General features: G+C 46.6%; 3 protein-coding genes across 4 annotated transcripts; 2 read left to right on the top strand and 1 right to left on the bottom strand.

Moving 5' to 3' along the window:
• The first annotated feature begins 2,375 nt into the window (after nucleotides 1–2,375).
• Nucleotides 2,376–3,056, top strand: LOC137660331 (small basic protein 1-like). The gene is made up of 2 exons (XM_068399181.1): nucleotides 2,376–2,433; nucleotides 2,926–3,056. Exons 1-2 carry the CDS (start codon nucleotides 2,376–2,378, stop codon nucleotides 3,054–3,056), a joined length of 189 nt encoding a protein of 62 aa, XP_068255282.1.
• A 9,118-nt stretch (nucleotides 3,057–12,174) lies between these two features.
• LOC137671183 (cygnin) lies at nucleotides 12,175–13,609 on the bottom strand. The gene is made up of 2 exons (XM_068414597.1): nucleotides 13,552–13,609; nucleotides 12,175–12,308 (listed from the first exon to the last, which is right to left on the bottom strand). Exons 1-2 carry the CDS (start codon nucleotides 13,607–13,609, stop codon nucleotides 12,175–12,177), a joined length of 192 nt encoding a protein of 63 aa, XP_068270698.1.
• Nucleotides 13,610–33,728: 20,119 nt separating this feature from the next.
• On the top strand, nucleotides 33,729–63,020 carry MTMR9 (myotubularin related protein 9). 2 transcript variants are annotated; one of them, XM_068404058.1, is made up of 11 exons: nucleotides 33,729–33,777; nucleotides 34,385–34,621; nucleotides 37,556–37,664; nucleotides 38,706–38,831; nucleotides 47,854–48,027; nucleotides 50,022–50,239; nucleotides 52,252–52,413; nucleotides 55,200–55,341; nucleotides 55,945–56,165; nucleotides 58,219–58,370; nucleotides 59,107–63,020. In XM_068404058.1, exons 2-11 carry the CDS (start codon nucleotides 34,437–34,439, stop codon nucleotides 59,268–59,270), a joined length of 1,653 nt encoding a protein of 550 aa, XP_068260159.1. In that variant the 5' UTR covers nucleotides 33,729–33,777; nucleotides 34,385–34,436; the 3' UTR covers nucleotides 59,271–63,020. The 2 variants fall into 2 exon arrangements, 1 of the variants encoding a protein (XP_068260159.1); XR_011048454.1 differs by lacking the exons at nucleotides 33,729–33,777; nucleotides 59,107–63,020 and adding an exon at nucleotides 57,436–57,700 and having other exon boundaries at nucleotides 33,932–34,621; nucleotides 58,219–58,294.
• The last annotated feature ends 6,938 nt before the right edge of the window (nucleotides 63,021–69,958 follow it).

Here is a 69,958-nt window from a genome sequence, read left to right as displayed (position 1 = left end):
GCTGCTGTACAATCCTGTCATTGCAAAGGCTTTTCTATATCTCAAGCGAGGACTTCTCCTCGCAACTGGAATCACTGACTTCTCATCCTGGCCACCAAGGACAGACCATACCTTTCCAAAGTATTACCTTTTCTGGATTTGAGGTCTTTCATGTTTTCCATGTCTTCTCATGAAGATCATAATGATCTCATAATGAGATCTTCTCATAATGAAGTCTTCTCATAATGATCATCATTATTCCACTTGCCTCAGGTTTTTCCTCCAGGTCACATGTTCTTGACCTCCTGTCCTTTCCTGAGCTCCCTTCAGCCCTCTCACTGCTTTCTTGAAGCACGCTGTACCAAACTGGATGGATGCACTCTGAAAGGGTGTGCAGTGCAGTGGGTACGTCCTGTGTTTTCCAAACTCAGCTTTTGTTTATACTTGTAGGACAGTTGGTGCCCATTTCCCAACACCGTGACATTGCTCATTTGTGCCTACCCATGAACCACTGAAACCTATATGGCCAGAAACTCCTTGTTCTGTATTCTCCAGCTAATTATTCTTGTCTTTATAGACGAGGTAGCATTCCCTATTACTTAATTATATTTTTTCATTATCTCTTTAGCATGAGAAGATCAACTGGAGTTCTAATCCTGTCTCCTAATGCTTTGCAGTCCCTTTCAACAACTTCTTTGTGAATTTAGTAAGCACACTCTCTAGACAACCATGAAAATTATTAGGCAGGATAGCAGTGGACTCACAACAGATTTCTGATCAGATGTGGTGTGGCAATTCATTACCTTAGCTTCATTTACATATTTGCCTCCATCTCTTTTAATCAGCATCATAGTCCTTTTTGAAGGATTTCAGGGAAAATATCCAAATAGGTCCCAGGCCAAATGAATGTGATGAAAATCAGGCCAAGTGTAAGGTCCTGCACATGGGTTGGGGCAACCGCCAGTATCAATACAGGCTGGGGGATGAAGGGATTGAGAACAGACATGAGAAGGACTTGGGGGTGATGGTGGATGAAAAACTGGACATGACCAGGCAATGTGTGCTTGCAGCCCAGAAGGCCAACCGTACCCTGGGCTGCATCCCCAGCAGCGTGGCCAGCAGGGCAAGGGAGGGGATTCTGCCCCTCTGCTCCACTCTCGTGAGACCCCCCCTGCAGTGCTGCGTCCAGCTCTGGGGGCACCAACATAAGAAGGACATGGAGCTGTTGGAGCGAGTCCAGAGGAGGCCACAAAGATGCTCAGAGGGCTGGAGCCCCTCTGCTATGGAGACAGGCTGAGAGAGTCGGGGCTGTTCAGCCTGGAGAAGAGAAGGCTCCAGGGAGACCTTCTAGCAGCCTTCCAGTACCTGAAGGGGCTACAGGAAAGCGGGAGAGGGACTTTTTACAAGGGCATGGAGTGACAGGACGAGGGGGAATGGTTTTAAACTGAAAGAGGGGAGATTGAGATGAGATATTAGGAAGAAATTCTTTGCTGTGAGGGTGGTGAGACCCTGGCCCAGGTTGCCCAGAGAAGCTGTGGCTGCCCCCTCCCTGGCAGTGTTCAAGGCCAGGTTGGATGGGGCTGTGAGCAACGTGGTCTAGTGGAAGGTGTCCCTGCCCGTGGCAGGGGGGTTGGAACTAGATGATCTTTAAGGTCCCTTCCAACCCAAACCATTCTGTGATTCTATGATTCTATGATCTAGTTGAAGATGTCCCTGCTTATGGCAGGCGGTTGGACTAGATGATCTTTAAAGGTCCCTTCCAACTATTCTATGGTTCTATGAAAATGTTGCAGAGTTTGCACGTTTGAGGGAGACCCTTGAGGAACCTCACTGCCGGTGCACCAGTCAAGGATGGATGCACCCTGAAAACTATTCCCTGTGATGGATATGATGCCCCAGTGCTGCCCATTGTGGCTGTGCCTTGCAGGCAGTGTCCAGAGCTTATCAGAAAGGTGCCCAGACTTAATTCCTGCACCTCTGGGGAGCAGCTCTGCTGTCGGCAGCCCCAGCTGGCGCCGGGTCGAGCAGAGCTGTGCCCGGCGGCTCCGCGCGTGCTGGTGGCAGAGTCCCGGCAGCCGGATCTGGGGGAGGGGGAATTGTCCCCGTGTGTCCGGGTTGGTGAAGGCGGCTGGTGAGCGGTGAGGAGAAGCCCACTGGAGCATGGACCTGGCTGCCAGTTGGCTTTGTGAGTGGGACCAGTGGGTCGGGGTGACATTGCACACGCCGGCAAGCAAACAACACCTCTTTGGAGATGGATTTGCTCAAATTTCTCCTCCTGCTGCTCTGCTCGTGGCAGGAGTCCCTCTATAAAACCCAGGGCCTCCAAGGTCCCCCTCCATGGCCATTTTAGACCTGCTTTGCTCCTGGTGTGCTGACATCTCCCCTGGCCTCCAAGCATGAGGGTGCTCTGTGCAGTCCTCGCTGTGCTTCTGCTTTTCTTCTTGGCCACCCCAGGTAAGATGGCAACGCATGGGGGTGGAGAAAGCGAGGCTGACCCCACAGGCTGGGCGTATGGGTGCCTGTTGCCTCTCCAGCCTTTGTGCCTTGGGGCAGAGGGAGGTGGTTCATCTCACCCAGCTTTGGCAGTGGAGATCACCTACCTGCAGTTGGCTTGGGCTGAGAATTTATCCAACCTAGGTTGCACAAATGATTTGAGATGAGATGAATGCCACACTGCAAATGCTTGTCTCGTGCTCATGCAAAGGGGTCTTGCCAGCAAGCTGCAGGACTGACATGTGTAGAGGGATGAATCTTAAGAGTTCAGTGGTCCCCCAGCTCAATGGGGACAGAAAACATGGATATTATCCTATGTGGGTCTAAACCCAAGGGTACCCTGTGCGTCAGTACCACCCTGGAGCCAGCAAGGAGATAACTTTTGGGGCTCTGCTCTCCTATGGTGTCTGACATTTTCTCTTATAACCCATCTCTCTCTCCTTCCCATCACAGGGTATGGGCAGTCTAAGGGCACTTGTGCTGGGTATTGTTCCCACGTGTGTGACAAAACGGATGAGTGGACTTTCAGACAGTCCTGCGGGAAGATGTACTGCTGCATCCCCCCACCCAAAAAGGGAAAATGATTGCAAAAGGGTCCAGCCATGGAGGAAGAGCAGCACTCGTGATGGGGCTCCCAGTGCTGTATTCACAGCGTGACAGGGATGGTGTTCACTGCTTTGAAGTAAAGATGGATAGATATGATCTCTGTGTGCCGCGTGGTTCATTCACCTCCCAGGAGAGGTTCTGCAGCTGACCTCCCTGGACCATGATCACTACACACCCCTGAAAGCCCCAGACATTTCTGACAGCCCCAGACCCGTGACACCAAAATGACACTCTGGAAGAGAAAAGGCTTTGGGATTTTCTCGTTGTTTCAAAGCAGAGTGGTGGCAAAGGCTGGGAGAGGACTGCTTGCCTAGTATTGTGTCTCCCTCCTCCACAACTTGAACCCCAGTTTAGTTTTATGGGACACAACAGCCCCCAATGCCCCATCAGTCCCATTCAGCCTCTGCACTGGGGACCTCAGTCCCATTGTGGGGGTAGAGACCGGAGGTGAACAGCCACTGCCTTCCCCTTGCAGCCCCGAAATCCCACTCCCATGGTGCCTCTAGAGCATCCTCATCCCAGTGCAGCCCACTGGGTTTCGTGGTCCTGTGGCTGTCCTGGACACCCTTGCACAAAGCAGGTGACTTCTCAACATAGACTCTGACCAAATTATTCCCTTGGGGGTCACCATTAATGGAAGAACAGACAAGGTGGATTTCTTCAGTGTCCCCTTCCCTACCCCCTCCACTTCAGGATAAACCATTCACCCCAGGCTTTCTGCAGGGGGACAGGGACAGGGAGTGACCTGGTGTCAGGTGGCTCAGAGCATCCTGGCGAAGGGCAGCCAGACAAACCCTGGGAGCAATATTGGAGGGTGAGATGTTTGCGTCAAAAAGGGTCAATGCCCTGACTGGCTCATGGGACAGAAAACAGCCCTGTTTCTCTGAAACCCTCCAGGAAAAAGAGTAAGTTTCCAACCATGGGGCCTTTCAAACCCAGAAAAAACCTATTGCACTGGTATTTGTCAGACTGAAGGATGCTGCAAGAGAAGAGAGGAGATATAGAGAGCTCCCTTACAGAGTTTGCTTGATTTCTGCAGGGGAAGATCTGTGTCTCCTCTCTTCTGCAGCATCCTCTGTGATCAGCAGAGATCTTGGCACTACAACCAGTACACGGAGTTGGGGGGAGAGTAATTTCTTCCTAAGGCTAATTTCTGTATTTTTCCAAGACTCCTTCAATTGCCAGGGGAATCTGAACACACACGGTGCCCACAGAAGTGTCTCTGCTGCTGACTGGAGAGGTGAATCCCCCCTTTGTGCCTGTACCTGCAACGTAAGCTGCTCCAAGGGGCTCGCTGCCAACCACCAGGATCCAAACGACGGTGTACCAGGCAATTTGGGGGCAAACACAAATAACCTAGTGAGCAGCCTTATGATTCTTTATTTTATCCTTAGGACATAGGATATATGTGAAATCTGATAACTTTAAAAACTTCATCAGTTTAAAGACTGACCAGGGATACAGGAATCCTGACAAAGCCGTGGGATTTCTTCTGATATTTTTCTTGATAAGAGGAGTGAGTCTCTTTCCAAACTAGATGCACTCTGTGAGACGCTGAGAGTGAGGGGGTTAACATCTAGGCTACAGAGGCTGCGATCAGGCAGGGGTAGGCAGAAGGTAAATGTCACACTTGGTATAGGATGGCCCATCAAGAGTCTTCAAAGCAGTAGTTTGTCAAGCTTCACCTGACTCCAGACAACAGGATGTGAAAGAAGGAAAATTCACCAAAAACAACCATGTGCTGGTGAGAAGACTTCGCAGACACATGGGGTGAAAGTTTGACAAAATAATAAAAGTTGCAAAAGGAAACACTGAATAACAACAACAAAAAAACCCTTTGCTGTTTCTTTCACATTTTTCCCCAAGAAAAAAGTAAGAATGGTGTGAGGAGAGTGAAAAGAAAATCCACGTCAAAGTGAATGAACTGCAAAATGGGTTTTTGAAGCAGTGTCTCTCGCTCTGCTGCATCTCCAGCTTTCAAAATATTTTCTGCAGGTAAAGAAAGTTTCCAATGCCAGTAGTTTATTTCTAATTTCTCTTGTAGGAGGATGACAGTTCTCCCCTGTCACTGCCCTTGTCATCTACATGTGTGTAACCTCCTGGGGCACCTTGTTACAGCCTCTTGGGGAGCAGAGGGACCTTCTAACTGCACTAAACAACAGGAGGGAATGCATGGGTCTGATTTTGGGGTTTCAGCCTGGAATTTGACATGGGTGTAATGCAAGGAGGGAGGGAGGCAGGCTTCCTTCATCTTCAGATCCCACCTCTTCTATCGGCAGAAGGTTGGACCTGGGATACCCCAGAGGAACCCAGCGCTCCCTGCAGTAGAAAAGCTCCCGAAGACATGGGATGTGTTATTTTTCTAAACAAAAAAAAAGGCAGAAGGAAATTGCCTGGCCTCTTCTGCCCCGGTGCCCTGAATGCTAACCCTGCGTTTCCCAGACACAGGAGTTGCACATGTTGCAATTTGGGGGTTCATCCACTACAACTGGCTCTTATCTCCTCTGTCCTCAGAAGCAGGGAAGGCAGGCGGGATGCAACTCCGCTGCACAAAGTCCAACCATTAACCCAGCACTGCCAAGCCCACCACTAACCCATGTCCCTCAGCACCACATCTACACGGCTTTTAAATCCCCCCAGGGATGGTGACTCCACTACTGCCCTGGGCAGCCTGTGCCAGTGCTTGACAACCCTTTCTGAGAAGAAATTTTTCGTGATATCCAATCTAAACCTCCCCTGATGCAACTTGAGGCCATTTTCTCTCGTCCTAAATAATAACAACTTAATTTTGGTAGGAGAATTTTTGATCACAAAGGCTGTTATTCCAGCTACACAGGGTATATTTTTCTACAGGCTAAGTGGACCAGATAAGAACCATAAGATTGCAGAGAGCACTTCAACCAATCCTACTTACACACACACTCAAAGCAGGGAGGAGAGAGGCACTGGAGATTAGGTATATGGGAAAAAAAAGCCAAAACGGCAGAGATTGTGTTCAGTTATTACACTAACAAGAGGTGCTTTCCAAGGCTGAATCTTCCTCTTGGCATCATGAAGCTGAGCATCCAAAAAAGGCATGCAATCAAATGATACTGCATGTATGAAGGTGCTGCTGGCAGTTTCAGGCTTTAAGAAGAGTGAACAAAAGCACAGAGTCTAAAACAGTAACCCCCAACACCACACGTTTTACAGCATCACATTGAAAGTGTGTTACTTGTTGCATGTCAGACGGTGCTTTGGGTATGAAGGGTTGGAAGACACAGTCCTGTCTTTCCAGAGTAGAGCTCTGGTACAGAAGATCTCAGAAGCTCTGCCCAGACCTTATTTTGGAGGGGATTAGTTGCTCAGAAGTGAATTAGTGTGTGCACAGGTTAAAGACAGGGCAATCCAAGTTGACACTGTGAGGGCAGTGTAATTGCAGGAGAACAACAGTTGAAGTGTGAAGACCCTCTTATAATATATAATCAGGCCTTCTGTATAGCACACACATGATGATAATGGTCATGGGAAGTGATCATCCCTCTGTACTCAGCACTGGTGAGGCAGCACCTTGAATCCTGTGTCCAGTTCTGGGCCCCGCACTTCAAGAAAGATGTTGAGGTGTTGGAGCGAGTCCAGAGGAGGGCGACCAAGCTGGGGAAGGGTCTGGAGGGTCTGACCTACGAGGAACGGCTGAGGGAGCTGGGGTTGTTTAGCCTGGAGAAGAGGAAGCTCAGAGGTGACCTTAGTGCAGTCTACAACTACCTGAAGGGAGGTTGTAGTGAAGTGGGAGTCGGCCTCTTCTCCCAGGCAACTAGCGATAGGACAAGAGGACACAGCCTCAAGCTTCACCAGGGGAGGTTCAGGTTGGACATTAGGGAGCATTTCTTCTTAGCAAGGGTCATTAGACATTGGAAGGGGCTGCCCAGGGAGGTGGAGGAGTCACCATCTCTGGAGGTGTTTAAGAAAAGCCTGGACATGGCACTTAGTGCCCTGGTCTAGTTGACATGGTGGTGTCAGGGCAATGGTTGGACTCGATGGTCCCAGAGGTCTCTTCCAGCCTGATTGATTCTGTGATTCTGTGTGATTCTGTGATAATACTGCTTAAGCCTGTATTTAATTCAATCTCTTCTGGTTGACTTGGATATTTCTTGGACTAAGGTATCCAAGTGTGAACAGATGTCCAAGAAAAAGAGAAAACATATCTTCCCTAGTGTGGTCGGTCACCAGTACTGCTAAAAACATGGTCTCTTTAATTTCAGTCTGTCCATATTATAAATTCTAGCCATGCCAAGAAGCAGATTTACATCCTGGAAAGCATTTTTTATAAGAGAAGTAGTTGAATATTTATACCTTAGGAAGCCAGTACTGACTAGATTATAGGATTTTCATATGTTTACAGGGAGAAAACATCAGCTACAGGCTCACTGATCTAGCAGTAGGAGACAAAGGCATAACAAGTGATTTCTCAGTACTGCCTTCCATATGCTAAATAACAGAGAAGTGGCACTCGGTTCTGACTAACATACTGGGCTTGGTTCAAAGTTTTACCTTGGGAGAGCTACTCCGCAGCACAGATCATACGGTACTTACACTCCTCATCTTCGCAGGAGCAGCAAGGGATGAAAAGGCCACTACTTTTGTGCTTAATTTCAATAAGGGGGCTACATAAAAAAGGGGAAATAGTTAAAAAAGAAGACAAAAGGGACAGCTAAAAGAGCTAAATCCTTGCAAATAGATTCTTTGCAAGCACCGTGGGAGCTATTTAAGGCCACTATATTGGAGACTCGGAGAAAATGTATGACACCTATTTAAAAAAGCCCTGAGAAAGAGCAAAAGGAAAAGGTCATAGCAGAACAGTGGGATGAGGGAGGTTGTTAGAAAGAAGCAGCGTCCAAATACAGAAAATATAAAAGATAATAAACTGTGCCTGACAAAGTGTAAAACACAATAAGGCAACTCGGCAGAGAATTGCAGGAAGAACTTGCAAAAGGCAAAGAAACCTCTTAAAATAACTCTTTTTTTTCACAAACACATCAGGAAGAGGAAGCCTGATGAAGAGCGTGTAGGGCAGGAGATGGTCAGAGCAATAAAGCTAATAAAATCTAAGGCCACCCCATGGAAGCTAAATGAAATATTTGCAGCTGTGTTCACCTTGGCAGAAGGAAGGGAGGTCTTCATGCTGAACTCTCCTCAGTGGGGACTCATCAAAGGACTTGTCTTAAATGTAAAGGAGGTGGAAGAGAGGAAATAAGCAGCAATAAATCCCCAGCACCCAGACTGTTTTCCCCAAAAGTCCTAAGGGAATTCAAGGATGAAATAGCTCCTGACTGCAGCGTGTGATCACAGAATCACAGAATCACAGAATCAACCAGGCTGGAAGAGCCCTCTGGGATCATCGAGTCCAACCATGGCCCTGACACCACCATGTCAACTAGACCATGGCACTAAGTGCCATGGTGACTCCACCACCTCCCTGGGCAGCCCCTTCCAATGTCTAATGACCCTTGCTGAGAAGAAATGCTTCCTAATTTCCAAGCTTAACAAAGATTTGCTGTGCAAAGATGGGGAGATGCTAATGTTATGGAAATAAAACACCTTAAAAGTTCTTACAGGGCTGCAAGCCAGGATTGTACTAGTTGTAAATATAATAACATGGGAAAAAACAGAGGAAAATCCTGTTCTAAAAACCTGCTAGAGCTCCCTGAAGGAGGCAACGGACTTGAAGACTACAGAGACTGGGATGAGGGAGGCAGGGACCAGCACTATGGGGCTGAGTTGCAGGAGAGGGAAGTCATGGGCAGCACTGCGGGGGGTCACTGTTGGGGCTACAGTGGTAAATTTGATCATAAAAGATCTGGAAAAGGGATTGAATGGAAAGATGGTAAAATTTGTTACTGGTGCCGTGTTGCTCAGGGTAATAAAGGTGCGGAAGGACCTCGCTGCTTTGAGTGGCTGGCTCGTAAACTGGCTGATGAAATTCAGTGCAAATCGATGTGGAGTGATGCACACAGGAAAAATCAAACTAATTTTATATGTCGAATAAATGGCTCTATGTTGGTTATTTCATTGCCCAGTAGAGACCGGGACTGCAAGTAATTAGGAGAGGAAGAAAGAATAGGGAATAGCATCATTACACCATATTGCTTGATAAATCTTGGGAATTTTAACCAGAAATTTTCTGACCCTTTATTTGCTCTTTTTTGATCTTCCCATTTGAGGGAGAAAGTTTTTACCTCCTTTTAATGACAGCTAATATCCCCGTGCAGGAAGAGGGGAGAGTTGGAGGCACCGAGGCTCATACGTGCCATTTGGAGAGTGAAACCTGAGATCTGGTGAGCCTTCAGCCTCCCTCTTATCAGGGAAGCATCAACTAGAAAAAGCCCTAATGGGTCATTGTTTTGCTATTTATACAAACTGCACTCAACTAGAAAGGTCCACATCCCGATGCAAAAAAAGCCAGGGCACTCTCTGCCCCGATTGCTGTCTGTAGGTACGAGTGACAGAGAAGCAGATGGGTGTATTAACAGGAATCATTGACCAGATGTTTTCATCATGCCTGGCATTCCTCCTTCTTCCAGGGCTGATATACTGACTGTCACTACAAGGAGAGACAGATCTTGAAAATGTATAGCACCAGACAATATGGTAACTCCAGGTTTGTGTGGAAAGTGTTTTTTTGCTGCTCTATGCAGCTTGTTTCCTTTAAAATGTTTCTGCAGAAGTCATTATTCTGCAGAAGTCCTCAAGCTTCTCCAGGGGAGGTTCAGGTTGGACATTAGGAAAAATTTCTTCTCAGAAAGGGTTATTAGACATTGGAAGGGGCTGCCCAGGGAGGTGGTGGAGTCACCATCTCTGGAGGTGTTTAAGAAAAGACTGGACATGGCACTTAGTGCCATGGTCTAGTTGACATGGTGGTGTCAGGGCAATGGTTGGATTTGATGATCCCTGAGGTCTCTTCCAACCTGATTGATTCTGTGATTATATTTCACTGAAAATAAGATATAGAGGAAAGTAGCAGGGAAAAAAAACAAATCTTACAACCAGGATCCAATCTATTACCACCCTGCAACTTTCAGAAGCAGGACTCAGAAAAACACCCTTTCTTTTGGAGCTGCAATTTATGATGCTGTTTTAATTGGTACTTACCATAATTTCTCAAGTTACTCTAGCTGCCAGGTACAAAAGATCAAGAGTTTCTCCCCAAATACCTGTCCTTTCAAGATGTGGGACACCATGGAAGCTTCACGTGAGAGGGGGAATAAATGACTGCATTGAAGTGACGTGGGTTTAGGTGAAAACCAACAGCAATTGGATCATTTCATTATTCCACTCCTGCAAATGCTCTTTAGCAGCCTACAAATATGAGGGTATCTCTGCTTTGTCATTGAAAAATGTAGTTTCTTTTCCAGATTTAGCTGGACCCCTGTGAACCCCCAAGTCTTAAGGCCCCTCATCTTTTTTGCTTTTCTTACTAAACTCACAAGTCAAAGAAAATGTATTAGAAGGGAAATAGAGACGATGACTGGGGAAGGGTCCTCTGCTGAAATATTGAGAATTTCTGCAATGATTTCAGGGTACTAAGACACGAGGGTGGTTCAAGACTTGGAACAACATACAGCAAATAAAGTCCCGCATCAGTGGCATAGAAAACATCCTAAAAGAGGTTATTAACAGTGGCCTAATTATATAACATAGAGTACTACAGTTTCTCCAGAATTGGTGAGAGGGTATTTTGATGACCTCAGAGTTCATCGGGAGGTCAGAGCAGATGCTGTCACAGACATGTTATGTTCCTCAAATTTTTCCTCTTCTAGGAATGATCGAGTGGGAAAAATGGGGAAAAAAAACAGGCAGTTTGCAGCCCTTTTCCCAGTCTGAATTCTGCTGCAGAGACTTTGATTATGTATTTCTCTTCACCATTCCGTTTATCCATTCCCCATCCAAGGTCCACAGAGGTCATGGGAAATGGTATTGGCTTCATTCAAGTTGGCTATGTATTTACTGGAAGAGGAGGACGTGGAAGCTTGCCACGGACCAGTGTGGGTTTATCATGCCTGCAGGTAGCTCCTTGAATGCCTTCAGCAATTGCTGGTCATTACTGGGTGGTCTCTCAGTGCTCCCTTTTAGGTCCCTCCTTCCACTTTCACCAATCCCTGTTTTGTCTCATTGCGTTCCCCTACAGTTCTGGAGTTTCTCCAGCCCTGTGGCCCTTTCTTCCCACAATCCCACCTTCAGATGCTACAAGATTTCAGGAGACCTGCACATTACCAGCACTCCAAAAACCACAGCTAGGACACAGGAACATGAAGTAGGACATAATTAAAAGGACATGTAGACAATGACTCTATTTTCTATATGGAAGTTACCTGTGGTGACTCCATAGGCTGAGACAGATGAGGATGGACATAATCATCATCGCAGAAAAGGCTGCTGCAAATAGCCCCTTTACAAACCCTGCTAGGGCTGCTGTTTGCCCTCAGCAGGTACCCATGGATGACTCCAATAGATGCCCTTGTAGGTGGTCTCAGCAGAGAAGCCTTTGGGAACTAGAGGGCAGGATGCTCTCCCAAAGATCCTTCTAGAGAAGGTCTCTGAGCGATGCTAAAGGGAGTGTGAAATACTGCACCCATTTATTCCTGCTCATTACTCAGCCATGCTAACACAGTCTTGCCAGGAACTCAGATGGATATTGATTTTGTGAGCCCCAGGACTGAAACAGGCTCTCTCCCACCAATGAGACCCATGGGTTTTTCTATGAGACTCAGTGAGGAAAGGGACGCCCAAGAGGGTGTTACTCCAACCAGACCTTTTCATCCACCATTGACTGAATTCACTGTGGGAAACAGAGGAAAACTCCATATGTTTAACACTTTTGTTACAAATGAGCCATGCAGCTAATGGGCCTTTTGGGCTGGGCTTGGAGAGTCTGTTTTAATGCTTTATGTGGGATCATGGGGACACAAGTAACCACACCACACACACCAGGGTTACATCTCCTTTTTTTCTCTTTTTAATTACTGAGAGGAGGGGATGACAATTGGCTTAGACAGGTGAGAAGCTGCTCCCAAAGCCACCATGGTGCCTCCTCTTCCAGAGAAGCTTCCTCTTCAGCTCCTATTTCCCCTTCCAGCCGGGTGGGAGGCAGCAGTACTGCTTGCAGTCGAAGGACAAGGACCACACGTCCGACTTGGCGCACTTGCTGGAGCAGTACCCCACCTTGGGGCAGTGCTTCCTTATCTGCCCATAGCCTGCAAGGGGGAGACAGAGGGAGAGTGGTTGGGTCAGGACAGGCGCCTCTGTGCCCCACTGTCGTGCCCTCCCGTCACCTCAGGTGTCAGTATGGCAGTGGTCAGAAGGATGAGACCCGTCTCCTAGGGAGGTCCTGCTCCATTCCCCCACATGTCCACCACTCCTGCCCAAGCCCAGCCCCAAAGCAGGAAGGGACCTTGAAGAGCACAAGCCTGAGAAACTCCTTGTGCATCCCTCTCCCCCCAGCTGGTGACTACAGGGCCAGCTGATGGCACAGGTGCAGTTGGTGAATGAGCGAGCAGATTCATTCCCCTCATGAGAGACACCCCAAAAGCAAAGTTCATAAAGATGCTCATCTGTGCAGTCTTGCACCTCTTTTTTATGAGTCAGGATCAGTGTTCTTAGAGCAAGACAGGAAAAGTAACACGGAAGTAGTTTCAAAAACTTGAGTTGGTGTTCCAAAAACTATGGAGGGTTTCACAGGTGTCAGTTCCTGCGGTAACCAAAAATCTGACCTGCATGTGTTGAAAGAGATTCAAGTGCCAAACGCTAGGCACCAGGGTGTGAGGCTGTTGGCCAGAAATAGCTGGGAAATGATGTCCAGAGTGAATGGATATTGGACTGGAAACCCTTTTGTTCATTGAAGAGAGAAGTGAGAACCAGAACTGGAGGGATATCTGTCAGCATCTCATGTTCAAAATGAAAGGGAACTGGACCTTGAAGATATACTCAGAACTGATCTGACACAAAAGGTGGCATCATCTGAGCAGGAAACATCCAGCTGGCTGGTCCCTCTGAAAAAGACATCCAGCACTTGGTTCTTCGTGGCTAAAACAATTACACCAGGGCCCAGCTCACCTTGACCTAGAAGGTGTGAAAAATGTCTAAAACATCCTAAAAGTGCCAATTACACTACTGTGACTCAAAAGTGAGTTTGTCTTTGGAGAGGATATCTGTTTTCTAGACACAGGGTCCTACTCAGCTCTCTGCACACAAACATACAGCCCCATTTTAAACAACCTGGGGTAACCAAGTCATCCGCACATTTTGAGGAGACCAGCATCCATCTGCATACCCAAAGGACTTGACATTTTTACGGGGGGCAACAAACTCACAGCCATTAAAGCCAGTAGCGATCACATTTGTTCAAGCTGCCTATCAAGCATGGCCCACTCTGACCCACACCACTCTGGTTCTCCCACCGTTGTCCAGCTCACCTTCCAATGCAATTCATCCTCTTACCTGGAACAGCCAAGGAGACCAGTAGGAAGACAGCAAAGACAAGGTAGAGGAACCTCATGGTTGGAGCTCAGCGAGGATCTCAGCAAGGTTGGAGAGAGCCTGAGCTGGACGCTGCTGAGTGGCAAGGCTGGGGATCCTCATATTTATAGTGCGTTTCTGAGCAGAGAGGAGGGTTCTGGGGGAGGTCCTGTTGCTCACGGGACCTCTCATGGTTCACTGCACAGCACAACCACTGGCCCCTCCACCCTGCACCTGGGTATGTTGGCAAAACTCTCTTCTCCCCAGATCTGGTGTCAATACCCAATTCAAATGAAAACCATTGAGTGTGACAGGAGCCAATGGTGAGTAGATAGAAGAGATCTGCTGGGGCAGAGGGACCTGATAGGAGACAAGATCAATATCAAAGGGCTTCAGGCCTTTCTCCTCCTTTGGCAGGGATGCAACTGCATGCAATAAGGCTGAGCTGTGGCCGTGATGCACCAATAACTCTCCATCCATTGTCTAGACTTCTCACAGTGTGGGGCTGGACAAGCTGAGAGAGGCCCTGGTGTGAGCAGCCTTGGCTTGGGAAGGGCCCAATGTCCACGTATCACCCTCTTGGGAACCACGACTGCAAAATCCCTCTGAAATTTAGCAAACACCATGTTCAACACAGCCTGTTTTGTTCTCCCCTCTCACTCCACTGATGAGCAAGAGCACTGGTGCTGAGAGCCTTTTCCCAGAAGCCTGGATGAGCTGACCACTTGCAGACACTTCAAACATCCCCTTTTCCTCATAAAACCTCCAGTCAGCTCTGGGGTCTCAAGTGTGCTTAATTTCTGGGATGGAGATAGCCTGATCCTTGCTGCTGGAGGAGCTCTGATGACGACAGAAGGTTATTCAGTGAAACGAAAGCTGACTGCAAGGAGTTTGCAAGGCAGAAGGATCTCAGCTCTGAGTGGCAGCATAAACAGATGGTAAATGAGACTCAGTGATGCAAACTTACTTTCACCTTCCAGGAAAGAGGTACTCTCAAAGAGAACTTCAAAAAAAGAGTCAGGGGAAAAAAAAAGTGTTAGGATTTCTTAGAATGGGCACTGGCAAAAACTGGTGTGTCACTGTAAGGGTTTCGAGGGTACTTCATGCTGCACATTGTGCACGCTGCTGGTGTCCCTGTCTCTGCAAACCTAGAGTAGGACTAGAAGAGGTATGAAGGATGGTAGCAAGGATGGTGGAAGCTGGTGACTTATTTTCAGACAGTGACGTAGCTATTATACTGGCAGTCTTCCACTCCAGGAGGAGACAAGTAGGTGGGGATATGTGACAGCAGCATAAAAACTGTAAGTGTCCTAACAAAGTCAAAGCTATGGTTTTCCATTTCTCATGACCAGGGAAGCAAGAGACAACATACAAAAGTATGATGCACTGAGCAAAGAAAGTCTTCTTTCACGCTGCACACAATGGGATGATGCAACTCATTGACATGGATATTGTGGAGGAAGTTTGCTCTGCTCTGAGCAGGTGGCTGGACCACGTGACCTCCAGAGCTCCCTTCCACCCTGGATTATTCTATACTTCCATGAAATTCGTAAAATCAATTGAGGGACATTCAGCACAACGATATGGATCCATATCCAATTCAACAACCCCCAAACCTCCGACTGCTGGAATTGGAGGAGTTTCCAAACACATGCTACTATATGCTTGCCATGTTCTTCTGCTCTTCTAAGCATCAGCTATTTGCCACTGTCAGAGTGAAGACACTTGGCTAGATGGGTCCCTGCTACAGCCTGGCTGCTCTTCTGTGTCCGGCTTTCCCAAACACATTTTTCACCACACTTCATGAGTCTGCATGGGACGGGTATGATTTCCAACATGACTGGGCTGTAGTCATCCTGCTTTTAGTGGAATTGAGTTTAATACGATGGATGTGGGCAGGGTATGCCCACCGGCCTCAGGACCATAGAGCGGGCCCTGGCACTGTTCATTTCACCAACAAAGATGTAATCAGAATGATTTCATGTGTGTTGTTACAAAAAAATGCATGGAACCATAGATTTCCTCAGAGTCACTGCTCCACATCCCCCAGGCAGAGCTCCTTACAACCCTAAATCATCCCTCTCAGAAAGGTGTCAAGCTTCTTTGGGAATACCACCAATAACTGGCTTCCCCCACACCATTTCCCCTCCTTCAGGACACCGTTCTCCATCCCACTAGAAATGCTGTCCTATATACGACACTGAACTGTCATTGCTGCAGTTTCAGCCCACTGTTTCTCATCTGGACCACCCTAGTCATGGGGAACATATTATTCCCTTCCTATGCACTCTTTATTCCAGATTTGTGTGGCATCGTTGCTCCCACATTTTTTCCCATTATCATAATCTCAGTTCTTCCAAATTTTTGTTATAGATTGTATTTTCTTTGTCCTTTAACCATCTCAGCTCTAGGCTCTCTCCAACCATTCCACCTCATCTTGAAGTATGGTAGCCTAAGCAGTAGACAGCACACTACCTGAAAGTTCAGCAGTTTGGGTTAATAAATTGATTAATTTAAGTCCCTGAGAAGTGATAACCCTGTTGTTTTTTTTTAGGAAGAATGTTTTCTGCCTTTTCCATAACAGGATGACATTGTACCATCATGTGCACCTTGTTGCTCGCTGCAGCCCCACACCTCTCCTGCAGAATCGCTGCATCACCAGGTATTGCTCACTCCACCTTTTCCACCAATTGTTCCTGTCTTTTGCAAAAAAAATATTAATCTCCAGTGTCCTCCAACGTGCTGCTAGTCAGCCTGCTATTTGCAAATTCAGCAAGCACAAGCTTTATTCCATTATGCTATTTGTTAATGAAGACCCTGGATAGTTCAGGACTCAGAACAGCCTTCTGAGGTGTCCTACCATCACCATGGTAACTGGAAATTTACTAACTCCTGTTCATAAACCATTTTTCCTTCATTTCCTTTAGGCCATGATCAATACTGAAAAAAACAAACCCAAAACTGAGGCAAAATACCCAGCCAAATGAACGTGAGGAAAGCGTTGTAGAGCACCATGTTTGAGGGAGACCCCTGACGAACCTCACTGCTGATGCACCAGTCAGGGATGGGTGCACCCTGAAAACTATTCCCTGTGATGGATATGATGCCCCAGTGCTGCCCATTGTGGCTGTGCCTTGCAGGCAGTGTCCAGAGCTTATCAGAAAGGTGCCCAGACTTAATTCCTGCACCTCTGGGGAGCAGCTCTGCTGTCGGCAGCCCCAGCTGGCGCCGGGTCGAGCAGAGCTGTGCCCGGCGGCTCCGCGCGTGCTGGCGGCAGAGTCCCGGCAGCCGGATCTGGGGGAGGGGGAATTGTCCCCGCGTGTCCGGGTTGGTGAAGGCGGCTGGTGAGCGGTGAGGAGAAGCCCACTGGAGCATGGACCTGGCTGCCAGTTGGCTTTGTGAGTGGGACCAGCGGGTCGGGGTGACATTGCACATGCCGGCAAGTAAACAACAGCTCTTTGGAGATGGGTTTACAAGTTTCTCCTCCCGACACGCCACTCATGGCAGGAGTCCACCTCTAAGCACCAATGTCTCTATCTTTGTTCTTGATGGGTGTTGTTCTTTGCTCCCGGCATGCCGAGATCTCCGCTGGCTTCCAGGCATGAGCATTTTCTACACTGTTCTGCTTTTCTCTTGTTTTCCTCCATGTCCACCCAGGTAACGCAGCAGCTAGGAAACTAGTGAGGACAGAGAGAGCTGGAAGGTCAAAATTAGGAATTACCACCTTCAGAGCCTTCTTGTCTGGGCAACCTGAAGGGGGACAATTTTGAATACCATCTCCAATGGCCATAAATGTTATATGTTCAGATTGCTGAGGAGTAAACTGGAGAAAAACTCTTCCCAGTCTCTCATCTGTCACTTGTTTACCTTCTTTCCAGCTTTCTCCATTCCTTCTCTCTTATTTATGCCTCCCCCCAATTATTTGCCAGTACACGTTCATACGCTCCCAGCCCCCTCCTTCATTCTTTGCTTTTTCCCTTTGCTCTTCACTCTATTTTTTTCTTGTTTCCCATGGCTACTACACGGAAATAACTCTGCTCATTTCTGCAACTGACCATTCATAGCATTTTTAAATGAATAATTCCATTTACTGGAATTTTGAAGGAAAAGAAATCATTACTCTTATACTAAGCAGCTTCTTTTTTTCTTGACAAACAACTGCTTTTTTTTTTCAGATGCACAGTTTATTTTATAGATACTGAATGCGTATGCTGCTATAAATGTTCAACAGGAAATCCCTCATTCCAGCTATTCACATTTGAATTCAACTAAACACCACCACTGGTTACTAAAGTTGGCTCAGCATGCAGAACTGCAGTGTTTGTGTAAATTCATCTTTTCTGGATGCAAAACCAAGAGCTACAATTTCCTCCTTCGAGTTACGGCACAAGGACCAGAAAGAATGAATCTGGATGAGTCTATTGATACATGAAAGAAACCACTGCTGGGAGATGCTGAAGCACTCTGCCCCACAGGAGAAACAGCAGAGCTGGAGGAAAGCCAGCAGAGGAGGGGAAGGATCATTTATGTTTCTTCACAAAACATATTTTTCACTGTATTTTTGAATTGGATATGATCTAGCCTTGATGTAATGAATTTTTTTTCAGAAAGTCTAGAACCATTAGCCCCCAAGCAGATCTGGCACCTTCTGCAGATGTTTTCATGCAGTTTATTTCTTTCCAACTTTTTCCTGGTAAGAGTAGTGACCTCCGTGATCACAGAATCACAGAATCAATCAGGTTGGAAGAGAGCTCTGGGATCATCGAGTCCAACCATTGCCCTGACACCACCATGTCAACTAGACTATGGCACTAAGTGCCATGTCCAGTCGTTTCTTAAACACCTCCAGAGATGGTGACTCCACCACCTCCCTGGGCAACCCCTTCCAATGTCTAATGACCCTTGCTGAGAAGAAATTCTTCCTAATGTCCAACCTGGACCTCCCCTGGCGAAGCTAAAACATCCTTGTATTGTTTACACAGGCTGCCTCTGTACCAGTAAATTAAATATTTTCAAGAGTGGTAATAAGAAATATACAGTCCATCGTAATGAATATAAATCTGGGCTTATTTTCCCTTGTTCGTTATCTTGCAACTACCAGTTTTTGCAAATCTTTCCCAAAATGCTTAGCAGTGAACATAGGCTTGGTCTAGCCCACTTCAGAGTATTAGGTACTGAGGACTTCCACTGTGCAGCAATGGTAATTGCCAGATTAATTAGACTCATATCATACTGCTAATGAGCTGCTCCAGGAAAGGCAGGTGCAATGAATGCAGTTGTAGAAATTGAGTACCTTGACCACTCCATAAAACTAGAGATAAATTATCCAGCAAATTAAATAATGATGGTCTTTGCTGGTTTTAAGCTAGACCCCTTGTTTTTAACCTGTAATGAATTATGTTGGGCACATTTTCAAGGGGGAAGGAGGGCAGTAAGAAAACTATCCTAGTCCATCCCATCCCATTGTAACCTGTGGCATTTCAAGGGTGTCAGATATCTATGAGCTATCTATCTGTGAAACCCTTCTGCTGTAAATTTTCATACAAGCAGATAAATGTCCTCACCTACTTCTTCTAACAAGATATGGTTTCTGTGGCTCATGGTGCCCAGAGGACCTCCCTTTTCTACTGCTCTTGGTTCATTTATTCCAGAAGAGAGAAAGACAAGGGGATGAATGGCTCAGATAGCGAGACAGAAAAAGGAACTAGGATGTCTTGACTCCTCTCCTCTGTCTCTTTGCAGTTGAAAATCTGAAGCCAAGTCCTTGGCATGTCTAAGTCAGCTGAACTTTATGCTGTGCAGCAAGGAGATGTCAAAAGGACAACTTAGCTCAGCTGTGGAGGCAAGGATGTTTGCAGCCTTGGTTCATCTTGACGTTTGCTTTTCTCCTGAGCTGCTCAAACATTTTCATTTCCTACAAACTAAACAACATCAGAGCCCATCCCCTGGTCCATAGACCAACTGGCCTGGTTTGGCCATCACCATATTAAACTCTGTCAGCTTCCAAAACAGTGTGGTTCTACCCAAAATGCCTGTTGGGCATTGTCCTTGGTCCATGGTAACTCCTGAACTTGCACTTGGAATTTGCTGAAGCTGAGGCTAGGTGTCCTGGGACAGAACAGCTCCCAGGACTGTGCCAACCATTTAGGAGTGCAGCACTGTTTAAATTAGAGTATGGGTGCACCCTAGGGTAGAAAGAAGAAGTAAATATAATCGGATCTTCTGGACTTCATAAGCCATGGAGTTGCAATCTTGGTAAAAATTTTCCCTGGCAAAGAGTATCCAGTCATGAGTTGAAGACCTCCAGGAAGTGAAGACATCACCACTTCTGTTATTAATTATGCTCACTCTTAAGAACTAAGCTGTCTTTCTAAGTTTAGTCTGTTTAACTAAGAAGAAGCGCCAGGAGGTTATGCCTTCCTCTGATGAGTTAAACAGCCGTATTTATTTTTGGGTATGTTCTCTCTGTGAAGATACTTGTACCCTGAACTGAATCACTCCCCAGTGCAAAGCTTTGATAAGCCACACTGATTCAGCTCCTTATCTTCCCTCAAGGTGACATTTCCTCCATTTCACTATATAAATCCACATCCTTTTTCCAAAACATGTTCTTTCCAGTAGCATCACCAACCACAAGCATTCAGTTCAACGTGAGTCATCAGGCTATCCTTGCAGCAGTGAAGGGTAACTGCATACAGGACTTCATCAGCAAAAGCATGGCCAGCAGGTCAAGGGAAGCGATTATTTCCCTTTACTTGGAACTTAAAGAACTGCATCTGGAGTCCTGTACAGTTTTGGGCTTCTCAGTGCAAGAAAGGTAGTGGTAAAGGCATGAGTTCTGCTCTGTTTCCATCCAGACTTTGATGCCTCCATTGCATTTGCCTTCTCCACAGCTACATCACATTATTGGCCCAGAGCTCTGCTGTGATCAGACTAACACAGCTCTTTTTACCTGTTCTGGTGATGAGGTATTTGCAAGAGCAGAGCCTTGGTTTTAGTCTTCTGGCACATGAGCAACAATTTCCCACTGTCAACAACTTCGCACTATGAATCTCATGATTTTTTACACTGTGAATTTCATTTCTGTAACTCCAGTCCTTATGATGACCCAGATCTTTCTGTGTGTTACTTTAATCTTTTCCTGTATCGATGGCACATCCTAGCTTTGGGTCCAGTACCCTACTTTTTCAAACTTGAATTTTTGTTCTAAGAACAACTCTTGAGAAAATTTCTCACAGAATCACAGAATCACAGAATGTCAGGGGTTGGAAGGGACCTCGAATGATCATTTAGTCCAATCCCCCTGCCGGAGCAGGATTGCCTAGATCATGTCACACAGGAACACGTCCAGGCGGGTTTTGAATGTCTCCAGAGAAGGAGACTCCACAACCTCTCTGGGCAGCCTGTGCCAGTGCTCAGTTACCCTCACTATAAAGAAGTTTTTCCTCATATTTATGTGGAACCTCCTGTGTTCCAGCTTGCACCCATTGCCCCTTGTCCTGTCAAGGGATGTCACTGAGAAGAGCCTGGCTCCATCTTCATGACACTTGCCCTTTACATATTTATAAACATTAATGAGGTCACCCCTCAGTCTCCTCTTCTCCAAGCTAAAGAGATCCAGCTCCCTCAGCCTCTCCTCACAAGGGAGATGTTCCACCCCCTCAATCATCTTCATGGCTCAGTAACCTCCCTCATGCCTGACACTTTCCCTCTCAAGGTTATATTTCAGCCAATTTACTATGCCTTTATTAATCCCCTCCACTTCATGTAAAGTAGTTTTTCGTTAACATTTTACTAATGCTCTTCACTAAAGTGCATTTGATGAGATCTGATGCCTTCTCTTTAGTAAGAAACCCTATTTCATCAGGTCGGTCTGTTGAAATCTATTCAGCAGAGAACTCGTGATGCATCTTCTTTTGTATTCTTGCTCATCTGTTTGCTCTCAAAGCCTTGCATAATACTGAGATCAGATCATACTCACCTAGATTATTTTCTTTTTCTTCTCACTCTGAACTGTAATACTGTGTTTGCTGTTCTCAAATTTTACAGTGGAGTCACAGACTGAAAAGAATCTGGAGAAGTTCTTGTTATTTCACCCCGGTTTTATATGCCAATTTTCTGAATTTGGAGAAGGATGGTATCGAATAAAGCTCTCTCCTTCTGTGGAACTGACTTGCAGTGAGGCCATTCCCAGTTATTTTCCATTTTCTGACCCTGCTTCTTCCTGAACACCACAGCAGAATATTTGTCTGTCAGCTGTGCTGATGCTCTCCGCAAAGCCATCGTACTACAATAGAATCATAGAATGGTTTAGGTTGGAAGGGACCTCTAAAGGCCATCTAGTCCAACCCCCCTGCCATGAGCAGGGACATCTTCAACTCGATCAGGTTGCTCAGAGCCCCATCCAGCCTGGCCTTGAATGTTTCCAAGGATGAGACATCTACCACCTCTCTGGGCAACCTGGGCCAGTGTCTCACCACCCTCATTGTAAAAAATTTCTTCCTTATATCTAGTCTGAATCTCCCCTCTTTCAGTTTAAAACCGTTACCCCTCATCCTATCACTTCATGCCCTTGTAAAAAGCCCCTCTCCAGCTTTCCTGTAGGCCCCCTTCAGGTACTGGAAGGTGCTAGAAGGTCTCCCCGGAGCCTTCTCTTCTCCAGGCTGAACAGCCCCAACTGTCTCAGTCTGTCTCCATAGCAGAGGGGCTCCAGCCCTCTGAGCATCTTTGTGGCCTCCTCTGCACTCGCTCCAACAGCTCCGTGTCCTTCTTGTGTTGGGGGCCCCAGAGCTGGACGCAGCACTGCAGGGGGGTCTTACAAGAGCAGAGCAGAGGGGCAGAATCCCCTCCCTCGCCCTGCTGGCCACGCTGCTGGGCATGGAGCCCAGGGTACGGTTGGCTTCTGGGCTGCAAATGTACACTGCCTGGTCATGTCCAGCTTTTCATCCACCAGTACCCCCAAGTCCTTCTCTGCACGATTGCTTTCAATCCCTTCATCCCCCAGCTTATATTGATACCAGGGATTGCCCCAACCCAGGTGCAGGACCTTACGCTTGGCCTTCTTGAATCTCATGAGGTTCACATGTGCCCACTTCTCGAGCTTGTCCAGGTCCCTCTGGATGACATCCTGTCCCTCAGGCATCAGCTGCACCACTTAGCTTCGTGTCATTTGCTAACTTGCTGAGGGTGATAGCAGCTCTGCTTTGTCTCTGATCTTATGGCTAAAGAGACTTTTACTCTGCTTCCGCAGTGCTGGCGAGTTATAGCACAGCTTGACTTTTTTCCAGTGCTCACTTTCTCAGTATCCTTTTTGATTTCCGAAATGACAAGTCATTGCTCTAAATTTATCCCACTCCCTACAACAGGGAGTGGAACAAAAGGCATTTCAACTTGTAGGAGCATGTCTGACCCTACTGGGCTACCCTCTCTCTAATCTCTTTGTCACATATAAGCACGGGTACTCTGGCCATTTGTTCTTTATTAACTGGAACCATTAATTGGATTCTGAAGGGAAAGATTTTCACTTCTGAACACCCAACAGAGAGAACATTTACTCACCTGCTGAGCACTCTTTTTTCCCTGACAAGCAATGCTTCATACGTAGCCTCAGGCTACTCTAGACACTCAGCCTAGCAAACCCTAATTCAGCCTGTTCATATTTGATGTTAAATACTCAGCACAACCTAAGTAGTCACTGCTGAACTGACAGCAGTGGCATGAGGTTCCAGCTCCTGACATTTAAAACCATTTTCCCTGGTTGTGAAGTTCCTGGGACCTGTAGACACACAGTGAAATGTGCAGAGGTGCCTACTGTAACCCTATGTGCACAAATCTATGGATATTTGTAGGAAACAGCAGCTGTGGGATGTATGGCTGATGCATAGAGATGTTGCCTCAGGTTGACTTGGTGGCCAAGGAGGGTCCACAGAGGAAGAAGGTGGTCGGCTGCTGCTGCTGCTCCTCTCCTGTTTTCCAAAACAGGTTGTTCACTGCTCTTTCTGAATTAGACATGAGCTGGCTCTGCTGTCTCTGTCCCCTCTCTTTGGGGAGGTTCATACTGCTTCTATGAACCCTGTAGCTCCCCAAGTCCCCCTGCCTACTCAAGCAAAACTTTCTAAGCCTTTGAGTCAGACTTCCATGCTGGTGGGTTTGAGCATCAAAAGGGAATCCTGGAGTTGATTAAATGGTTCCTCAGGTCCTACCGGTGTTGCCTGTTTAACCCACTGTGAAATGTGGTCTTCAGAAAATACTTCAGTTGGAGACTTTCCTCCCTGTCCATCAGGGCTGTGATTAAGGACCACAGCTATGAGAGATGTATCTGTGGCATAACCACAGCGTTTGGATACACAGAGAATATAAAGGAAGAAGAAGTGAATTCTTAAGTCCCTTAACATAACTGTTCACTTTGTAGGGATCAACTAATAGTTAAACAGGCTGCTATTTCTTATGGGGCAGCTTGCCAGGTTTCACCAGTTCTGATCTTCCTGCATAAAACTCTCTGTTTTTTTTTTTTTTTAAGCAGAAGCCTTCATCAAGACTCCATCAAGTCCAGGAGGGTTTGGTTTTGAAGATATATTAATTTATACTCTTCGAGAGGCACTTCATGATGCAGCTTTCTCAGGAATGGTCTGGTAATTTCCTAAATTCAGTCAGACCCCAAGAACCTAACTTTGAAGTCATGAAGAATTGCCCCAATGTATGCACCTCCTAGGACACAGAGAACCTGATCCATATCCTATGGAAAAGCACCCAGAACTATGTTTTCAAAGCACCACAGCTTTTAAATAGTAACAATAAAAAAATCAGTTCATAAACAATTTGCTTTATCATCTCATGTTAATCCTCATTTGCCCTTTCAGAAAGAGGTGGAAGAAGAGCCCTGTTCACTTGAATGACACGATGCTTTCTTGCGGGCTCCAGAGAAATCATAGTTGTCTCTATTGCAACCTGTAGTCACTGTATAAAATGTCTGTTTAATTATCTTTCCACTTAAAACCATGTGCAGGTCAACATAATTTCATTAATGCCCCTTTTTTGCACGCTGCTGTCTAATGGAAAACCTTTATAACCACAAGGGTTTCTCTCTCTGCCACCAAATTCTCTTTGTCTCTATTCTTCTCCCTCCACACTGAGAGATTTCAGGGCCCCTCAAATATTAAATCACATCCAGAGCTAAACTCTCAAAAACATCCATGCTTCCACCTAATAAATCAGCTTATGGCACATCAACACGTGAAATATTTATCGGACCTCTATGCAGTGGCCAAAGTTGGTGTTTTCTTCAGAATTCAATATTTTTTGAGTCTATGAAAAAGGTTGGAGTTTTCCCCTAACAATTTCTGAAAAAGCCAAATGCAGTTGATATCAGATATCCTACCCTTCCCACACGGGTAGTAATGAGTGCTGGGGAAAGTTTTGGGGACGATTTGTACCTGAGCAATTGTTCTCACTCACTCAGAATAATTGCATATAACTTTGGCATCAAGCTGTCTGTGTGTTTCGGATGGCCAACCCTAAAGATACTCTGAGAGCGCAGAGACCTGTAGGTTTGTCCTTGGTGAGTGCCTGGCTAATTACAGAATCACATAATCAGGCAGGTTGGAAGAAACCTCTGGGATCATCGAGTCCAACCATTGCCAACACCATCATGTCAACTAGACCATGGCACTAAGTGCCATGTCCAGTCTTTTCCACGACAAGAAAGGATTTTCTCAAAGTGAGGAGAAAACAAACCCAGAGTTCCCTTTTCGTTGCCCAAACATTTCCCAGGGTGACAAATGAAAACTAAAAAAAAACCTTGAGATGGAAAAGACAAAAAGTTTTGCAAAAAATGTTAAATTTCTGGACATTATGCAGTGTCCCATGATTTTTTATGACAAAATGGAAAAGTTTCACCAGAAACTAGCTATTCCCTGCCAAACAAAAATGTATATATATTCTGCTAAAAATAATTTATTATGGAAACTTAGACCTGAGGAACACTTGTGTCTGCAGTGTTGGGTACATATGTCTGCTCTATCTCATCCTGCCAGCCTCCTTCCTTCCGCGGTCTGACTTCAGCCTTGCCCACTCTCTCTCTGGTTGCCAAATCCCCAGTTTGACGTTGCTGTGGTTTCAGGGGAGCTAACTGGGAAGCTCTCCTGCAGGCTCCCTCCTCCCAACTGTCAAGAGGATGAACCTGGTTTGTGGGAAACCATGTATTTCATACAGGGTTTAGAGAAGAAGTGTGGATGGCAGCTCTTAGGACGTGCTGTGTGCTCAGATGTACTGATGGATATTAAGTGGAAAACAACATATAAATTATCTTCAGCCCACTCTCCCGCTATTATAGCCAATTTTGTACAAGAAGAAATAATTTATCTGCTTCTTTATGGGAGGGTTTTGCTCTCCACCTCTTTCTTTTCCAGACCTCCTAGCTACTTCCACACCAGTAAATGAATCAGTGCCAGGACCAGGCTAAGATATAAAATTTAGCAAAGCCCCTGGCACATGTTTGGTCTGGGCAAACTGGCTCAAGAGTTAGCACAGGGACTAACACCCAGCAAGCCACCCACTGTGGATCCCTTTTTGGGTAGCCAGGAGACCTTAATATCCTGTGTATGGCTTGGCCATGCCAGCTGGCCTCATGGCTGACTTGGATTTACCACTACGGATGTGGTCACTGCATTCACAGATGATTTTCAGCCACAAACATCCTTTACCTTGTGCTTGCTGCTCTTTCACTCCCCTTGCTAGGAAAACATCAGAGGGTAAGGCAGATGTGTGCTTGGATAATAAGTTCACAATCTCTTTCAGGAATGAAAATGAGCAAATAGAGAGGCCTAAAAAATACCAGTGCTCATCCAAGAGGCAAATGGTCATGGGACTGCAGCATATGGAGGGTGATTCTCTGCTATTCTGCAGCCAATTACTTCTTGGATTTCACAGGCAAAACCCTGCTGGTATGAGCACAGGGAGTGGAGAAGAGCTCGCTTGCTAAAAAAGCCTAAAATCATAACTGCCTCTGAGCTGGGAGATGTGGTCTCACCAGTGAATCCAGACCAACTATGTCCAACCAGGGGGAGAAACCTCTGCTCCCTGGGGTCTGCCCCGTGCCCTGAGGTCCTTCAGGGAGATGCGGGAAGAGACGCCAGAGACCTGGACAGTTCCTGATCCTGCTCTCCAGCCAGGAAAGGGAGACGTGGGAAGAGCCCCTTCTCCTGCTGAGGCCAGACAAGCCTCTTGGCGGACCTCTTCAAGACATGTTATGGGGCAGAGGGAAGCAGATGGCCAGGCATTTAGGGGTCTGGCAGGAGGAATCTCTGGGCATTTGGCAAAGAGTCCTGATTTAGTTGCATTTCCTTCTGCTTGGACACTTTCTACATGTGCATGCTGCTCCTGTTTGATAGGGATGCTGTTTCTTAGGAGACTTTATCAGAGCAAGCAAGAGCTTATGGTGTGTGGCAGCTGGTGAGCCCTCATTATCTGTTAATATGAACCAAATGCCTCCTCACAAATACCTGTACAAGTTCTCTTCCTCCTGCAGGGAAGTCTATGCTCCCTCGCCATGAGGTTATACTAAAAATGTTGGTGTGCACAGCCCAGACTGTGGGTTGGGTTGTTTCTCCTCGAGTGGGGAGCGGCAGCTGTGGGTTTGGGAACGCAGGACAGGATAATTTGTGCAGGACCAACAGGAAAATTTGGCAGGCTGGTGGGGTTTTATTGCACAAGAGACAAGTTGTACTCTTCATGATGTCCTGTACATCTTCCATTCTTCAGAACATTGTAGTAATGTTTATTGATGGATATCAGGGCTGGAGACTTCTCCAAATGTTACTGATCCTTATTTTACAGTAGGAAAAATGAGTCCAAAAGAGCAGGGTGACTCTCATTGCAGTATTCAGAGGTTCCTCTGGAAGCGATGAGATTCAAGCCAAATTTTTTTGAGTACAAGTCTTTCAGCTTTGCCACAGAGCAGTTCATTTTCCCTAACGCACACGGCAAAAAGACAGAAAAAGGCAGGCAGTGAAACCCCTCTGAGTGCCAGTCGCTCCTCTTCTTAGGCACCTTTCTAAAGCACCTCTTGCTGCTTTTTGTTGGTGTAACATCTGATATGCCCTCAATTTGGAGACTATATTTAATGCTTTTTTTTTTCCTCTCTGAGCTGAGAGAGAGAGGATCCACTTCCACGCTTCGCCTGGGGATTGCAGAGTCGTCAGCACTAACGTGGGGGAAGTGCTGGGTTTATAATTAGTCCCATGGTGTGCAGCCACTGCCCAAATTTTCCTTTTCCCTCCTTCACTTGGGTGACGGTGCCAAGTGGGCCCATGGGGCTGAAGCCTTTGCTTTCCTTTGCGGCCACTCTTCAGCTGAGCATGCCCCATCCCTGGAAACATTCAGGGTCAGGTTGGACGGGGCTCTGAGCAAGATGATCTAGTTGAAGATGTCCCTGCTCACTGCAGGGGGGTTGGACTAGATGGCCTTTAAAGGTCCCTTCCAACCCAAACCTTTCTATGATTCTATTGAGGATGCTCTTAATAAATATAACTTCCCACAGCACCTTCAGTGAGATGGAGGCCACCCCACTGAGAAAGCAGCTGTCCCTCAGTCTGTGGGGCCTGGTGGTGTTTTGTGGGGATGGGGGCTGCGGGGGCCATAGGGATGGAGGGGATGAACACGTGACAGCCCAGGCAGCGCCTCCTAGGAGTTCCAGGGTGGTTAATACTCATAATTCACTCCAGTCTTCAAAAAGGGCAAGAAGGAGGACCCAGAAAACTACAGGCCGGTCAGCCTCACCTCCATCCCTGGAAAGGTGATGGAACAGCTCATTCTGGATGCCATCTCTAAGCATGTGGAGGAAAAGAAAGTTATCAGGAGTAGTCAACATGGATTCACCAAGGGGAAATCATGGTTGGCTAATCTGCTGGCCTTCTATGATGGCATGACTGGCTGGAGAGATGAGAGGAGAGCAGTGGATGTTGTCTACCTTGACTTCAAGCAAGGCTTTTGACACTGTCTACCATAACATCCTTGTGCTCAGGGAGTGTGGGTTAGATGAGTGGACAGTGAGGTGGATTGAGAACTGGTTGAATGGCAGAGCTCAGAGGGTTGTGGTCAGCGGTGCTGAGTCTAGTTGGAGGCCTGTAGCTAGTGGTGTTCCCCAGTAGTCAGTACTGGGTCCAGTCCTGTTTAGTTTATTCATCTATGACCTGGATGAAGGGACTGAGTGTAGCCTCAGCAAGTTCGCTGATGACACAAAACTGGGAGGGGTGGCCGATACACCAGCAGGCTGTGCTGCCATTCAGTGAGACCTGGACAGGCTGGAGAGCTGGGCAGAGAGGAACCTCACGACGTTCAGCAAAGGCAAGTGTAGGGTCCTGCACCTAGGGAGGAATAACCCCATGCACCAGTACAGGTTAGGGGTTGACCTGCTGGAAAGCAGCTCTGCAGAGAAGGACCTGGGAGTTCTGGTGGACAACAAGTTTCCCATGAGCCAACAATGCGCACATGCGGCCAATAAGGCCAATGGTGTCCTGGGGTGCATTAGGAAGAGTGTGGCCAGCAGGTCAAGGGAGGTTCTCCTCCCCCTCTACACTGCCCTAGTGAGGTCACACCTGGAGTAACAGTGTGCAGTTCTGGGCCCCCTGGTTCAAGAAAGACAAGGAACTACTGGAGAGAGTCCAATGGAGGGGTACTGAGATGATCAGAGGGCTCGAGCATCTCTCTTAGGAGAAGAGGCTGAGGGAGCTGGGTCAGTTTAGCCTGGAGAAGAGAAAGCTGAGGGGGGATCTTATCAGCGCTTACAAATACCTTAGGGGTGGGTGTCAAGAGGATGGGGCCAGACTCTTCTCAGTGGTGCCCAGTGGCACGACAAGGGGCAACGGGCACAAATTGAAACATGGGAAGTTCCATCTGAATATGAGGAAAAACTTCTTTCCTTTGAGGGTGGCAGAGCCCTGGCACAGGCTGCCCAGGGAGGGTGGGGAGTCTCCTTCTCTGGAGATATTCAAACCCACCTGGACATGGCCCTGTGCAACATGCTCTGGGTGACCCTGCTTTGGCAGGGGGTTGGACTAGATGATCTCCAGAGGTCCCTTCCAACCCCAACCAGTCTGTGATTCTGTGATAAGTTGATTATAAGAAGATGCACGGACACTCCAGGTACCTCTCCTGAAGCTGAGGATAACCCCAAAGCACCAGCCCTCCCTATGCAATCTCAGAGGGATCTCCAGCCCTGCTGTGCATGGTTAGGGACAGTGAAGCAGCTTTTCATCTTCAGACAGGATAAACTGCACAGGTGAGCAGCACTTTAACAGCCCTGCCTCGAAGATGGGAGTTTGTGTTTAGCTCTGGATTCATACTAAAGGCTTCCCAGTCTGTCCAGTAAAACTCAGAGAGGGTTAGTTCTGTGCTGCTTCCAGGTCATCTCAGCACTGGACTGAAAGCAGCAGCATAAAAATGTTTTTATTTTAAGTTACACATGGGACTCCAGACCTAGGAGAGACCCCTCTTCTCTTTCAGAGGGGTTGATGATGTGGATCAGTGCAAACCCCTGTAAGGAGAGAATTAATCTTCCTTATTATGAGTCTTTGCATACATCTATGAGAAGAAAATGTCATTAATTAGACTTTCAAATCATTCTCAGATATTGAAATCACCTAACCTGCCTGCATTAATAAGACATACAAGTAACAGCCTGGACAAACTCAGAATGGACTCACCACCAGAGGTGAGCATAAAAATTCAGGTCACCATATCCGAACACCTACGCAATCCTTCTCACGTGCAATGGCCTAGAACAGGCTGTCATCAAAAGCCGCCTGTTTGCATCTGCACAGATAGTTCCAGGCTGTTCCCATCATGCAGGGACTGAACAACCTTGAACTTGCACCACCAAAGTAATCATGGGCAGGATGGTACCAAACAGCTATTCATCTCCTCCAAAGCCAGCCCTAGAAATGTCTGATGACCTGATTTTCACGCTTTGTTCTTCTTCAGAGATAAAGCAGATGGAGACTGAGGAATTGGAGTTTCTCCAGGTGAGCGAGACCTGTGGTTCTGCATCAGAGCCCACATCCACCCGCCCGGTCCAGCGTCCCCTTTTGGGGAGCGACCGTGGCCAACGCAGCCAACAGAGCCCCTCTTCAGGAGATGGCTGGTATTTGCTGTCAGCATGAAGAGTTCTTCTTCTTCTCACCAATGCTGAGAAGTTCGCTTTTGCTTGGAAGCACAGGGGTGTGTCTCCAAAGCCCTTCTCAGTCTCACAAATACTCTCAGGGTAAATGCTGGATTTCAGCATTACCCACCTTGAATCTGGGGTTGAATCTTCCTAACTCACTGGTTTTGGCAAACACCCCCGCTAGTGAACCACCCCATGCCAGGACCTCTCCTCTGGACCTCAGGCTTAGTCTGGCCACATCAATGATGTTAAGACTTTCTTGGTCTCCAAAACGGAGTTCGCTTGTCCCCTGAGCTGCTCTCTGGCTTTGCCTGGGTCAGCACTAGCTGACCATGTCCCTGCCCGCACCTCTGCCAACAAATTCAGTGTGGACATTGGAGCTTCAGCTGTGCCCAAGCTCTCTGACTTTCCTAACAGGGGTGTACTTTACAGGAATAACCCAGGGAAAAAGCACTTGAGCTTACACACACCTGACCCTCTGCATCCTCACCACGTGGGATCCATCACTTTTAGGTTGTTGGCAGTGTCATGGGAGGTACTCTGCTATAAAGGAGCAGCCACAGTCCAGAGCCATCCCTTTTGACAAGGGAAACGTTTTGGGATGATGCACGGCATGACATTACTGTCTGAAGAGCATAGCTATAGGGAAAGCTCAGATGGTAGCACAGGCTGGGATTCATGCTTGGAAAAGAGAATGGATACAGCCCAAAACAGGGGAGTGTGTTGATGTGTTTGCTTCTGCCCTGTCCTCCATGCAGGTAGCAGAGCCTGGAAATCAGGAGCCCTAATTATCGCAGAGGTGCAGCCAAAGCACTGGGGAACCTGAGAGCAGGAACAATAAAACAGCAGATGAAAGACCAAAAATCAGCTGTTTGGGGGCTGTTGAAGGGCTGGAGGGGGCTGTGAAAGCACCTTCCAGGGCTGGGTAATGGGATGTGCAGGCTTGGAAATGTCCAGAACTGACACGTAAGGATGTATGCAACCAAGCATTGATGCTGCTAGAGATGGGGAATCCTGGGGTCAGTTTTGGGCCCCTCGTTACAAGAAAGACATTGAGGTGCTGGAGTGAGTCCAGAGAAGGGCAACGAAGCTGGTGAAGGGTCTGGAGCACAAGTGTGATGAGGAGTGGCTGAGGGACCTGGGGGGTTTAGTCAGGAGAAAAGGAGGCTCAGGGGAGACCTTCTCACTCTCTACAACTGCCTGAAAGGAGGGTGTAGTGAGGTGGGTGTTGGTCTCTCCTCCCAGGTAACAAATGATAAGTTGAGAGGAAACAGCCTCAAGTTGTGCCAGGGGAGGTTTAGATTGGAGATCAGGGACAATTTCTTCCCTGAAAGGGTTGTCAAGCACTGGCACAGGCTGCCCAGGGCAGTGGTGGAGTCACCATCCCTGGAGGTATTTAAAAGACGAGTAGATGTGGTGCTGAGGGACATGGTTTGTGGTGGCCTTGGCAGTGCTGGGTTAACTGTTGGGCGTGATGATCTTAAAGGTCTTTTCCATCCAAAATTCTATGATTCTGTGACCTGAACATGCAGGGAGAAGTGGTTGAAGTGTTCCTGGAGGTGTGTGGGGAAGATGCTGACCTCAAGACCGGACTTGTTGCAACGGACCATGGAAAGAGAAGTTGTAACTTGGATCCTTTTGGGTGTTCTGCTGAGCCCCCTCCGGGGAGCAGAGCCACCCCCCTTCACCAGCTGCTCTCCCCCAAACCAGAAATATGGATGATGGGCAAGAAGGCCAATGGTGTCCTGGGGTGGATGAGGAAGAGTGTGGCCAGCAGGTTGAGGGAAGTTATCCTCTCCCTCTACAGAGCACTAGTGAGGCCACACCTCACAGAATCACAGAATCACAGAATGTTAGGGATTGGAAGGGACCTCGAAAGATCATCTAGTCCAACCCCCTGCCGGAGCAGGATTACCTAGATCATGTCACACAGGAACGCGTCCAGGCGGGTTTTGAATGTCTCCAGAGAAGGAGACTCCACAACCTCTCTGGGCAGCCTGTTCCAGTGTTCGGTCACCCTCACCGTAAAGAAGTTTTTCCTCATATTTATGTGGAACCTCCTGTGTTCCAGCTTGCACCCATTGCCCCTTGTCCTGTCAAGGGATGTCACTGAGAAGAGCCTGGCTCCATCCTCATGACACTTGCCCTTTACGTATTTATAAACATTAATGAGGTCACCCCTCAGTCTCCTCTTCTCTAAGCTAAAGAGACCCAGCTCCCTCGGCCTCTCCTCATAAGGGAGATGTTCCACTCCCTTAATCATCTTCGTGGCTCTGCGCTGGACTCTCTCTAGCAGTTCCCTGTCCTTCTTGAACTGAGGGGCCCAGAACTGGACACGATATTCCAGATGCGGCCTCACCAGGGCAGAGTAGATGGGGAGGAGAACCTCTCTTGACCTGCTAACCACACTCCTTCTAATACACCTGGAGTAACTGTGTGCAGTTCTGGGCCCCTCAGTTCAAGAAAGACAAGGAACTACTGGGGAGAGTCCAGCAGAGGGGTACAGAGATGGTCAGAGGGCTGGAGCATCTCTCTTAGGAGGAGAGGCTGAGGGAGCTGGGGCTGTTCAGCTGGAGAAGAGCAGACTGAGCGGGGATCTTATCAACACTTACAAACACCTTAGGGGTGGGTGTCAAGGGGATGGGGCCAGACTCTTCTCAGTGGTGCCCAGTGACAGGACAAGGGGCAACGGGCACAAACTAAAACATGGGAAGTTCCATCTGAACATGAGGAGGAATTTCTTTGAGGGTGGCAGAGCCCTGGCACAGGCTGCCCAGGGAGGGGGGGGTCTCCCTCCGCCCTCTGCCCGCCCCCTGCCCGCCCCCATTCACTCCCCCATCGCCCCGCCCCTCTCCCCAAGCCCCGCCCCCATCCCCGCCCCCGCGGCAGTTCCTTTTCCCATTGGCTCCCTCCGGTAAGGCCCCGCCTCTTTCGGCCCAGCCCCCTCCGCCTGCCCCGCCCACCTCCTTTAAATGGCCCCCATGAGGCAGCGGAACGGTAGTATTGGGGCCGTGGGGCGCACCGGGTCCCTGGCGGCAGCACCGTTTCCGGTACGTCCAGGCGTTCCGCCCCTAGAGGGCGGGCACGGGCGGGGGTTGGACCTGGCGGGACACGTGAGCGCCCAACATCCGGGGAAGGGCCCGCCAGCTTCCGGGCGGTACCGCTGCGCCGGGCGCCTCCTGGGAGCGGCGGGGCCCGGGGGTGCTGGGGCGGCTGGGCGCGGCCGCGGCCCCTCCGCCGCCCGGGGCTGCCCTCCCGGCCCTCTCCACCGGGCCCCCGCGCTGCCCTGCCTCCCGCTTTGTGAAGCACCGGGGGTCTCCCCGCGCCTCCCCCCGGCCCCCCTCTGTCAGCCGCCCAGTGACCCCCTCGGTCAGGCACCGGCGTCTCGGTGCCGTGGGAAGGCATCGGCCTTCTCGCAGCGGGGGTTGTGGTGTCCCCCCGCTCCTCCCTTCCCTCTCCCCGTGTCACCTCACCCCCTCCCCGGGGTCAGGCTGGCTCTCTCCAGCGTACCAGGAGCCAGGGACACCGCTTGGATTCTGCCCCCGCCTTTGGCGGCATCGTGCGGGGCTGCCCGCCCGTTGTAGACCGTCACCAGCTTGTCCCAGGTTCTCCATCCCACCCCTCTTGGCGTTGCTGAGGTTCCCCCCATTTCCCCAGCAAGTTTTTGCGGCGAAGGCCTCCCCGGGCCTGTTCCCCTTCGCTAGTGATCATGGAGTTTGCGGAGCTGATCAAGACCCCTCGAGCGGACAACGTCGTCCTGCACCGCCCTTTCTACCTGGCCGTGGAGGGGACTCTCTGTTTGACTGGCCACCACCTCATTTTTTCATCACGGCGTCAAGATAACGCTGAGGAGCTGTGGCTGCTGCACTCCAACATTGATTCTATTGAAAAAAGGTACGACTCCTCATTTCCCTGCCTCCCCAGGCCTAATTGTTTGTGTCTCATTATGGGTTGAAAAGTGGTTGCCAAGTCTGTGATTCTGTGAAGACTGATTTGCACCTCAGCTCTCTCAAATCCAGCTCTGGAGAGGAGAAAGGACAGTCAGAGCGCAGGGCAGAATATTGGCATGGGCAGGGTGATTCTCATTCTGTTTGGATATCTATGTTGACTGTTGCATCCTAAGATTTTTTTTTTTATATATAGAGTTGGCATTTTTATGTTTAAACACCTTTGTCAACAGTGCTTTGTGTTAATTGTTCATCAGTAGCTCTTGAAACACTTCATAAAAGATGCACCCCTACCACCATTCAATGGAGGCAGAAGCCAAGGCACTGATGAGGTGATTTGCCTTGGGTCACCCAGCAAAACTGATGGCAGAACTCTGGACTTTCTCAGCCCCAGATCACTCTTCTTCTCCTCGTTCCCTTACTCCTTCAGCTGCTTATGGAAAACAATAACGCTTTAACAGCATACTCCTTGTGGGAGTGACGTGGTGAAGCTGAGGTGTAGCTGCAGCACTCCATTTTATCTTTGCCCGTCCCCTTCTGTTGCAGAGACTTCAGATGACCCTTGTGGGTCCCTTCCAGCTCAGGACATTCTATGATTCTATTCTGTGATTCTATGAATTCTATGAAGCTTCTGTCTGCTGTACGTGTGCTGTTGCCCCATCACGTTTTCCTCGTTGTGTGGCAGTCCCATCATTGTCTTCTACTTCTTCACCTTGGTCTTTTTTTCAGTTTACTCATTATATTTATTTTTTGTTAATTACAAAGTCAACCCATTATTTTCCTCGCCTTTTAAAGCAATCTAGAAGAATAGATTTCCTTTCTGCCAGACTGGAAAAATCAAGCAGCAACAATTAAAAATATCAGGTTGCCTCAGAATCTGAGAATGGGTGAAGTACTGGACCCTGATGAAGTTTATCCCTGTGTACCTGATTTCTCTGAGCGTTTCTGAGAAACGCTGCATCTTGGCCTGAGGATGGAGAGGAATCAGAGTGGTGGAAACCTGAGGAAATCTGTTCCCATCTAGTACTGCTCAGTCATCCGGGTGGTTTGGCCTCATCCTTATTGCTTGTACTAAACCAGCTGTAGCTGCATTTTGAAAATTACTATAGAAAAGCTTCTCTTTCTTTATATGTATGGTTTTTTTAATGAGCTTAATTGCAGTTACAATGTAAGTTAATACCAAATGAGCAAGGAACATGTTGTGGCGAGGGAGTAGTGCGTTGCTAGCTCAGTATGAGATTTATAACAGTGTTAGCTGCATCTGCAGATACTCGCAGCCCTTATTGCCAGCCCTAGTTTCTAGAAGGTCTCTGGAGTAGATCTCTCCGTCCCTGAGAGTAGCTATGTCTGAATGTAACTGCAGTGTAACTTTGCCATATAAAAGGGTAAGAGTATATTCTCAGTGCTGGAGAGAATGGAATAACAAGGCTCTTAAAGGTTATAGAAAGGTCCATTTTGGCTCTGCTTCAGGTTATTAGCGCACGACAGCAGTGACATTGTGCCAGGTTGATAAAATCTCTTCTCCCACTTTCATTATATGAGTGTTTTTGTACAAAACAGTGTTTTCCCTAATTATCAGAGGGTCATCAAACCGCTTCTTAAATTTTTGTAGCTTTTTAAGCAACTTAAATGTGACCTGTAGGGTTTGTTGAGAAGTGGAACAGTCTCTAGTGATCTCCTGTGGTGTTTTTGCTTAAAGAAAACGCACCCCCAGTGCTGTGTTGTAGCTGCACTGTGTTATTACCTTGGAGATCTGTGAAATAGCGCTGCAACGAGGGCACACGATGCACAGGCTGGCTCTGCTGGAGTTGCATAACTTCTCTGTAGTTCTTCCTTCATCACCACCTCAATTATAAGTGTTTCTGCACGTTAACCTTGGTCTGCACAGAAGAAATAGGTAACGACCTTTCAGCTGTAATAATAATTCTAAAATAAATTGCCTTTTGTAGCAGAGGTGAAGCAACCCAAAGCACAGCAACAGGTCTCCTTTTGGAGGGTGTGCAGCTCTGCCCTTGTGTGTGCGTGGTCTGATTGAGGGTTTGGCCACGAGGGACTGAAACTTGGTCCTTTGGGTCTTGCCTGCTTCTGCTTCTTGCATCGCCCTTGGCTGCTGCAAGCGCTGCTGTGGTGTATGAGGAGGCTCAGCTGCTTTTCCTTAGTTCCCTGCTTTGTGAACTGAAATCTACGGCATTTCTGTGAAGGTTAGTGGCTAGTTAACATCAAGAAAACGTTAGGTTTCTGTTCAGGCATCATCCTTCTTTCAGGTATGTAAGGAAGACTGGAGAGGGCGTCTGTGTGCTGTGTTTGTTTTGTAACGTAGAGCTTTTTAATGAGCAGTGATAAGACCTTAATTTCTCTCAGGTCTGCAGAGCAAATGTCTCTGTGAGACTGCAGGTATCAGAAAGCACATTTCCTTGTTAAAAACAAAGGAGTGTAATGTAACTGAAATGTTATTTTAAAAATTAAATTAAATGCAAATGTTTTTAGTAAGCCTCAAAGTTTCAACACGTTACTGTAATGAAACTGGAAACTTGCAGCTGAAGCTTCCAGTACTGTCAGAAAATACCTGAGCATACCTTTTCTTTCATGTTTTAAAGCAAAACTGGGAGAAAAACCTTCTCTTCTCTGTCCTCTAATACTTACACTTCCACTCCCTGCTGTATCACAAGGATGGAATTAAAAAAAAAAGTAGAGCACAACTTGCAAATACCAAATAGAGGGGGTGTTTTGTTTGGTTGGTTTTTTGAAAGATGATATTACAGATGAAATACACTAAAGGGATTTTGTCTCGTGGGCGTATGTTGTGGGAAGAGCTATAATACCTCATCGTACCTTAGAAGATCCTGTTCTTAAGAGACTCTTCCTTCATGTCTTGCTGTAGGTTTGTGGGCTCATTGGGGACCATCATTATAAAATGCAAAGATCTGCGGATTATCCAGCTGGATATACCTGGGATGGAGGAGTGTTTGAACATCGCTAGCTCTATTGAGGTAAGAATTCATAATGATAAGTAACACTCACATTCTCTGATCTTGATCAGACCTCAACCTTCATAGCTTTTTTCCCCTGTTATGAAGGTTTTCATTGCTGTTCTGGATGGCAAATGAGAACTGACATATTTCCTTTCAATTCTTGAAATATTGCTTGTTGCTTGTAGGTGTTCTTTAAAAAAACAAATAACCCCCCCCCCCCCACACACATATTTTCTTGATTGAATATCTTGCAATAGCATTTGGGAAAATGAAGCTGGGCTTTATTATGCTGGAGCATGAGGGAAAACCAAATCAGAGTGGTTGAGTTGCACGTGTCTCAAACAACATTAAGTGACTTCTTGAGTTTAAACTCTGTTAGTAATCAGGTAAATGTCATGTAGGATGTGTCCCATTAGTTATACCTGTTCAGCGTGCATCTTTCTCATCCTTTGGTGCGCTGTTATGTGGTGTAGCCTGCAGAAATGATGCTGTGTGTGCAGATCCCCAGTTTCAGAGAGATTATCTGTTACCATTCACTTTTATTTGTGCTGCTGTTTTTATGTATGTTAAACTACCCTGCGGGTAACTTAGTGTTTCAAGCTTAATCACAGAATCAATCAGGTTGGAAGAGACCTCTTGGATCATCGAGTCCAACCATTGCCCTGACACCACCATGTCAACTAGACCAGGGCACTAAGTGCCATGTCCAGTCTTTTCTTAAACACCTCCAGAGATGGTGACTCCACCGCCTCCCTGGGCAGCCCCTTCCAATGGCTAATGGCCCTTGCTGAGAAGAAATGCTTCCTAATGTCCAACCTGAACCTCTCCTGCCGAAGCTTGAGGCTGTGTCCTCTTGTCCTATCGCTAGTTGCCTGGGAGAAGAGGCCGACTCCCACTGTGCTACAACCTCCCTTCAGGTAGTTGTAGACTGCAAATGGCTGTATACTTTAGCTTAAGTTTGTACCACCAAGAGGAAAACACTATTTGCTGTGTGTTTTTTAGGAATAAAATAGCAGTTTGAATGAATTAAGTAGCTGTTTATTTCTCTCACCCCCACAGGCACTTTCCACTTTGGATTCTGTCACTCTCATGTATCCCTTCTTCTACCGGCCCATGTTTGAAATCATTGAAGATGGCTGGCGCTCTTTTCTGCCTGACCAAGAATTCGAGCTCCTCACTTCAGTGGTAAGTTGGATCTTAAGGATTTTCACAGGCACTTGGATATACTTGTGCAAGTAGTTTGTGAAGTATTTCACCCAGTAGTGTCGGGAGTGGAAATCCGGGATGGTAAAAATAGCTGTTCCATGCCTGGATGGAAAGTGAGTGTTGTTCAAGTATTCACTCTGTAAACAGCAGGCATTTCTGTTTATGTGCTAAACATTCCTATTTAGCACTTGTGTTTTACCTTCTGCAAATGGAGTTTTGAGGCCTGTTTAAAAGTTACCTGTGAGGACATGAAGGTAGGAAATGTTTTTGTCTTACGTGGATGGCCCTCCTTACTAAAGAACAAATTTAAAATTGCTAAGGATTTCTTAGCTCTCTAGGAAGATGACAGGAGATAAAGACGATAGGACAAGACGACACAGCCTCAAGCTTCGCCAGGGGAGGTTCAGGTTGGACATTAGGAAGCATTTCTTCTCAGCAAGGGTCATTAGACATTGGAAGGGGCTGCCCAGGAAGGTGGTGGAGTCACCATCTCTGGAGGTGTTTAAGAAAAGACTGGACATGGCACTTAGTGCCATGGTCTAGTTGACAGGGTGGTGTTGGGGCAATGGTTGGACTTGATGATCCCAGAGGTCTCTTCCAACCTGATTGATTCTGTGATGCCTAATTTGAAACAATCTTCACTCTAGTCCATGCTGGGGAAATACTTGGAGTGTTCAGACAGCAGGGAATTTCCAGTCATATTCTTCCAAGTGCTGTGAGCACATGTTATTATTTTGGTACCTGTAGGGTAGGAATTGTTCTTGGGGCATTGCCTGTTGTATCTGTTATTCAAACTTCATTTTAGCATGCTGAATTTGATGTAGTGGGAGCTGACTCGGTTGCAGGAGCCTACTTGTTCTAATAGTGCCTTGGGTTAGCATCCCTGTGTCCCAGGTCTTTGTCTCACATTAAACATGTGCACTTGCTGCATCATCTTAGGTTTCTGAGACCACATCCATTAGTACAGCTTCAAAGAACATTGATTTTTTTTTTTTTCTTTTATCTGCAACCCAGCTTGTCTGCAGCATTTATCACTTCCTGTTTATGACTCATAACTGAATTAGCTTGACCATATTCATGTGATGAAATCACTGGAAAATTAAAGTAGTTCAGGGGTCTTTCTATTTTTGTCTCATAATTGGAGTACTCTCACATGTCTCTTCATCTCCTGTCAAAAGACAGACAAACTGGCCTGTTATAATAACTAGCACCACAGTTTTGGTTTTAATTTCAGCTGGGGAAGGCAAACGTGATCAGAGTGTTCTCCTGTTTGGAGACAAAGCAGCAGATGCTTTCCCAGCTAAGCAGAGGAAGCTTGCAGACATTTCAATGAGAATCAAAAGGCCAGAAGCTAAAGTGCTGTCTGGTGAGAAGGGAGGAGTGTGAGAGCAGGATTGAAGGCAGCAGAAGAAAATCCCTCGGAGCTCAATGAAAGATTGCAGGAGATGGTTCTGCTTCTGTTCACGTTTTGCTTTCTACATGTGGCTGAAACGTAAACCCTGTGGTTTAGGGAGGTTGTAGTGAAGTGGGAGTCGGCCTCTTCTCCCAGCCAACTAGCAATAGGACAAGAGGACACAGCCTCAAGCTTCGCCAGGGGAGGTTCAAGTTGGACATTAGGAAGAATTTCTTCTCAGCAAGGGTCATTAGCCATTGGAAGGGGCTGCCCAGGGAGGTGGTGGAGTCACCATCTCTGGAGGGGTTTAAGAAAAGACTGGACACGGCACTTAGTGCCACGGTCTAGTTGACATGGTGGTGTCAGGGCAATGGTTGGACTTGATGATCCCAGAGGTCTTTTCCAACCTGATTGATTCTGTGTGATTCTTTGTAGATCTCTCTGCTTTCTGAACATATGCTCCTTGGAAGGCTTACATTTAAAAAAACTAATTACTTTATAGTGTTAAGTTTCAAGGGCAATAATTCATTTCTTTAAAATATGCATGCCTAGCAGCTGGTGATTAATTCTTGGCTTTTAACCCAAAACTTCAGATGTAATTCCTGTTTAACGAAACGGTGGCAAAAGCCATGTTCCTGAACAACAGATAAATATATTGTTGACCAAATATATCTTGTTCTGTAATTAAACTTTCTTATGTGACAGGCTAGAACAAGTAAATGGCTGATTTATTTATTTTTCCTCCAATAAGTCAAATGAGTTGAATTCAGGTTACCTCCCTCTCCATTAAATCATCCATCTGGATCTGTTGTGCTTTACCTTCCCCAATATGGTAACAACTTGTCAAAAACCGCTTTTCACCCACACTGCAGCTCTAGGAATGTATTAATTCCACGTTTATCTGCTACAGGAGAGTTGTTTTAAAACTCTTGGCACATTCTATAATGGCAAAATAAAACTATAAAAGTTAAGGTTTAAAAACAAGTTAGGTAATACATTAAAAATTAGATAATATATTATGGTATTGTACTGTATAGTCATAATTCATCTGTTTTTCTTGGCTTATGTTGTGCCAAATGTGTTTTTCTCCCAACACACATACCCCCTGTGTGATTTCATTCCATTGCATTGCTCTGACAAAGTGTCACCTACCATTGCCCCTAGGATTTGATGGCAAACACTCAAGCGCTCCACCCGTGCAGCTCAGCTCCAGGATTAGGGAGGCTGTTATACTATCACAACATTCTTGTGTTTAGTCAGTGAAGGTGTTAAGGGAAGAACTATTAAGGCAAATGACTTCATTTGATATAAAGAAATTGGAGGAATTACGTTTCAGTGGGCTGTCATGTGCTGATGGCTGTTGGCATGTGTGCTACCTGTTTATTTTCTTGGGAATAACCTACATCACAGGTCAGCAGGGATTTTGTCAAGTGTCTTTCCATGAGCTGCTGTTCTGATAAATCCAACATATCAACAGAGTAGTTCAGCTCAGAATTAAGTCGTGTGAAGAAATCAGCTCAATGTCTCACTAAATGTCACAGCAAAAACTCCGCAGTGCCTGCGGGCTCCAAATTATTGTACTGCAAGAAGAGACTTTAAAGATACTATAGACAAATATATGAATGGTGTAAAAGACGCACAGGATACATAATGTTTGCTCATCCAGCTTTTGGTTGTGTGTGTTGTGTTTTTGCTTGAAGCACTGGGTAGTTCCCGAGATCTGGATTGGTTACAGGTACGTCAAGGTGAAGTGTGTGTAAAAAAAAATTGTATTCTTCCCTGTACTACTGCAAAACCAGTGAGTGGCTGAATGGAACTGGAGTATACACAAGGGGTTTCCTATTTTTCTGAGGAGTCAGAGAAGAGCTAATAGAATCACAGAATCAATCAGGTTGGAAGAGCCCTCTGGGATCATCGAGTCCAACCATTGCCCTGACACCACCATGTCAACTAGACCACAGCACTAAGTGCCATGTCCAGTCTTTTCTTAAACCCCTCCAGAGATGGTGACTCCACCACCTCCCTGGGCAGCCCCTTCCAATGGCTAATGACCCTTTCTGGTCAGGGTTGAGAGGTTTCTCTTCTGCCAACTTCTACAACTGCAGGATACTGCAAACTGTAACTGTAAGAGGAAACTGAATTTTCAGAGTTAAGTGAAGTGCCCCTGAGAAGTTTGTACACTAACAGTATTATGAACGTGAAGGGATTTCATTGCCACAAAATTAACTTTCTTCATTCCCTCTTTTTTTTTCCATTTTGTAGGAAAAAGCTCCGAGTTCTGGACAGTTCAGCTGTGCTTTATCTACTGTCCTGGAGCTTCTTAAAAGCTGAATTTTCTGGGTTTGGGGCTCAGTTTGCAATGGTGTGCATAGCCTATATTTTACCCTTACCAGACAAGCATCAATCTGCATCTGTTATTACACTTTGTCCACACACAGTCTGTTACTAACAGGGCTTGTTGCCTTCTGCCTGTTCCTTGGGAACAACCTCTGTCATTGCTGCTTTGCACGATCCTTCAAGGTCCCCGCTGGTGTCTTGACTTTTCTTTTAAGGCTTATTAGTAGAGCTTGATTTGTTTCACACCGTTTTGTGGAAAACGACCTCTCCTTGCAATTATAAGCTTTGGGAGGAAGGGTAACTGTTGCTTTAGCCTTTCAGTAACATTTGAAAAATCAGTATCTGTAAGCAAGTACTAGGGCTCTTCCAGTTAGTAATGGCATTTTTTCCTTCAAATTGCAGATATACCCCAAGCAAAAGCCAAGAAGAGACTTTCACTGTTGGGTTTTACTATTATCTGATTCATGTTGGAGCATATTTTAGCAGTCTGAAGCTGGCATTGCAGAGATTAACTGGATCTCTGCGTAAGTAGCTGTGCTACAGAAGACAAACGGTGCTAATTGCTGCTGTGCTCCTCCTCCTTCCCATGTAACAGTAAATTATAACTGGGTCACATAACAGTATCATCTGTCTCGTGTTACAAATGGTGAGGAGAGGAGGTCAGGGGCAGAGTTACATTACCAAAGTGGGAGATAAATCAGGTCGATACTCTTCCATTCCTTTTCATACTGGCAATACCAGCGACAGCCAGTCTCTCAAAAAAGCATGCTGTGGAGTTCTGATTTTGCCTTCCCTCCATCCTGTGTGGCAATAAGGTATTTCTCAGTCCTACTCTATATCCATGCATATTTTTTTCATTGTAAACAAATTGCACACCATCGTATGAAGTCTGCTGTAATTTGACATAGACTCCCCAAAAAGCTGTAAAAAATATCATTGTTGGTGCATTAAAAGCATGAGCTGTGACCAGCCGCTCTCCCTTATGTGATCCAGAACTTCTTTCTTCTCCGCTTATGACATGATGGCCGGAGGCAATTTAACATTGCATCTGGGTGAACTCTGCTTTTTATAAAATGTAGATGTTCAGAGAAGCTGTTTTGAGGCTAATGAATAATGAAATAAGCTTACAACAGGGACAGTGCAAAACTGTCTGGCTAGGCTACTGAAAGCAGGTAGCAATTGCTGTTCTTGATGGTGATGATAATGCACACAATGTGGACCTTTCCCAGGATCTTTTTCTTAGGCTGCCACCAAAAGGGACAATTTTGCTGTCTCCTGCACCACACATCCTGTGCCTTGGATCTGCTGATGATGAAATGGTGTTGTGAATCAGATCAGCTTGATGAAAAGATTTCATTGCCAGAAAACCTTTCTAAATCGATCCTAGTTTTCCATTGGACCAGTGAGCCAGTCAGATTGATTTATATAACCAGGTACCAGTCAGGAGGTGTAAGGCAAGAGGTAGTAAGCCTCTGGAATAAAAAGGAAAGAGGAATAGAGACTTACTTCTGATCAGAGTAGTTCTGGGCCCCGCACTTCAAGAAAGATGTTGAGATGTTGGAGTGAGTCCAGAGGAGGGCGACCAAGCTGGTGAAGGGTCTGGAGGGTCTGACCTACGAGGAATGGCTGAGGGAGCTGGGGTTGTTTAGCCTGGAGAAGAGGAGGCTCAGAGGTGACCTTATTGCAGTCTACAACTACCTGAAGGGAGGTTGTAGTGGAGTGGGAGTCGGCCTCTTCTCCCAGGCAACTAGCGATAGGACAAGAGGACACAGCCTCGGGCTTCGCCAGGGGAGGTTCAGGTTGGACATTAGGAAGCATTTCTTGTCAGCAAGGGTCATTAGCCATTGGAATGGGCTGCCCAGGGAGGTGGTGGAGTCACCATCTCTGGACGGGTTTCAGAAAAGACTGGACATGGCGCTTAGTGCCATGATCTAGTTGCCATGGTGGTGTCAGGGCAACGGTTGGACTCGATGATCCCAGAGGTCTCTTCCAACCTCATTGATTCTGTAATTAATGCACGCTAAACCAACCTTCCTGCATTGATGTGGAGTTTTTGTGTGTTCTGTTACTGCATAATTTAACTGTCGTGCTCTTCTCTTACTTTCTGTGATACCTGCTTTATCCCCCCACCTTTTTGTCTAGCTGAAGCTTCCTTTGAACACAAATAAGCAGTTTTTTATGGAGTCTGTATGAGGTCTCTGCCTGCTGCGGTGGCACTCAAATGCTTCCCAGTCTGTACCAAACGCACCTCAGCTGAGGAATTACGTAAGGTCTTGTTTGCTTTCTCACACCTGTGTCATGTCAGTGCATAGGAACTGCAAAAATCCACCTTGCAAACAGCTGCCTGTTCCTCTTCAAAAGGTTTTTGTATTTAATTTTAACTTCTTTGTGTCTGGAACTTTTACAGGCAGATTTGACTGCTATTCTCTAACTACTTTTAAGAATTTAATGCTGCTGCTAAAATCAAAACACGTAGAGGCTTCTGGGTCATTTTCCCCACCAAGGCTTCTGCCAGCAGGTTTTGTTGGCCATAAGGAAGACAGGATAAGGATGCACTGACTGAAGATGCAGCCCAGCCAAGCCACCGTCCTGCTATCGAGGACCATGAGCTCAGTTACCTGCCAAACTTTAGGCAAGGTTCTGCTGTGTGCTCTGTGCCCCTGGGGAAAATTCATGCCTCTTGGCCGTTTGATGTACCTGGATGATGTCCTTAACGCAGTGGTGTGGTACCAGCCCAGAAGCAGCCAGCCCTCCATGAAGGCTGGGCTTGTCCGAGGCTGCAGTTAGGGCAGCATCAGCTGTTCCAGCCTGGACTTCAGTAAGTGAGAACTTCTCATCAGGCAGGCCACTCCTTGACCTTTGGTTTCGCCTGAGATGGAGCCAAAAGTCCTGTGTCTGACCCTGGGTATCAGGTAGCCTGAGTTCTCATGCCAAGTGCCTGTGAGGGTGCAGGGTGCCAATACTCAGCACTTCTTTCACAAGTGTTTGGCTGTTGGAAGCTGAAAAATTGTATAACGGGAGTTCACGATGAGACCTGTGTGCTTAGATGCTGTGCTGGTTCCAGGAGGTGCTTTTGGAGGAAGAGCTGTAGTGCTTTACAGAGAGTGGTGCCCGTAGAAAAGAATGAAGCTGGAATTCTTAAATTGCAATTTTAACCTCAAAGCAGCTTCATTGTCTGGAGCTGGTGGACATTCTTGTCTTTCTTGGCCATCTTCTTCTTGGGGACAGTGTTACTAACTGCCCCTTGTTACCTTCATCTAAATCAACCTTTTTTCTGTGAAATAATTAAAAGCCACAATCGCCCGTTTCTGACCAGGTGGGCTTATTTTGTGTGGTTTGAGGATGTAGATAAACCAGACGGGGAACCGTTGTTCAAGTCCTGTGCCTCAAGAGCCAGAGTCACCTGATAATTTCTACTGTTGCTTATCAGCTTTATCTGTGTGGTGGGTAATGAGCTTCTGCGAGCTGCTGCAACAAGATATTACGATTGCAGGCAGCATCAAGAAGTGTAGGGGAAAAAATAATCAGTCAACAGACCTATAAATGGATACTAAAAGGACTAGGCAGGGATATACCGCATGAAGTTCAACAAGGCCAAGTGCAGGGTCCTGCATGTGGGTCGGGGCAATCCCAAGCACAAATACAGGCTGGGTGGAGAATGGATCGAGAGCAGCCCTGAGGAGAAGGACTTGGGGGTGTTGGTTGACGAGAAGCTCACCATGAGCCGGCAACGTGCGCTTGCAGCCCGGAAAGCCAACGGTGTCCTGGGCTGCATCCCCAGCAGCGTGGCCAGCAGGGCGAGGGAGGGGATTCTGCCCCTCTGCTCCGCTCTCGTGAGACCCCCCCTGCAGTGCTGCGTCCAGCTCTGGGGCCCCCAACAGGAGAAGGACATGGAGCTGTTGGGGTGAGTCCAGAGGAGGCCACGAAGATGCTCAGAGGGCTGGAGCCCCTCTGCTATGGAGACAGGCTGAGAGAGTTGGGGCTGTTCAGCCTGGAGAAGAGAAGGCTCCAGGGAGACCTTCTAGCACCTTCCAGTGCCTGAAGGGGCTACAGGAAAGCTGGAGAGGGACTTTTTATAAGGACAAGTAGTGACAGGACGAGGGGGAACGGTTTTAAACTGAGAGAGGGGAGATTTAGATTAGATCTGAGGAAGAAATTCTTTCCTGTGAGGGTGGTGAGACCCTGTCCCAGGTTGCCCAGAGAAGCTGTGGCTGCCCCCTCCCTGGCAGTGTTCAAGGCCAGGTTGGATGAGGCTTGGAGCAACCTGGTCTAGTGGAAGGTGTCCCTGCCCGTGGCAGGGGGTTGGAACTAGATGATCTTTAAGGTCCCTTCCAACCCAAACCACTCTATGATTCTATGGTACCTTCTAATATCTGTAATACAACACCTGAGAGGTAGGGGATGAGGAGTGCACTGCAGATAGTGGCCAGGCTTGTTTGTTCTTGAATAGCATCTCTTTTGCCACCTTTTTGTTGGAGACAAGTTACCGTGCTGGATTTGATCTGACTGATTAGTGTAATTATGTGCTTACAGGGGGTCCAGATTTCTGTATGAACAAAAGTGATTATGCCTATAGTGACAACTGAGCTTTCATTTATGGTGCAAATGGAATAGATCACCAATATTACTCTGTGTGTGCTTTATCCTGAATATGGAAGCTCCTCTTCCCTAGTACTCGGCACTGGTGAGGCCGCACCTTGAATCCTGTGTCCAGTTCTGGGCCCCGCACTTCAAGAAAGATGTTGAGGTGTTGGAGCGAGTCCAGAGGAGGGCGACCAAGCTGGTGAAGGGTCTGGAGGGTCTGACCTACGAGGAACGGCTGAGGGAGCTGGGGTTGTTTAGCCTGGAGAAGAGGAGGCTCAGAGGTGACCTTATTGCAGTCTACAACTACCTGAAGGGAGGTTGTAGCGCAGTGGGAGTCGGCCTCTTCTCCCAGGCAGCTAGTGATAGGACAAGAGGACACAGCCTCAAGCTTCACCAGGGGAGGTTCAGGTTGGACATTAGGAAGCATTTCTTCTCAGCAAGGGTCATTAGCCATTGGAAGAGGCTGCCCAGGGAGGTGGTGGAGTCCCCATCTCTGGATGTGTTTAAGAAAAGACTGGACATGGCACTTAGTGCCATGGTCTAGTTGACATGGTGGTGTCAGGGCAATGGTTGGACTCGATGATCCCAGAGGGCTCTTCCAACCTGATTGATTCTGTGATTCTGTTATGCTGTAACAGTGGTAATCAGTTTCCTAACCCAAAGCCTGTATGTTCTCATCTTTTTCAGACAGATGAATGGCGTCTAAGCTGCATCAATAAGGAATTCTCTGTCTGTCCCTCCTACCCTCCGGTTGTCATTGTCCCCAAATCCATCGATGATGAAGCGCTTCGGAAAGTTGCCATGTTTCGCCACGGCAGTCGCTTCCCAGTCCTCAGCTATTATCATAAGAAGAATGGGATGGTAAGCTGAAGAGTGGTTGTGCCTGAAGGAAGTGTGTGAATCTGTCCATTTAATGACAAAACAACTTGTGCTTTAGACTTGATACAGTTTATGACATGTTCACTCGTTTTCTTTTCCACCTTAAGTGTATGCAATAAAACTGGTTCTGGGTGATGGAATGAGTAATCTCCATCCTAGAAGTAGCTGTTAATCTGCTTGTTCGGAAGCGTATGTGGCATAAGCTCGCTCGCAGCAGTGAGAGCAAGATGAGACTTGTAGAGCCACCGCTGGCACCCTTACTTGCTTTGTCTGCCAAGAGGCTTCATGCTGGAAGGATGGCAGAAACCACATTGTCCTGTCTCTGGGTGGTGGGCTGTCTCCTTTGTGATAGAGTCATGATGACAGTAAGCGTGCCCAGAGCCAGCACTGCTTCTGCTGTGTAACTCGAACGAGTGATCAGAACAATCTGTTCTCAGCGCCTGTCGGTATAACATATTCCAGGAGTAGCAAATTCATGTTGTTGCACAGACTTTACCACCTCTCAACAAGCCAAAATCTGAGTGACTGATACGCTATAATTAAGAAATGCACTTTATGAAATTGTTGAGTAATTCTTTGTATCTCTTGCTGATGTAACCAGTTCTGAGGATGCTGGGATGTCCAGCCTGTGGCTTGTAAACTTGATCTAGGCTTCTGAGTCAAATGCTCTAATGTGTTCTCACCTCCTGTTGCCAAGATGTGTAAGCTCTGAATTAGAGGACGTCTAGGCTGACTTAGTAGTACCTTTGGGGTTTTTTTGCTGTGCTTTACAGTCAGCCATCCCCCAACTTCATAACAGTTGTCCTTTCTGCTTTTTCTCAGCTTGACTGAAAACTGAAGGAAGGTTTCTTCAATTATTTCTCCAAATTGTCCGTGTTTCAAGTGTGAGGAATATATAACAGCATTTGGCTCGGAGTGCTTGAACTTGTGACAGTAACGGTGGCTGTTACGTTGCTCTCCTGATTCTGAGTTCTCGAGTGTCGTTGGGGTTGCTGACTGGCTGCACTCACATTTCAGTTATCATTTGAGCGGCTGGGATCCTTTCTGAATTGAAAGGCATTTACTAAAGAGAAATCTCAGCTCATAAATCTGCGGAGCTCAGGTTTGTTAGTCTAGCCACTGGGTAAAACTGTACCTAAGAGGCATCTTTAACACATGAATGACTCGAGTGTTTTAAAAACAGAGTTCGGAAGAGACCTTAAAGAGGACAATCCTGAAAACCTTGGTTTATAAAGGAACCATCAGCAGGAAGCAACTTCAGTGGCTCACAAAGATGGTACTATAGCAATAATTAAAGGGATAAAGCCTCTAAGAAGACATCTGTAATTTAGAAAGTGGCCTGCCAAATGATAGCTCAATTCAAGGATTCCTAGTTTGTTTTTTAAATAAATTCAGTCCCTGCAAGGGATTGCACTTAAAAGAACTAAAGGACTCAGGGCAAGGGAGAACGGCAGCTCTAGGAAGAACTAGAGGGACGTTTCTGTGCATCCGGCAGCACAGATCAGGGCATTTGCTTGTCTGTGTCCAGGTGTGGTGGATTGAACTTGAAGCAGATGGAAGTGTGGTGGGGTGAGAGCTGCACTTGCTGGTGCAACCCCACAGAGAAGGGCTGGAGATCCAGGAGGCCCCCACTTGAATTTTACCCCTGAACTGATAGAGGAAGCTTTTTAAGGTTGAGCAACCTCACTCCCATAAGCGTTGTTACAATGACCCGAGTTGTAAAGGAAAACAAGAGCATCCTGTGTGAATTTCAGCAGCATGCTTCTGTAGAGAGTTGTGCTCCATGCCTGGCGTTGCGACCCGGCGATCTAATGCATCAGTTCACAGTCTACATTTACAGACCCCTAAGAAAACCTCTAATGAAGGGGTGTTCTTTGCATAGTGAGCTTAAACCTCCGTTCGTGGCTTGGAGCTCAAGTGATCATTGGCTTTCAATCTTAAGTCTGTGCCTCCTTCATGGTTATTTGTCTCCGCAGGTCATGATGCGAAGTAGTCAGCCTCTTACAGGTACGAATGGGAGACGGTGTAAAGAAGACGAGAAGCTTATTAACGCCACGCTACGGCCTGGCAAGCGTGGCTACATCATTGATACGAGGTCCTTGAATGTTGCCCAGCAGGCCAGGGCCAAAGGAGGGGGCTTTGAACAAGAAGCGCACTATCCCCAGTGGAGAAGGATTCACAAATGTATTGAGAGGTGGGTGAAACCCCACAGGCTCTCCTCTGTGCTTGGCTTTGTAGGGTTGCATTGGCAGAACCATGCTAGCTCTATAAAGTCCACTTCTTACAGAAGCAAATACGTGTATCCTGGTTCCTGTCAACAGGCTCACATTCCTTTTTTTGGCCAAATCAGGGTATATGGATGATAAAGTTATTTGGCTTTGGGAAGCTGTGTTTGGTTCCTTGTTCTGAACAGCCTGCTGCAGGTTTCAGACATCAGGCAACCTCCCTGTGCCATCCCTTTCTCTGACCATATGTAGCTGCACCCCAGCCTTCCTATGTTCCCCTTTGCAGCAGTGCACACGAATGAGCAAATCCTTTGCCAGAAAATTTCTGCAGGTGAGGATTTGTTCTGTGGCAGTCACACTCCTCTTATCCAGTACTTTTCTCTGGATATCTGATATTGTTTGGTCATTTGGAGACAAGTTACTAAGTTAAATAGACTTTTAGTCTGACCTTGTTCAAGTGCTCAAGTTCTCTTAGTCTGACCTTGTTCAAGTGCTCTTAAGTCTTAGTTTTGGGCAGTCCTTCTACATGGGCATGCAGTAATTATAGAATCATAGAATCATTTTGGTGGGAAAGGACCTGGATCCATCCTTTGGTTGGATCATCGAGTCCAACTGTTAACCTAGCACTGCCAAGTCTACCACTAGACCATGTCCCTAAGCACCACAACCCTAATGTTACTGGAGCTATTGGAAAGCATTTACTGTATAGGCCAGCTCTTGAGAGCTAATATAAGGAATTTCCTTGCTGTTGCTTTGAAGTGTTTGGTTTTGCTTCTAAAATTTTTATGTGGACTTAAATTCGATGTTGATTATTTTACAGGTGGACATAAGCATCAGATAGAGAGGAATGAATAAAGCACAATATATAAAGACTAAATATCTCATGCTATTGTTATTATTTGGCTTTGTCAGCTTTTCTGAGATCTAGTCTGCTAGCTGCATCCTCTGTTAGACCTGAGCACACGCTGGAATCAGTGTTAAGTGGTGTTTGATCCATTGGTAGTTTGGTGCCCCTGGAAGGGCATAGTGTGAAACAAGACCAGAGAAGCATCTGGTTTTATCAGCTGCATGCTGAATACCAGCTTTCCAGGGCTAGAGGATATAATGCAACAAATGCAGAAATGATACAAAATGTGTTTCCTTCCCCACCCCATTTTTCTTACATTCTTAAGAAATTAGCCAAACTAATCTTAGTGTGGTTCTATGTTGAGTCTAGTTTAAAATTGTCTGTGTTACAGTGGGGTCGTGGCCTTGTGATGGATGGCTTTCAGATTAATGTTGCAGCTCTACAGGTTAAAACTCCCCCAAAACTTCCAAGTGTGGTACAGAGAATGAAGGTGCAGCACTTGAAGCTTGGCTGGTGCTTGCTAATGTCCGTGCCAGGTTGTCACACTTGTGTTTGGTAAGGGGAGTGAGACTGCTGAAACATATTTTACATGGAAAGTGTAAGATATGGCTGAACACACAGAGAATTCAGGTAAGAGAAGGAAAAGGCTGTACTGGCAGTTAGCCATGGCTTTTTACAAGGGCAAGTAGTGACAGGACGAGGGGGAACGGTTTTAAACTGAAAGAGGGGAGATTGAGATGAGGTATTAGGAATAAATTCTTTCCTGTGAGGGTGGTGAGACACTGGCCCAGGTTGCCCAGAGAAGCTGTGGCTGCCCCCTCCCTGGCAGTGTTCAGGGCCAGGTTGGATGGGGCTTGGAGCAACCTGGTGTAGTGGAAGGTGTCCCTGCCTGTGGCAGGGGGTTGGAACTAGATGATCTTTAAGGTCCCTTCCAACCCAAACCATTCTATGGTTCTATGATTACCAGTGAAAGCAGGTTTGTTGAATGAGGAGATGTGACTTCTGTAGGGTCATACTCTTTGAAATAACTGCATCACAGTGCTTTGTTTGGAGATCAGTGTATTTCTGTAAGCATGTTGTCCTGGTTGCTCTGTTACAGCTTAAGTTTTCAATAATATTTTGCTTTTTCCAAAGGTTCAATATTCTGCAGGAAAGCCTCATCAAACTTGTGGAAGCCTGTAATGACCAGTCGCACAATATGGACCGCTGGCTCAGTAAACTGGAAGCTTCCAACTGGCTGACTCACATCAAGGAGATACTAACTGCAGCTTGTCTAGCTGCTCAGTGTATTGACAGGTAAATCTTTTTCAGAAAGCCTTGAGTTTCTCATTCACTGCTTACAGATTGCTTGTTAAATACCTCTCTTCCCACTTTAAGTATTAGTAACTGGCCACCACGAACTGGCTTGCCTGTACCCATGCAAGATACTGTTTTGTCATGGTTAAGGAATGTTCCTCCAGTAAAGCATGCCTGCATTTTTAGAAGTACGAGCCTGAGGGAGGAAATCTTGACTAAGAATAGGTATTAGATCATCTAGTTAAGGTATATTCCTACATCTGATGCAACCAATCAAATTTAGTTAGTTTTATTGAAGGTTTAGGTTAGAATGTGCCCATCTGAAATGCTGTTTGGTAGCCTAGTAAAGTAAGAACACAAAGGTTTTTTTTTTTTAAAAAAAAGTCCTTTTTTTAATCAGCTGAAAGTTTCCAATACCCCACTCGCTTCTAGAGATTAAAACATGGCATTTCCTTGTTTTCCCCAGGAATTTGTCCAGTGCTTTTTTTCTCTTGAAACTTTTATCCCTGTAGTCCTATCTAAGCAATCCCATTCATCCCTTATAAGTGCTTGTGACCTTTTTTAACCTGACATTTCTCTAATAAATACTGCTGACTTGTCTTCAGACCTCAGGCTGGAGAGCAAAAGCTCGCTGCCAGGTGCCAGGGTTTCTGAGACCAAATGCAAGGGTCTAAATGTGATTTCTTTGTGGCTCTGAGAGGGGGAAGCCCTTCTCAAAACTTGTGGAAAACCGAGCTTTTCCTACCAGCGAGGGAGTGTGTTCTACAGCTACACAAGCAGGCTGAAATGCAGTCTCATTGGTAAAACAGCGATATTGCATTAAAATCTGAGCTGCTGTGCTTTTTAAAAGCACTGACTGTGCCTCTTTTAGTTATTGACTGTGCCAGTAAAGGATTGCTCTTGATCAATAGTTTTATCTGTAACTCTTTCCCGCATGTGTGTAGTGAGAAGGATCAGTGATGAAACTCCTCTGGCTTGTTGGGACAGTGGACAATTTCATCATTTTTAACCTCAGCTTTGCTTTTTCCATTTACCTGAAGCTACGCAGGCCAGCTCAGCACTGGTGCCTGACCCGCCTCATTCAGAGCCTGGAGATCGTAGCTGAGCTGACAAGGATGGTTCAGTTATATTGGCCGTGGGGAGGGAATGGCTGGGACAGACCTTGCAGCATCTTAAAGGTCTAGGGCCAGAAAGATGAAAGGTGAAAATAGTGTTATGCTGGTGTGCCCCACTCTGGGAAGGGCATAGGCTTGCAGTTAGCCCTTGCAGTTGTGCTTGGCTGTTAAGCAGCCTCTTTATCTGCTGCTGCCTGTGGGAGTAGGAGAGAAAGTATCTGAAGATTATCTATGTCGTAGAGGCGTTGGGTTTGTTTTAGACACAGGGCTATAGACAAAGGTGTTGCAATATTTAAGGTTTAGACTTTTATGCTTTTTGCTTTAAAAAGCAAGCGATGTCTGCAGGGTTTCTTGTTTTGTAGAGTGATCTTTCTTACCTGTGCTTTGCTGCTTACCTTGGATCTCTGCACAGAAGCAAATTCAACCTGCAGCTCACTTCCTTTCTGGGTGTAAGGATGTTGGCAGAAGCGAGACTGTAGTTTGCAGTCTACAACTACCTGAAGGGAGGTTGTAGTGAAGTGGGAGTCAGCCTCTTCTCCCAGGCAACTAGCGACAGGACAGGAGGGCACAGCCTCAAGCTTCGCCAGGGGAGGTTCAGGTTGGACATTAGGAAGTATTTCTTCTCAGCAAGGGTCATTAGCCATTGGAAGGGGCTGCCCAGGGAGGTGGTGGAGTCACCATCTCTGGAGGTGTTTAAGAAAAGACTGGACAAGGCACTTAGTGCCATGGTCTAGTTGCCATGGTGGTGTCAGGGCAATGGTTGGACTCGATGATCCCAGAGGTCTCTTCCAACCTGGTTGATTCTGTGATTCTGTGTGAGACATTGGGTCAAGGTTTGGGAAGAGTAAGGGAAATGAATGCCATTTAATACCATCCAGTCCTTCCTTCAGGAGCACGTGCATGAGATTCTGATAGTGTATCCAAACACAGTCTAGGATGGAGGAAGAGGGGAGGGAATCAGTGGTCCTGGACAGTCCCCACTGGTGTGTGGGGAGTGACAGCACATGGGCCCCTAGCAATGTCCAAAACCTTCCTGTCCCAAGTTCTCTGAGCTCCCTCTGCTTCTCACATTGTTCTGCTGATTCACTTGTGCTGGCTGCTGAGTGAGAAGCCTTTGTGCTTGGCTCTTTGACAAGATTCCTTGCTCAGCACAGTAACTCTGCTGCCTTTCTGGAGTCCAAGCTCTGCCTTTGCTTTCTTTCTTTCTCCTGAACTGGCTTATTGGCTCACTTTGCTTGCAGTAAACCCCAGTTGGGGCTCAAATGCAATTAAGTCCAGGTTTGAGCAGGAATCTCATAGTATTGTTTTGCAGGGCACCTGGGGAGATGATATGTCTTCATTGTGGTGCTTATGGAAAGATTTCAGAGCACTTACCAAAACAATAAATAACACAAGCAAATTTTGAGATGCATTTCCATGCTATAACTCAAAGGGGAACCAATTTAAAATAGTCAGCACCACAGAAGAGATTTTGATGTACATCTTTGGTCAATGTGGCAAAGGTTCTGGATTTCCAGAATGCTTAGCAAGAAACTAAGCCTTAAGTGATGCAGAGCTCTAGTTAGTGTTGGTGAGGATTCAGGTGGAGAAGGTGGATGCTTCCATGTGGGGTGGGGAGTAAGCTTATGGGAGGGAAGAAGCTCTTAATCCTTTCCACCTTTTCTTTCACAGGGAAGGTGCATCAGTGTTAGTCCATGGGACTGAAGGAACTGATTCGACGCTCCAGGTAACTTCTCTGGCACAGATTATCTTGGATCCAAGGTGCAGGACCATACGTGGCTTTGAATCTCTTGTTGTGAGGGAGTGGCTACAGGTAAGAAATGCCTGTGGACAAAACATCAATCTGTTCCAGTGACAGTTGTATTGAGAAATAGCCTGAGAGGCAGCAAACAGGTTGGGTCTTGTTGCAGCCCTGCTTAGTGTGAATGGCCTTTGTCCTAAGAGCAACATCATTAACTGAGTCATTTGTACCTCTAGCACTCTGTGGGGTTTCTGCCTCTCATGGTGGCTTTTTGGTTTTGGGGAAGTGCATGTTTTGTGTGCTCAGGGTGAACATCTCTTTAGAGAACACTGTTCAGAGTGAACAACAAAACCTTAGTTCTGCTCTTTGTACTCTTGCAGCTAATATCTTCAGCCTGGTTCTTCAGTGCTGTGTTTGTCAGAACAAACCTACACCAGTTTGTTCTTGGTAAAATTCTCTGATCACATACAGGGCTATTTACATAGCCTGAAAAAGGGAGCAAAGCTGGTCATGGTTACTAGCAATTTGTTACTGGATGCTTGGCGAAATTACTGGTGTAGAAAAGAGTAGTAATAGCGTGGTTGCATGGACAGAACTACCTCTGAAGTCTTTTTGCTGCATGTTCTCACATCCCATTACTTTGTACGTGATGCTCTCTCTGATTCTTACGTATAGGCTGGTCACCCTTTTCAGCAGCGCTGTGCCCAATCAGCCTATTCAAATAGCAAGCAGAAATGGGAGGCCCCAGTGTTTCTCCTCTTTCTGGACTGCGTGTGGCAAATCCTTCGTCAGTTCCCTTGCTCTTTTGAATTCAACGAACAGTTCCTCATTATGCTCTTTGAACACGCTTATGCTTCACAGTTTGGGACTTTCCTGGGAAACAACGAAAACGAAAGGTTGGTGAGGATGCTTGCTTTGAACAGGCTGTATCTGGCCAAAAAAAAAAAGAAGTCTTTTGGTTTGAAAAAGGGTGAGGGTGCTTGTGTGGTCTCCCCTAGCACAGGTGAGCTTCTCTTGCAGTTACTTAGTGTGCTGCAATGTTAGGGAGCTTGTCCCTCTTACAAGTGGGACATTGTGACTAAAGCAATTTGTGGCTTGCTCAGGGACTTGACTCTTCTCCAAGTCCAAGCTAATACCTTAGACTGTCTTTTCTGTTTCCCTGTGTGGCCTTGAAAAATCTCCACCCGTCACCAGTTTATATAGTCTCTTACGCAGAAACTCTTTCCATACAAGAATAAACAGCTCGAGTTCAACAATGGTGTGAGTCATAGCTGTGGGAGGCAAACATGTCCACATAGGTGTGGAGGAGAAGGTCAAGGCAGTCGGAGCCAAAGCTGGGAAGTCTGGTTCTTACCTTAACTATCAGGGAAGAATGCGACTGTAGCCTGGTGGTCCTGATGCCCCCAGGAAAGGAGGGCTTTGGTTTTTGCATCATCCATTAACTATTGGAAGTGGAAACCATGGAAGATGTTCTGTCAGAAGGATCTGCCTCACAGTTACACCTCGGCAAAAGCTTTACTTGTTTGGCTCTGAGCATCACAATTAGGTTTGAGGTCTCTTTGGCCATGTGGTAGTACAACTTCAACAGAAGGACCAAAAATCCCTCCAGCCTTAACCTGTGACTTGGAGAAGTATGATTGTCAGTCTGCACTGGCTGAGGTTCTGAGCAGATGCTGTGAGCTCTCAGGTGGATGCTTGTGCAGCTTGGAAAGGAAGCAGCCAGGACTGCATTCTGCTGGAGCCTACCCTGTCAGGTAACGACAGGCCTGTGCTGAGCTTGCTTACAAGCTTGTGGCATTGAAGGTACTTGAGCAGACGAACACCTGGGTTAGATGCTGTGCTGTACCAGTGGGGCAGCTCTAGGCATGTGCTGGGAGTAGTAAACAGGGTGGAGCCCGGGAGGATGGGAGCTGCTGCATCCATGGCAGATGGCAGCTGCCAGGGAAGTGTGGATTCCTGTCCTAAACTTCGCAGTTCTGTTCTCAGGACTCCTGCCTCCAGTAAGACCACGTCTGAAGGTCTCCTGCTTAGCTGAAGACCACTGAATGAGTAGAAAGGAAAAACAGAGCTGGTATTGCAGATAAGGAAAGCAATTTAAAACTTCCTATAAATTTCTCTGCCCTTAAAATCATCTTTGCTTAGAAGAGACTCTTCTGTTTTCTGCAGGGCTGCTGAACTGGTCATCTGCAAAACCAAGTTAGACTTGAAACCAATAAGATGAAATTTGAAAGAGTGTTGAATGTTACATGTAATAACCTGCCTGTCACACCTGAATATGTCAGCCTGTGAGCACAGAAAATGTTTGAAGTCTGATGTTAAGCTCGTGCAGCCTGAAGTATTCACTGCCTGGGTGGCAGTTCAATTTGCTAGCTCAAGCAGAATGAGATTTGCCAGAATCTGAGGAATAGGGACCCCTGTGTAACTCCTGGAGGTGGGTTTGACCCAGGAAAACAGCACTGATTTATCCCTGTGTCCAGATGCTTCCTGCCACCAGAGGGACCTAATCAGACATGCCCATTGCACACTGCCAGCCATAATACTGCTTTAATGTACTCAGAACTGTGCTACGATCCTTCCTTGATGCAGACCTACCACACCTCCTGGCTCTGCCTTAACACAGGAGTTCAGTCCCTTTCAAAACCTGGCGGTCGAACCACTTTGGGGAGGTGACTGAACTGGACAGGAGGCAGCTAACTTCCACCCAATTTATAACTGTTATTTCCCCATCCTTTCTGTGAAACTAATTGTAATCGGCCAGGTTGAGTAAATTGCTTTTGGTTTACACCCTGTGCCATGTTGGTGAGAGGTATTGAAGGGATTAGCCTGGATTATCTCGGCTAGTAGCACATGGGAAAGCTTGTGGCATTCTAGTCTGTGGGGTTCTGACAAAACAAAGTGAGTCATTACAGTATAAAAGTGAAAGCTAACTTGTTCCTCTGGGTTTGTTAGGTCTAAACTGAAGCTGCCACAAAAGACTATGTCCCTATGGTCCTGGGTGAACAGGTCTGAAGAGCTGAGCAAATTCCAGAATCCTCTTTTTGAGGCCAACAGCCTTGTCATCTGGCCCTCCGTTGCCCCACAGAGCCTGCAGCTCTGGGAAGGTAAGCCAGGCTTGCTTTTTCTGTTACAGGCAATATATATTTTGTGGCTACTTGTAGAGCTTCTTAAGTGTTCACTCCTGTTGTCTCTGCTCCGTGCTTAGTCTGTCTCAACTGATGCTGATCTCACTCCCTTTGAAATCTGTGCCAAAATATTTTTGGCATGTACCATCCCCAGAGGCGTAATGCTTTCTCCTTCTAAGGTTTGGTGACATGCTCCTCTTTGCCAGGGTGCCTTCCTAGTACCATTTAACTTCTTAGCACAATATTTCTGCAGTGATAGAGCCTAATCTATAGATGTTCTGCAGGCCTAAGGTTTTTGTTCTATATCAAGCAAGACTTGACTTTCTCCATTACCACCTGTGTTGGCCAGGATAATCTGTGGGCAGTAGGTTCCCTGCTGCAGAAGCTTTCTTCATCCCATCTATGCTGAAGAGTTAATTACAGTGAAGCAAGCAGGCTGCCATGGCAGGGCGGAGACTGAATATGGATTGGTCTGATCAGTGTATGAGGAAGAAAAGGAATGAAAACCCCCCTTTTTTTTCTTTATTAACCTTGTTTAATAGAATGGTGAACTTGGAGAGGAGGGGTCAGTATTTCTAAGTGCTGTGTAGGGGGAAGGGTAAGGAAAAAAACGTGTAAACTGTGTGCACGTTACTTGAGAGCTGATGGGATATGAATAATGTTTCCTCCTTGTAACAAGAAGCCCTTCTGACTTGTGCTGTCTCTGGGCTTTCAGGTGTCTTTCTTCGGTGGAACAGGCCTTCCAAGTTCCTAGACGAAGCCAATGAAGAAATGTTCAACATTATAAAATACAACAAGGAACTTCAGGCAAAGGTTAATGCATTGAGGAGGCAGCTAGCTGAGATGGAAACGGATGACAGGATGCAGGAGAACCTGTGAGCTGGCAGGGCTTTGCCTCAGGTCTTTCCTTTGCAGTCCCCTTTACGTTAAAGACTAAACATGGAAGGTGCATGTATTGCAGAGCCCTCTGGGAACAGTTGGCCCTCAGTCCTCCCACTGCTGAAACCTTCACTTCACACTATGTACCTCCCTGCTTTTTGGGAGGGTTTTCTGTTTCGTTTACAGAAGACATACACAGCTGGGCATAGTGTCCTCTCCTGGCAGCTTTTCTGTCTTGAAATGGTGTACAGTGTCAGCAGAAGCTGGAACTCTTACCTCCACTCAACTGGATGGATGACCAGGATGGGCCAAGAGACAGGATATTTCAAATTTATTTTGGACTTTTTTGGGTTTTGTTGAACTCACTAAACACTCGGCAGGATTAAAATACAAAGTTATGTGTAGGTAGGTAAAGGCATTTCGTCTGAAAGCACCTTTCCCCTCCAAGAGTAAGTAAGGCAGCTTCGTTCTTTAGTTTCCTAGAAAAACTACAAAATGGTATAATCTAACTACAGGTTCTGCCAGTCCATATGATACTCTCAGTAGCCTTCACGTCGAACACTTGTTTTTTTGTGTTAAGCATTGGCCTGGGAGCAGTCAGTTGAACACCAAACCAGAGCAAGAAATTTCAGTGCAATACAGAACTGAAGCAGGGATTCTGCTGCTAATGTTTAAGCCCTGACCTTCAGGTGGAGTTGTCCCTCATGGACAAATATCTCCTAAGGAAAAGTTTTTTTTTATTCTGTGTGGAAAACAAAAAGGTTAAGTGGATGGTGGAGGTGTTCACTTGCAGAACAGTGGCTCAGAGCTGCCCTCTTGAAACCTCGAACTGCACTGGCTGGTTTTGTACATTTGAACAGGTTCACAGCGTTGCTAGGGCGCAAGAGCAGCACTTAATCTACAGCTCAACAAAACACTTCTGCTCCACCTGGTGCGCTTTTTCCTCTGTGCTTTTACTATATGTTTTGTGAAACATCAAAAGCAGAAGTTGGGAGCTAAGGTGATCTAATGTATCAGGTAGCTGCTGCAGATTAAGAGGCCGTCGCACTACAAAAATGCTAATAGTTGAGATTGTAGCTGCTAAAACTGCTTAAAGACTTTAGGGATAAGCTTTTTTCCAAGTAACTTTGTATTTTGTAGCTGATCTTTGTGTTTATGTAGCTTCAGTCTGCTCTTTTACTGAAATCAGAGGTTTTGCTAGATTTTTCTTTTTCTCCTTTAAAAAGAGATGAAAGAATCTGAAATATGAACTCACCTAGACACTTGTTCAACTTGATTCCATTGGTAGCTGGACATGATTGAGAAGACTTAAGAACAGCATGTGTGGCTGGGATTATCTTAAAAGGCACTTGCTGTTAGCCTGTTCCTACTGAAATGGAGGTGTGTTAGGTCAGTGTTGATCTCTTTGGAAACTGTTGAGCTTCCGTGACAATTTGTGCTGTTTTGGAATGAAGCTGCCGTTATTTAAAAGCCACTTCACATGAAGATAGATGTGACAATCGTCGATCTTTAGTTGAGGTAGGAGGATCTGGAGAATAATCTGCAAAAATCATGTAACCACTAAATATATTTGGAAAAAAGTTCTATGACCAAGGAAACTATATAAAATTATGTGATGGTGATTAAGTGCTACCTTAATGCCTTTTGCTTCAGTCTTTATTTCCTTAATTATTTTCTTCTTGAGTAACCTAAACTTAGTCCTGAAGTCATCTGGCTTAAAAAATAAAAAGATCCCTTTTAAACCGTTATTCATGAAGAATAATTCCCCCTACTTGCAATACCAATTTCTTTTTAGGTTTGGAGAGTGACAGTCTTGTTCACTAAATCAGGTCTGACATAGGGAATGCTTCCCAGGGTGGCTGGTGATCTGTACTGCGTAACAGGAGAGGCACAAGCTGGCCATGCCTTCCTCCCACCTCCAAATGCTGGCTTCTGGAGCTGCCTTCTGGGTATGTTGCTAAGTAAGCCCTTAAAATTATTGCTCAGCCTTTAAAATTATGTCTCTGGGATCTGCACCTGCCTGGATGTTGTATCCCTATCCAATTCAGAATTTCCTCTGTTCCTGTGCATCTGAAATACGTTATCAGCAGCCAGATGGGAAGGATTCAGAAGGCACTGTTTTCCCTGTAATAGACTATACATAAAACACACTTAAAGGTTGTGTAATTTCCTAACATAGTAATTATATATTGAGCTAAATAATAGAGAAGCAAAGAGGGTTTTTTTTATCTAATTGCCTGGCTGCTCTAGTCTCTCATGCAAACTGCAGGCGTCTGAGGACATGGGGTAACCAGCTGTGACAGCTAACAAAAGGCAGAACATGCTCTCTGAGCTGGCATTTCAGGGCTGAATCCCCACCCAAGTGCTGTGTGCTTGCCTTGCTTGGGGGTAGTGTGGACCACAGCCTTCATGTGGAAATGCTCATGTCGTCCTGAGCAGCCACAGCAGCTTCTTCCCCGATCCCTCTGCCACACACCACCTTGTGCTCGTTGCAAACGGCAGGAGCTGGACACTCAAGTTAATGAGACGTTACCTGGAGCAGCCCCGCAAGGTATTGCATGTGTTGCAGTTGAGACAAGATGCGTAGACCCTTGCGTGTCCTCCTGGGAGAAGACAGTTCACAGACCTCTTGTGTCAGGCTACTTGCATGTTCTCTTTTAACCTTTTCATTCCCAGTGCTTCCCAGGCTCCAGTCTGGTGGCTACTGGTAATACACACCAGAGCGCTCCGGTTCTTTGCTTACCTGCACATCCACCATATTTATTCACATATTTAATAGTGATGATGAGTTTACTTCCTCTTAGAGGGGGATATCTCCTGGACTCTGCCCTGTGAAGTCACTGACACCCTGTGTGCAGGTTACCTGCATCTTCCTGAGCTGTAAGCACCGTGGCAGCGCCCAGCTCTGGCTTTTCAGTCTGACACTGCCTCACGCTCTTGCTGACACCCCTGCTTCTGCTCTTTTGCACATAGCTATTTGTGTCATAAGCCGGACACCGAGGGCCCCCTTCCCCAAACCCTGGGGTCAGTCAATGCGGACACTCTGCCATTTACCAAAAACAAAGGGAAAAGGAGCTAACTTGCACAGTTTTCATAAGGGAATATATACCTTCAATATTTTGATTGTATTGATCTAGCTCTTGAATGTGGCGACCGGTTTAAGTGCACTATTGTCCATATTGCATATGATATAACTTAAATTGCACTGTACAGCATATTGGCGTCTGATGTGTGCTTTGCTAAAGCCTTGGGAAGTGCTGTCGTGGTTCCTGTACGAGGGGAAATGTCTCTACTAGCACTCCTTTTCTTTGTAACTGTGTGACATTGAATAGCACTGTGTGATGTGTGCTATGTATCTGTTAACGAGTACAAATCTTAAGTGGTGAGTGCACTTCTGTCCAAACATCTGGAATTGCTAATTGGAATTGGCTGCTGCATCGGTCTTTATTTTATTTTTTAAATGAAATAAGTAACAGGGCTGGGAGTTGTGTGCTATTGGTAGATGTATGCTGTATGTGTACAGAATCCCAGCCGCTGTGGAGTTGAATATATTGAAAAGAAAAAAAAAAAAGGAACAAATCTGAGGAAAACTATCATGGCTCAAATTTCTCAGCCATTTGAGGGGAGAAAAACAGATACAAAGTGGCTGTAAACTTTGCTGTAGATACATTGAGGAGATTGTAGAAATGTCTGTTCAAATTAAAAACTTGAAGACACTAAAAAGTTCTTTAATTACAATGCTGAATCTTCTTTATTAGTATTGCCTTCTCTTTCTGTTGGAGGGATGTGTGTGTGTGTGACTTGGATGTAAGGTCTTGCCTGAAATTTTGGTTCTTTTCGGCTCGTGCGTGTTTTCTTTTACAGCTGAACACGGGCTGTGGGGGTTGAGGAGAGGTTTGTGCCGCAGGGCTGCATGGAAAGGAGGAGGTGGAGACCCTGAGTCTGTGCGTGGTTTGCAGACCTCTGCTCTCGTGGTCTTGGTCCTTTGACACCAGCTCTGCACATGATGGATAAACAATTCAATGAGCGAAGATTTTATACTGGTGTTGACCTCTCTAAAGGAAGGAGGGCAGATGTCTTCAAAGGGAGAGTGGTTCAGAGTGAAGCAAAACCATGCATGAAGTCCATCAGCAGAGCTGGGGTCACGGTTACCTATTATTTTTTAAGGGTGGTGGGGTACTTTGGTGTACTTGCCAGGGGAAGGAGCAAAAAAAGGACAAGCAGCTCTTGGGGAGACAGAGGCTGTGAACCATGGAAGCTCCTGGATCTCTCACGGCTGGTAGGTCAGTAGGCTGTGAACCACTGGGCTCTGTTTCCCTGCAGCATCATTCACGGTCTCTGCAACTCCTCTGGAAGGTGAAGAATTTGGCTTTTGGCATTTCAGCAGATGGAGGCTCTGGGTGTCTGCACTGCCCTGCAGCTTGTGCAGTCCCTTGTGATAACACAGTGAAGGGTGCTGAAGGTTTTGATGTAAAAAGATCGATATTCAGTCCCTACTTCTGCAAAATTTTTGCAGAAGTCCCAGATGAAACAGAGTGGGTCTATTTTAAAATACTTGTAGCTATAAAAATCGGTCAGGCTAGGCAGCCTGATTTGGTTTAAACTTGCTTTTTGGAGGGGAGAAAATAACTATCTGATCAAGTGTTCAAATTTCTTTTTATTTAAATTTCTTTCTTATGGTTTTATTTGAGCATGAGCAAGAAGGCATCACTAGTCCAATAGTTTAAAACTTAACATATAAAGGCTCTGGAGTATTCAAAAGGGCATAGAGCTGTGTGTTGGATTCAAACAACAATTGAGATGCCACTCATGAAAACACAGTTCTTTTAAAGAGCTTGTACAGTGCAAATGGGCTGTTCAGGGCAGCTGTGATGGGTTCCAGGGAGTGGAGAAGACAGAGGCAGACTCTGCTTGGTCCCTGGTCTGTGACTCACTTGAACTCTAGCCTGGCTTCCCAAGCCTCCTCCCTTTCTTAAGTTGTCTGGCATCAGATCTGTCCCATCTTGTCCCTTTCTAACCTGTTCACCAACTTTGACGAGGCTTTGCAGGGTAGGGAGTAGGAATGCGATTATGTTCCTACAAGCTTCATGAGAAGCAGCAGCCTGGCAGGGAAACCAGCTAACCCCTGTGGATGGGACGTCCACGAGAACTCACCTCTTTAAATGTTGGGTTCCTCCAGCTCGTGGTGACTCTGCAGCATCCAAATCCCAGTATCTCGTACATGCTGTGGCACCAACAGATCCTGAGGAAGCCAAAACTCAGCAGCTTGAGGCCGTTGGCATTTCTTTTTCAAAAACCCAAGTGTTTTTGTTTAGTGCCATTCTGGGGCTCACTTCCATGCTGTCAGTTTTCCCCCAAGCAGTGAAAGAAAACAATGAGGAGAAACCACTATTGTGCCTTAAATGTAACTTGAGGATGCTGGACTGTGTTGGGTTGTTCAGTTTCTCCTGCTGTGTAAATGTCAAGACAAGCCTGTGGCATTTTTCTTTCAGAGCCGGAGATGATGATCCTTTGATGTTCTGTTGCAAGAGTGTTGTTGGTGGCTTTAGATCGGTTTATCTGATGCTGCAGGTCGTGCTAATGGAGGGTTTACTCTTAAAGCTCAAAATCTGCTCCTTCATTATCTTAAAGTACTGGCAGACAACCTGGCCACTACATAGAAGAGGAGAAAACCTGTTCCCATGTAAACATTGAGGGTTTTGGACAATTTTTGGTTGCTACTCTAGTGAGCAAAACTTTTGCCTGGGATAAAATGATCAGGGAAATAAAGACACAGAGTTGCTGTTGGCTTCCTCTGGGAATTCACCAGGTTGGTTACATAAATCCAGTGTAGCTACTAAAATCAGGTTTGTTACAGCTTGTTACAGTTAGGTTGGAACTGTTATTGTACATAGAGGATCCATTTGATTCATAGCTGTACGGCAGCACCCACAGCAATATTCCCTTTGAACTATAGGATGAAAAATACAGGGCACGTGGCGTATTTGTTTGGGGGTGCTGATTGCTGCACCCCAACACTGTGTAATTTTTGAGTACTTCATCTGAGTAGCTAAAAGCTGATCCGTTACTTGCCGAAGTGTGAAGCAAAAGCTGGTGGACTGGCTCATTTACGCTGATTTAAAAGGAGGCGTAATTCCAGTCCCTGGTTTTAGAGGATCTCTGGCAAGCTCTAAAAAGCTGTTCTGGGTTTTGCTTTATAACAATTTATGATTTTTTTATTTCACTTCATTTTATTTTTAACCATAAGCGCCAGGCACATCCCAGTCGGTAGTTGGAGCCAGTCCAGAGGAGGGCGACCAAGGTGGTGAAGGGTCTGGAGGGTCTGACCTACGAGGAACGGCTGAGGGAGCTGGGGGTGTTTAGCCTGGAGAAGAGGGGGATCAGAGGTGACCTTAGTGCAGTCTACAACTACCTGAAGGGAGGTTGTAGCCGAGTGGGAGTCGGCCTCTTCTCCCAGGCAACTACCAACAGGACAAGAGGACACAGCCTCAAGCTTCGCCAGGGTAGGTTCAGGTTGGACATCAGGAAACATTTCTTCTCAGCAAGGGTCATTAGATATTGGAAGAGGCTGCCCAGGGAGGTGGTGGAGTCACCATCTCTGGAGGTGTTTAAGAAAAGACTGGACATGGCACTTAGTGCCATGGTCTAGTTGACATGGTGGTGTCAGGGCAATGTTTGGACTCGATGATCCCAGAGGTCTCTTCCAACCTGATTGATTCTGTGATTCTGTACAGGGTAACAGTTTCAGGGTTGAAGGGTGTAGCCTGTGATCACTGTGTGGAGAAAAAAAGGCTCTTGTCCTTTTGGCAAGTGGCTAATGCAAAGGTACAAGAGATGCAGGAAATTTGCTTCCTGGTGTCCCTTTTCTGACATGAAAAAAATGTGTTGTGATGCCCCAGCAAGGTAAGTGCAACGTTTCTACAGGATATTTTCTGGTTTAGCCATTTCCCTTTGTCTTGTAATTCCATGATGGTGTGAAATAAAAACTTTCTTGTCAAAAATTTTCTGGCAGGAGTAAGGGTTGTTTCAGAGTTAGGGGTTTTTTTTTTGGAGCAGAAAACTGCTGGCCTTTTTCTGTACTGTGCTTCATCTCATCAGCTGCCATTTTTTGCGGTGCTTGGAGCATCGAAGCTACCGTGGCTGTATCCCCTCCACAGTCATGGAGTCGTGAAGCCTGTGTTAACCAGTGGATTAGATGTGGTGTAGGAACAGCTTTGAGTAAGTGCAGTGCTTGGTGCACTAGACTGAGACCTACACTTGACCTGAACTTCTTTTTGCTGAAGACTTGGTGTCATTGCTGCTAGAGTGAAGAGGATTCATAGAATCATTTAGGTTGGAAAAGACCTTTAAGATCATCGAGTCCAACCATAAACCTAACATTGCCAGTCCAACACTAAACCACGTCACTAAGCACCACATCTACATGTCTCTTAAATACCTCCAGGGATGGTGACTCAGCCACTGCCTTGGGCAGCCTGTTCCCATGCTTGATAACCCTTTTGGTGAAGAAATTTCTCCTGATATCCAATCTAAACTCCCCTGGCACAACTTGAGACATTTCCTTTCATCCTGTTTGGAAAAGAGACTGACACCTGCTTCACTGCAACCTCCTTTCAGGCAGTTTTAGAGAGCGATAAGGTCTCCCCTCAGCCTCCTTTTCTCCAGGCTAAACCACCCCAGTTTCCTCAGCCACTCTTCATAAGACTTGGGCTCTAGACCCGTTGTTTCAGAGAGAAAACAGCGATTTGGACTACAGTGGGGTAAGTACAGGACTCTGGTTTCTCCATTTCCCTAGGTTTGGGAAGGGGAAAAAAAAAGCTGTGCCTTGCTGGGAAAAATTTTTTCTTCCACAGATCACAAGGGACACTTGCACAACATCAAATGTATTAAGTATGAAATACTTTACGTATAAAGTCATTTCACAACGGGGAAGGCTTGGGCAATGCTGAATTAAAATGCTGCTGTTCTCCTCCACCTCTCTTTCCTCCTTACTTGTGCTGGGCCAGCTGTTTGTGATTCCACGTGGCACATCAGATGGGAAAAACTGGTAAGGAAAAGTAAGCCAGCCAAAAGGGGAAAGCCCTGCAGCCTGAGGCAGTGTACGGGGTGTTAATTACTAAAAGCATCATTGCAATGTTTAAGTCATAGAGAAGATTTGTAAGGTGAAAACCCATGTGGATTACTGAGCTGTCATCTAAGGCTCTGTCACTGCAACTGGATCCTCATGTAGGCTGGAAGGATGATTGATTTTATTTTTTTTTTTTTAATTTTTATTTTTTTTCAGGCACTGGACTGGGGTTTGAGAGACCAAAGTCCTGGTCCTGCCACAGACTGCTGGTGTCATCTCAGGTGGGTTGTTACTTCATCTGCATCAGTCTTGTCTGAAGTGTGCTTTCTGGGTGAGTCCAGCTGAAATTCCCTGTTCTCACGTGCCTCATGTGTTTGCTGTTTGGGACAGAGACTGCGTGGCTATGGTACAGCTTTGATCAAAGCTCTAGGCACTAACCCGGGTCTGAGCTATCAAGCATGTCGTGAAGCTAAAAGGGGAGAAGAGAGGCTCTACCTTGATCCTTGCCCACTGCTGACGTTACAGAAAGCCATGCACGATTGTCAACAGGACTAAAAATAACTGGGCTACAGAAATACAAGGCTCGTGCCCACAGAGTACTGTGCAGAGCAGCAAACCAAAGGGGTAGCATGTCTCTATGGCAAGAGCTCAGGTTGGACATTAGGAAGAATTTCTTCTCAGCAAGGGTCATTAGCCATTGGAAGGGGCTGCCCAGGGAGGTGGTGGAGTCACCATCTCTGGAGGTGTTTAAGAAAAGACTGGACATGGCACTTAGTGCCATGGTCTAGCTGACATGGTGGTGTCAGGGTAATGGTTGAACTCGATGATCCCTGAGGTCTCTTCCAACCTGATTGATTCTGTGATTCTCTGCTGTGTCTCCTGGAGGTGTCCTGAAAGACTAGGAAGAGCTCCTTTCACTCAGCTATCTGAGCACAGCGAGTTGTGAGGAAGGTGTGCGAATTCAGCGAGTGGGCAGAGGGGGAGCAGGGGTGAGATCATGAAAACCCTGTGAGTTAGGAGGGAGGTGGTAAGGAGATTAAGCCTGAACCTCTGGGAGAGGCTGTTGCAGAAGGCTTTGAATAAGAGGAGCACTTCTGGGTGCTACCTGGAAAAGGAGAGGAAGAAGGCAGCGGTGTAAAGTAGAGTGGGAAGAGAGGGAAGAGCACTCTTGGAGCCATCGGCCCCATGGCACCGTGCTGCTTACGAGAGGATGGACGGTTCTCATCTGCTGCTGGAGACTCCCAACAGCAGTCGGCCTCTTCTCCTGGGCAACTAGCAACAGGACAAGAGGACACAGCCTCAAGCTTCGCCAGGGGAGGTTCAGCTTGGACATTAGGAAAAATTTCTTTTCAGAAAGGGCTATTAGACATTGGAATGGGCTGCCCAGGGAGGTGGTGGAGTCACCATCTCTGGAGGGGTTTAAGAAAAGACTGGACATGGCACTTAGTGCCATGGTCTAGTTGCCATGGTGGTGTCAGGGCAATGGTTGGACTCGATGATCCCAGAGGTCTCTTCCAACCTGGTTGATTCTGTGATTCCCAGCAGCCCTGGTCCCTGCCCTCGCCATTTTGGCAGCACTACACATAAGTCCCAGCTCGGAGGAGTGCCTCACCCCATGCTGTGCAAAGGATGCTCTGGAGTTTGCCAGCTTACTGTGTTTTAATAATCTGCCCCTCCTAGAAGGAGGGAGGGCTGTACACTGCCATTCACAGAATCACAGAATTACAGAATCAGTCAGGCTGGAAGAGCCCTCTGGGATCATCGAGTCCAACCATTGCCCTGACACCACCATGTCAACTACACCATGGCACTAAGGGCCATGTCCAGTCTTTTCTTAAACACCTCCCGAGATGGTGACTCCACCACCTCCCTGGGCAGCCCCTTCCAATGGCTAATGACCCTTTCTGAGAAAAAATGCTTCCTAATGTCCAACCTGAACCTCCCCTGGTGAAGCTTGAGGCTATGTCCTCTTGTCCTATCACTAGTTGCCTGGGAGAAGAGGCTGACTCCCACTGCACTACAACCTTCCTTCAGGTAGTTGTAGACTGCACTAAGGTCACCTCTGAGCCTCCTCTTCTCCAGGCTAAACACCCCCAGCTCCCTCAGCCATTCCTCATAGGACAGACCCTCCAGACCCTTCACCAGCTTGGTCACCCTCCTCTGGACTCGCTCCAACACCTCAACATCTTTCTTGAGGTGCTTAGTCTTGAGTTGTACCTGAGTGACACTACGTTAAAACTCTTGCAGTTTTAGAACTGTTTGAGGGGAGAAGAAAAGAAATAGGATTAACTACTAAAAAATCAGATCACTTAGAGGCTGGCAGCGTATCCTGCGCTCCAAACTAGGAGCATCCTTAAATCTACAACTGCGGCTGTTACAGGACGGCACCTCCTGTGTGAGTGAGGAAGAAAGGGTGCTGTGCTATGAGGATTGTGCTGTCCCTCTTCCTGAGTTAAAACCAACCTTTTGTTGTCCCCTCTCCCTTCTTTGGCTCCCTGGTTTTCTTTCTGATGAGAACGTTGCCTCAACACCTGGCCCAGATCTGACTTTCCCTTCCCTGTCATCATGGCCTTGAGAGGCAGAGCAGCTTGCTGGAACATGTCCTACTCTCTTCCTCTTG

The sequence above is a fragment of the Nyctibius grandis genome, chromosome 1 (genome assembly GCF_013368605.1).
Source record: "Nyctibius grandis isolate bNycGra1 chromosome 1, bNycGra1.pri, whole genome shotgun sequence".
Taxonomy (NCBI): Eukaryota; Metazoa; Chordata; class Aves; order Nyctibiiformes; family Nyctibiidae; genus Nyctibius; species Nyctibius grandis.
Note: the sequence above shows the minus strand (reverse complement) of the source record. Positions and strands in the feature narration are given on the sequence as shown.

Excerpts from the sequence above, each read along its gene's own strand:
- LOC137660331 (XM_068399181.1), top strand. The coding sequence starts at position 2,376 with ATGAGGGTGCTCTGTGCAGTCCTCGCTGTGCTTCTGCTTTTCTTCTTG. Across the intron at positions 2,434-2,925 it reads TTTCTTCTTGGCCACCCCAG|GGTATGGGCAGTCTAAGGGC; the intron begins GTAAGATGGCAA and ends TTCCCATCACAG.
- LOC137671183 (XM_068414597.1), bottom strand. The coding sequence starts at position 13,609 with ATGAGGTTCCTCTACCTTGTCTTTGCTGTCTTCCTACTGGTCTCCTTG. Across the intron at positions 12,309-13,551 it reads GGTCTCCTTGGCTGTTCCAG|GCTATGGGCAGATAAGGAAG; the intron begins GTAAGAGGATGA and ends TCCCCCTTGCAG.
- MTMR9 (XM_068404058.1), top strand. The coding sequence starts at position 34,437 with ATGGAGTTTGCGGAGCTGATCAAGACCCCTCGAGCGGACAACGTCGTC. Across the intron at positions 34,622-37,555 it reads ATTGATTCTATTGAAAAAAG|GTTTGTGGGCTCATTGGGGA; the intron begins GTACGACTCCTC and ends GTCTTGCTGTAG. Across the intron at positions 56,166-58,218 it reads GGAAACAACGAAAACGAAAG|GTCTAAACTGAAGCTGCCAC; the intron begins GTTGGTGAGGAT and ends TGGGTTTGTTAG.